This window comes from Haliotis rufescens, unplaced genomic scaffold, assembly GCF_023055435.1.
Source record: "Haliotis rufescens isolate VD_foot unplaced genomic scaffold, xgHalRufe1.0.p SCAF_9, whole genome shotgun sequence".
NCBI lineage: Eukaryota > Metazoa > Mollusca > Gastropoda > Lepetellida > Haliotidae > Haliotis > Haliotis rufescens.
In genome coordinates, this window is record NW_025964383.1 from 40316842 (window position 1) to 40388930 (window position 72089).

Genomic DNA, 72089 nt, shown 5'->3' on the forward strand with positions numbered 1-72089 from the left:
AGTTTTTCCAGCCTCTTCACGTCCGAGGACGTTACTTCGAGTTGCAGGGTCTAGTCGTGGCATATCGAAACGTATTCACCGTTCAAACAACAGTAGACATTTAACCGAAAGAATACCACCCTTTTATACCCAACACCCCCTACCTCTATTTGTTTCATAAAGTATGCTAACTGTCTACTAACTGACAAAAAGTTGTGAATCTCAAATATCAACAATTCGTGGACAACCGATCCACTGGGTAGCCTGTAAACATCCAAATCCTAAAATATGTTAACACTTTCCTCAGAATAGGAATGCATTTTAACTCCCAAAATCTCAAGCACAGTTGTACCCAATCTTTATGACTGATATGCTGATTGACTGTGGTTCATTAAGTTAATATCAAACGTCAACGCCAGAGAATTATAGAATACTAAACGAGCTCCCGTGTAGTACCAATTTTATGAAACTCGTGAATAGTTCTGGTATCTGACGAGCTCTTTCGCTCGTCAGATACCAGAACTATTCACGAGTTTCATAAAATTGGTACTACACGGGAGCGAGTTTAGTATTTTATTTATTACTCGTCATTTGTACCTACGTAAAAATCAGCTGATTGACTCCGTACGTCGCATCCCGAGTTCAAATCAGGTCATGCGTATGAATACAAAGTCATGTAAATAGTCATCGTCAAGTGCATCTATAATATCAATATTTTAGCAATTCCAATGGAGAAAACACCCGAACGCTCTTTTTTTCCACAATAAATCTACTTTAATGAACTTCCTGCGAAACTTCGAAACTGCGGTAATGTTTCGAAAACAATAACAAAACAAGTTTAATCGTTCGTTGACAAGGCCAAGGTCACAATGTCACATGACCGCAGGCAGAGGAATTCACCCGATTACAGTCTGTTTTCAAACTTTCTATCACTGGCGATTCATGTCTGATGACATGTCACTGCTATGGTTTAGAAAATTTACATTTATCACAGAATTGGTGATTGTACCGGCAAAGATAGAGCTGAGTGTGCGATACTGGCTAGCTGTCACATTGAAAGTTTGGGATGGAGCAGAGACGGTCGGCGGTTGGCAAGTCGGAACACAGCAGTGATTGCGAAGTGCAAGAATCACTAGGCCTGTCGATCAATGTACTGATGTGTTTGTGCTGCTCTTCAGAAATTTGTGAATAGTTATTGACACTCTGCACATTTCTATCGCCACTGATTTGCATTATCTGAGTAGGTGGAACATTTTTCTCAGAAAGAGTTTGGACCAGATACTTTCGGGCGGAATGATTCGTCAACCGTTTGGTAGATTCAAGTTTTGCATTCGCTGCCATGCGTTTCATTATGGACCCAAGCTTGTTGATGCCAACAGGTTGTCGCTTAAACCAAGGATGTGTCGGAGCGGGAGCAGTTTTAGAATTTGTTGCCAAGTAGAAAGGCGCGTCATGGCCACTGAAACCATTTGGTCTAAGGTTAGCATAGCGCTTATACGCAAGGACGGGGCAGCGATTGTCACCTGTTACCCAAGCTTTCGGCGTGACAGTCCGAACATCCCGGATGTTTACACCAGTGCGTGTTTTGGTTTGCCGCTCAGCAAACTGCAGGTACTCCATTTCATTTACATCTTAATTCAACATCACGTCTCCCCAGTGCATATTTCTATGGGGAGTAACGCTACGCAGTCCAAAGTGGGTCGTGTTGTGCCACCAAAGTGTATTCAAAATGGACTCGGGAGTTTCGAGACCTAATTCCCCGGATTTCCATAATGTGTCAATGTCGTTCTGACTTAATGACTGCGCACGCATAGGTAAGTTTCCGAGACCTTCTTGTTTTAGAATTTTTTGTTTGGTTTTCAGTACCTCCCTGACGTGTGTAAACTCTAAATCGTGCATAATTGATTTCCCGTAAAATTTTGTTTTGAGGTGCCTGTCTATACTGGCAATCATCCCCCACAAACTTGTTGGCTCATAATCGGACCCTTCTCCCTTTTTGACGTTCATAAAGAATTTGCATAAAAGTTTACAAAGTTCATGGGCAGGAATGGCTTCTAGTTGTCTGAAGTCATTCTGCTCGTGCATGAATCTAGTGATGATTTTCATGTCATACGCAGTCTTCCTGGAAGTGTTGACATTCTGATTTGTTGCAATGAAATTCGCAATTTCGGAAACGTCACAGTAGGTTGGCGGAACAGGTATTTCATCCCCCTTTAGAGGCACAGGCACAATATCAAAAAAGTCATCTTTGAATAGATCATTAAGATCGAACAAACTGTTGTCATTATCAACAAAAGTGGGTGGGGGTAACATGGCCGAAACTGTCTCCGGAATTCGTTGCGTTCGATAGCGAGGTACCTGTTTCATGGAACCATCATCCAGTTTAACGTTGAACATGCTGTATGTCCCTAAAGGTTGAACAACCGATAGCACCCGTCCCTTCAGCTGACCATCAATTTTGACACAATCGTTTACTTTTATAGCTTCAGTTGCCATTGTGATAGGATTATTCACTTGACGATAGATTCATCGTCTGCTATATGTACTTTAATTTTCATGTCGTTTATTATTTCTAATTAATGAATATTTTCTCATCCATATATTTAGAACATATTATTTTTTCGATTTCATGATAATTCATCTGAAGAAAAAGTATTTGTAGTCACGCCCTGGGGAGAATCGGTACATTTTGACAGTAGCCATTTTGTTTGGTCATGTGATGTATCATGTGGCCGGCCAAAAATAGTTCCGTGTGCACGTGATGTTATTAAACAATGTGTAATACCGCTGTATGTTTATTGAACGGGTGATCTCTTCACGGATGAGTAATAATAGCATGTCTCCGATGTAGATTCAATTGGGGCAAAAGGCAAAACACTGGTGATAATTATAAAAATGGATCACTGAAAGTCAGCGATAACACCAGGTGTTCGCGATGATGATAAGCAGGTCCTGGCCTACAGGTAGCACCCGCCACTCTCACAATTTGCATAATGAATGAAAACAATGAATACTACAATGAATTAATTTATTTAAACCTTTTTGATATATTCACAACCTTGTTTGTTGTTTTCTTGTTCAACGCCGCACTCAGCAATATTCCAGCTATATGACGGCGGTCTGCATAAATAATCGAGTCTGGACCAGACAATCCAGTGCTTGACATCATGAGTATCGATCCACGCAATTGGGATCGATGACATGCATCAACCAAGTCAGCGAGCCTGACCACCCGATCCCGTTAGACGCCTCTTACGACAAGCATAGTAGCCTTTTACGGCAAGCATGGGTTGCTGAAGACCTATTCTACCCCGGATCTTCACAACCTTGATGCAGATCTCCAGCAATGTGTTATTGTAAGAGAAGAATAAATGGTGGTCAGGCTCGTTGACTTGGCTGATTGCATTTATCGTATGCCAATTGCATCGCTCATGATATCAGTCATTGGATTGTCTGGTCTCAGGCTAACATATAGTCCCTGAAGTAAAGTTAAGTATTAGGTTAAATAAATATATTTCTAAAAGTAAACCCTCAAGACTCTTAACTTTAGGTTTAAACCATTGGACAAGAAGTACCAAATGTCCAGAAATCTATTTTAAGAGTATATGCCCCCGTCAATGTAAAGCACACATTGAAACAATTGATTTTGCAGAACTTCAACAAAGATTTCTTGGTTATTGATATCGCATTTGAAATAATTCTGACATACCGTCCAAAGTTGCTCAATAACTTTGAACGAAAAGTTTTCAAGATACCCTTTCTTTGTGAGGTTACCATGAACTGTTTTCATTACTTAAAATGAGTAAGCGAGTCAGGTATAACGCCGCTGTTAGCAATATTCCAGCAATATCACGACAGGGGACACCACAAATGGTCTTCACACATTGTACGCATGTCGGGAATCGAACCCGGGTCTTCGGCGCGACGAGCGAACGCTTTAACTACTAGGCTACCCGACCGACCCCATTACTTAAAGATTCAATTAGGAGGTATTATCGTTCTTGTAACGACAAGCAAAATAAATCTCCTTTTGTAACTTCACACAGTGTAATTCCCACATTTGATGCAAACAGGAGCTGTCGACTTAGGGAAAAAATACAATAAACGAGGATTCAGATCCTGAGACAAGACTAACCAAACGTCCCCATGCAAGTCTGTAGTAGTTAGGCAAGTCTGTATTTCTTCAGTACTGAAAATGAAAAGACATATGCATTCTCTGGACTCCTTTATATTATATATTACAAGTCGATTTAAAAATTTATGAATCGTCAAGTGTTTTCATTTCGGAGACGTAATGTTAGGCTAGTAAATATAGTTTAGATTGCTTATGTAATCTCATCACTAATTTCTTAAGATACAAAAGTATTATTCTAAATGCATCTGAAATAAGACTTAAACTCCCAATGCATTTCAATATGTATATTAAAAGAAAATTTTACAAATTAGAAATCTTGAAATAATTTCATTTCAGAAACTATATGTGAGTCCATTAGAAAGCGTATGATCTGATTCCCTATTCTGATTTACTGATAATATATCAGGTCATATGTTTACACATTGTACTGTGCGTCTGGCAAATAGTTTATCCCCAGCTTTGATTCTTTGTCAATAACAGCATAATAGTCCATCATTAAAATTACTTTTACCTTAGAATATACAGGTTATTATTTTGCAAACATGGCGTTAAGGGTTTTTTTATTAGAAAGAAAAAGAATGCTGCATAGCTCTTATGGTGTGGTACATTATACACTTCCAGCGTGTTATTCGGGTAAGAATGAAGGTTCACAGCAACCTATGCTTGTCTTAAGAGGCGACCAAATGGATCGGCCGGTCAGGGTCAGTGACTTGGTGGATTGCATGTAGATCACTAGATTGTCTGGTTCAGACCGCCGACAAATAGCTGAAATAATCCTGAGGTATGTGTTAAACAACAACAATCAATCTATTTTCATCAATCTATGATAATCTATTATGGATTAGTTTTGTTCTTAGTATATTTGGATTAGTTTTTTTGTTCTTAGTATATTTGGATTAGTTTTGTTCTTAGTATATTTGTTATTATTCACGTAACAACAATTAGTGTCTCATCAAGGTAAAGCTTCTCCCAACATCAGCCTGAAGTTTGCAAGTTCCATTGTTAACATTTTCACATGTGTACTCTCAATTTTATGGGTGGGGGTGAGGGGTTCAATAGGATGGGGGTAATTGTTTGATATGCTCTGGGGTCTGTAAGAGAGAATACGTTTGGTATAGACGCGATTATTTACAGACCACCGTCAAATAGCTGGAGTATTGCTTAGTGTGCCGTTTAACAACGAACAAAATGCCTGCTAAAAGCAGAGTCGATTGAACGATTCTGACGATATCCTGAGCATATGTTGATGAATCACTATTAAGTAGTGATGATACCAGGTTCTCCCGAAAAGGTGAGCGCACCCTGCCCCACGGTGACACAAGCAATTAAATTGTTCACCAGAAAAATCACGGGAACATATGGTACACGTCAAAACTGGGAAATGCATCGAACATAAATTTTGTCACTGATGCAATAGTATAAAGCAATTATTTGTAATTTGGAAAAAAAACACTCAATGTAAAATGTATACATAACATTCAATTCAAGGTGGACCTTGTAGACGGACAGTGATTCAAACAGTCATTCATTCCTGACCAACTCGTGTTATTCCGGGACAAGCCGAATAGCGACTCGTGCCCCTCTCATGACCATTTTTGCGACCGGGTTCCGTCTTAGCGCAAACAGGCATACCTAAAACAATTGTCAACTCGTTGCGTAATGGTTCACATATATTTCCCCACATAATTTAAATTGAAATTTAAAGCACATCTGGACATGCGGAATTATACAGTATGATTGAACACATTTAACTGTGTTTTTGGTATATATATTTAAATGCAAGACATGTGTAAAATCACAAATTATTTCTGTGGGATTCTTTGACGAAGAACTTGAAATCATACGCGCATTCTGACTGGTTTGTCGTATTTTCGCACATAACATTCATCGATAGGGGGACGAGTCTTCTTGCAGGTTACGGAAAGGGGCGAGTGGTGACGAATAAACATTCATCGATAGGGGGACGAGTCGTCTTGCAGGTTTCGGAAAGGGGCGAGTGGTGACGAATCACACTCATTATGTGGTCATAACAGGATCAGTAGTACGCCTAGGCTTATAACAGTTGTGTACATTTATCAAAAACACGTGGCCTTTTACAAGCTGCATATGTCTCAAGTGACCAGACACCAGTGATCTGCAAATCCTTCTAGCATTTAGATAATATCATCCTCATGGACAGTTTGTTAAAATTGTATATTAGACTCTACCTTCAAATCGTTTTCATAGTCGTTCACTATTAATGTCCAGATTGATATTACGCCACACCTGTCATTTGTTTTGATTATTATTCAATACAGATTTAATGAATGTACACAATTGATGTGGTTAAACAGGACTGAAGTACTTATGTGGACCCGGGATTGAATAGGTATTCTTACTACATTTAGGGGCGGTCGGGTAGCCTAGTGGTTAAAGCGTTCGCGCGTAACGCTGAAGACCTGGGTTCGATTCCCGACATAGGTACAATGTGTGAAGCCCATTCCTGGTGTCCCCCGCCGTGGTGTTGCTGGAATATTGCTAAAAGCGGCGTAAAACCATACTCATTCACTCACTTACCATATTTGATCAGATTGTCAGACTTAACGACTCGTTTGATTGGCATCGTCTCCCAACAGCATGCAGCGTTGCAAGTGACATCTTGTCCGTCGTGATACAGTTGGACTGGGGCTAAATTGTACTGAAAGTACAATATGTGAATACAATATAGATTAGTACAATCGGTAGTCCCATTTACTAGAATAAAAAAATGATTATTTCTTAAATACAATCCAACGCTAAAGACATTCTGGGCATAAGGATCAGGTAATACTGCATTAACGATGCATCTGAAATACAAGGAAAACCAGTACTCATTTAGATATTCAAGTAAATTCAATTCTGTTGCTGCCAATAATTGTGTTTGTCCACAAATCGTAGTGAATAATCAATAATCAAAATCGTGTGTGATTATCTACAGACTAACAGACAATGAAACTAACCATGAGAAACCATGCGCCAGGCAATCAATATAGCATTTTTTGTGACATTGTATGTTACATATCATTCCCACAAATCCTTTCCTTTCACGTGAAATTGATCAATGTAGTTGAAGTAACATATTCCCCAACCGGATGCGTGTATTATTTATGCCATTTTTCAGTTTAGACAATGTTCGATATCGATTGATGAAAATCGAGTGTTCGTGAATTTTTTTTATTTCGGTAATTGCACATAAATTTAATCAATATGCAGTTTCCTTCAAAACGTTCCATAGTCGTTCTAATGCTTAATAATATATGTGGCGTACCAAGGTATTGATATTATTAGCTACACTGGTAGGCATCGCTCATACGAAAATCAACACGTGTTTTCCTCCAGTTGGTTGGTTTGTTGTTTAAAGCCGCACTCAGCAATATTCCAGCTATATGACGGCGGTCTGTAAATAATCGAGTCTGGACCAGACAATCCAGTGCTTGACATCATGAGCATCGATCCACGCAATTGGGATACGATGACATGCATCAACCAAGTCAGCGAGCCTGTCCACCCGATCCCGTTAGCCGCCCGTGACGACAAGCATAGTCGCCTATTTCGGCAAGAATGGGATGCTGAAGACCTATTTCACCCCGATCTTCACGGGTATTTTCCTTCAGGTATAATCAGAGACAGTATATTTCAAAGTAGAAACAGACAGCTATGTACTAGTATCACTAGTGCCATTGTGAATATGTAAATGTTTACATGTTCCATTGGAGCGCTCACGCTTTCAGTCACTGGTTTGCCTGGCCCAGAATAAAGTTATACTGCTTGCTTCGGCGTTGGAAAACAAACAAAACCTTTTATCATACCTCCATGTCAGAATGATGAGATCTGATTGGTCTATATGATCTTGATAAAATACTGTCTATCCCGGTTTGGAGGGGCATACATTTCTCAGCGTGGGAATAAATCTCTTATACCCCGAGCTAGTCAGTCTGTATGTGGATTTCTGAGAGCAGAATAATTCCGTTTTACCCCGTTTCAAAGCAAAAAGCTGAACGCTTTTTCCGAGTCAATGGAAGTCATGTGAAATAGCGCAAGCCCAATCAAACAGTTGTTTTCTATTAATTTTGAATTATTTGATAATGGCATATTAAAACATGTCGGTAAGATAAGTTCGTTGTAGCAGGATCAGTCGGGGTACATGGGGTCCTATGCGTCCCCAGTTAAGTTTTATACCACGAGCCGTACCCCTTGTGATCCTGCTACAACCTATATTGTTAGCTCTCCATGTTGATAATCATTTTGCTGTGTGGCTCCGAGATTGTCGATGAAGTATTAAATTGAAATTTACACACCTAATATTTGATTTTAGTAATGATTATATTCAATTTTACTCTCAAGTACCAAATTATATCCAGGAAAAGATGGTATATATGTGAAGAAATAGACCCATAGACAGTGCATTGCTACAAAACTAATATCAACTTAAGTATTTACTTTGCGTTAAAATTACTTCTCGATTTTTACATTAATTAGACAAATATCTATCTCCTCAATCCATATTTTGGAGTAAATAATTCATTGATAGACATTGCATGCATTACGAGGTTAACAAACCACTCGTGGATAATCGAAACAAGTTTGATAAAGTGATTTCTAAAGTGAGTCTAATTCAAAGGCGCACCTGAATATTCCAGCAAAACGAGGAATTCAACTGAAAGAAGGTTAATTCAACATCATAAAAACCAGTGAGAGAGTGAGGGTGTGAGCGAGTTTAACGTCGCACTCAGGAATGTTCCAGGTATATGACGGCGGTATCTAAATATCGAGCCTGGACCAGACAAACCGGTGATTAGCATCATAAGCATCGATCCACGTAGTTTGATTCGATGGTACACATCAACCAAGTCACCGAGCATGACCACCCGATCCCCCTAGTCTTCTCTTACGACAAGCACGTGTTGCTGACGACCTATTCTAACCCGAAGTGATTGAGCGAGTGAGCGAGCGCGTGCGTGCGTGCGTACGTGCTTGCGTGCGTGAAAATCATGGAGGGGACTACTGAAGTGTACCCATGTGTGGAAGTGAACCCGTGTTTACGACGTGACGAGCGCACGCTTGAACCACGAGGGCTATCCAGCCGCCCCTAAACACAGACTTCTCCCTGAGCTTACAGAATATCAGTTAGCAGGTGTCCGACTTAGTGTCATGCATGGCTCAACCGGATGGCTATCAAGGAAATGTCATTCTGACGTTTGTTTTACACAGTTTTATTTCAGATATATATCTAGAAGCATATTAGTTTACGTTTCTGCTTCCGAGAGTATCTGAAACAAAAATAAATCCATTCATAGGTGAGGTAATATGGGGTTTAAGATCGCGTTCAAGATCATTGCACTTGTAATAGTAATGCGTGCGTACGTGCGCAAAAACTAGTACGAACTAATGCCTTTGTTTTAGTGCTAGCCCACTGAGGTACGATGATGCAATTTTACATGGATATCCGCACTATGACTAAGTATATGATGACTCTGGAACGACCAGTTCTTGTTTTATCCCCTTAATAAATGTTTGCTAAGTACCTAGATATTTTATAAAGTATCAAAACTGCCACACGCTTAAATATAAGCGAGAATGACATTTTGAACGTCATGGCGAACAATTTTCCTAGAACATAAATGTCCAGCCAATGAGAAATCAGCCAATCGGATAGAAACTTCTCTCTTTTCATTAATGATGAAGATACCAGCACCAACACGACCGGACAATGGGCACTTAGAGCCATCAGTGTAAATCTGCATGGCATTTAACCATTGTAAACTTCGGATATGTTCCTCAGCTATAGCTTTAACGCGAGGTGCTTGCTCACATATATTTACCTGTTCCAGGACATCAAGATAAACTGATGGCAGTTCAAGCAGCCATGGCGGCTTTTCAGGCAGACCTGTAGTGTCATCTATTGCAACATCACGCACAGTATGATTGAAAGCCGTTCTCTCAGATCGCATCCCATAAGGCCCCATACCATTTTTCCAAGAGTCATGAAAATATTCAACATAATCATTCAACACAGTTGACGTTGAGTGGTTATCCCCGACAGATTTCAATTTTAACATATACCTAACGTCTAACAGATCACGTCTGAAATCTAGGCATTTCACCTGAATCAACTTGTAAAGCCTCGAGGTGGTCCTGAACGCTCCAAAACATAATCTTAGGGCTTTCGACTGTACAACATCAAGTCTTACTTTTTGTGTGGGACATGCAGATCCATAGTCTAGACAACCTAAATCCAGTCGAGATCTAATTAGGGCTCTTTATAACATAAATAAACACTTCCTGTTCCTGTCTGCATCCCATTTGGAAATACTGGAAATACTTCTCAGAAGGTTCAGGACTTTAATGCATTTCTGAATCAGATAGTCTGTGTGTGGTTTCGAGGTATGCCTCCTATCAAACCAGAGACCTAAAAAGTTGACTTTGTCCATAAACTCCAAATCAGAACCACACAAGACTAACTTTGAATGATGAGGAATCTTCTTCCGATTAAAAAGGACTGCAGAAGATTTAGAAACTGAAATCTTAAAACCCCAATGTACACACCAATTCTGTACAAGATAGAGTGATTGTTGAACGCCTTTGAAGACAGTATAAAAATTACCAGACCTTTTCCACAACGCTCCATCATCTGCAAAATGTGATGTTTCAACCAGGATATTGATATTCTCAAACAAATCATTTACCATAACATTAAATAATGTTGGGCTGATCACACTTCCTTGTATAATGTATAAATATCTGACAGTGAAGTTCCACAAACTCAATATTCAGTGCTACCTAATGCCTTTTTAATTTCAGTTTCAAGTCGCACCAAATAATCTTTTTTTCCTAAAGCCTGATTGAACGTCTGAAAACAGATTGTTCTTTTCCATGATGTACACCAGACGGTTATTTACCATTATCTCCATTGTTTTACACATGTTAGAGGTAAGAGCAATAGGTCTGTAGGATGTGGCTTCAGTAGGATCTTTACCAGGCCTCGGAATTGGAACTACTATTGCTTTTCTCCAAGAAATGGGAAGTTTGCCTTCAAACCAAATATTACTAAAGAGGAAAAGCATGGTTTCAAGGCTGATAAGGGGAAGATGTTTACACTTATCATAGCATAAAGAATCATCACCTGGGGAGTATGTGTTCGTCCAGAAATGGCATTCTTTAATTCCTTGAAACTAAACAATGAGTTGTAATCAGCGATGTGATATGTTGGACAATGTAAGATGTCCGAGAATTCTGATTCAAGTGTTTCGTTATACAGTAGAAAGTCTGAGTTAAAGTTAACTGTACTACAGCAAGTGCATTACTCTTGTCAATACTTGTTGTTGCAGGCATTACTTTACCAATAGATGGAATAGCACGATTGGAACTTGAACTACCAGAAATCTTTTTCACTTTCCTCCATACTGGTGTAATTAGACTAGACAAACGTTTTGCTTCAGTAACAGTTTAAGGAATGCCTATAGGCGAATAAATCAGACGGTAAAGCCGATCTTTCAACAATTTTCTTTGCCTTCTTCCTGGCATCATGTGACATGTATCCGCCCACCAACAAACAGGTGGTTTAAGTGGACGTTAACCAGAACTTCTCCCTATGAATCTATTGGCAGCATCAGTAATGTTAGAAACAAAGCATTTGTGAAACTACTCTATGTCAATAGAGTTTATAGCAGGCGTGATTGTGTCAGAGCAGAAAGCAGTAAATGCAGACCAGTCAGCTTTAGAGAAAATCCACCGCTGAGGTGTACCACTCAGTTCAGTGATTGGGTCAAATTGAAGGTTAGTAAACGCAGGATTATGATCACTGCCAAAAGAATCCTGCAAACACACTTCCCAATCACAATGTGGAGCCAGTTGTGGATTGATAATGGTCAAATCCAGGGCCGAAAATGAAGCAGAAGCCAAGTCGTACCAGGTCATAGAACCATCATTAAGAAGGAAAAGATTCTTTTTCATGAAGCAGTGTCTCAATGGCTTTACCTCCAGCATCCAACTTACCAGCTCCCCACAATGGACTATGACTATTAAAATCACCACGCACTACTGTAAGATTGTCTGACCTGTTCAAAAGAGACATATAGTCATCATAAGTAGCAAGAGCATTATTATAGACATTAAAAATGGAGACTGATCTTTCAAATGAATATTTACTGCATTCGCTTCTAATTGGGATGGTGGTATCCTTAGTTCACTAAATGACAAAGATTCCTTTATGAGGACAGAACAACCACCTCTAAAACCAACCTGACGATCTTTACGTAGGCAGACATCATCTTGCCAACGGAATTGTTGTTTAGGATTCAAGAACGTCTCCTGATGACATTTAACATCTGGCATTGGGGCAAGACTGTTAATAAAAAAACCTGAATCCTGGACCATTAGCATTTATTGATCTAGCACTCCACTGAAGGATCAAGAGAGCCATAAGAAGGATTAAGACTTCCATGGTTGTGCCTTGACCATGCTCGTCAGATCATCAGGGGACAAGTTCAACCCAAAGAGAACTGGGCAGGTGATCCTATCGTCTGGAGACCATCAGACTTGAATGCACGAGTAGGTCCAAGATTGGCAACTATACAAATAACAAAGTTAATCAACTATACAAATTACCAAGAAAATCAACGGGAGAGACATTGTTGAATAGAGGTTTGTAAGAGGATTCAGGCAATAGGATCAGTCTAACATTCAACTTCCAGAGTTTCAGTCTGAGTACGAGCAGTCACCATGACAGGAGGAAATACAACGTCAGAAATAAGAACAACTGGAGACAGTGGTTTAGCTGCAGGGGGTTGTTTATGGATTTTTGGAACCTGATCATGTGCAATATCAAAATCTCCACGCACCTTTCGAACAGCTAATTAATCCTCAACTCTGACTTTCTGGATCTGGACAGCTTCCTGGTATTTAATACAACCTTTGTATGCCGCAGAGTGAACACCACCACAGTTCTTACATTTCAGAGAACTTTCATTGCACTCCTCATATGTGTGCTTCCCTCCACATTTAGTGCACACATGATGAGGCTCCTACACTTAGCAGAGTGCCCAAAGGACTGACACTTGAAGCATCCCAGAGCAGGAGGATCATACACCCGGATAGGAAATGTTTGAATGAAAATTACAACATGATCTGGTAAAGACTGACCAGTAAATGTAAGCAGAACAGAAATTGTCTTGGGGTTTTCAACTCACACTCCATTTCAAGTGTTCTTTTATACAGTCTTTGAGGACTATTTCACAGTGTTCCAATGTTGGTTTAGGCTTGTTTTCCGGGATATTTGTGAAGATAAGGTTACCCTTCATTGAACTGCACTCGTTGAAGTCCACACTTAAATAGTGAAGTACATGCAAATAGCTCTAAATGTGGTCAAGGCGAGGAAACGGTAACAGTAATCAAATCTAATATGAACGACTTTAAACACAATTATGACATTCTGTATACTGATTTTGAGGCTGCTTCCGATCAAATTGAAGGTGTCGTTTAACGTCCAGCTTGACCCGTGCATAAGGAAAGTATACATGGAATCTCACGCGACGTGACCACACGTCAACGTCAACAACTAATTGCCCTTAAAGAAATCGGCCATTTTGGCTAATTTCAGAACGGTAGGTTTGTGTCCAAACGTCGTGAAATTACAAATAGTAACTCGCGGACTCCACAGGAAACACCCCAACGTTAATGAAGCAGTGTTTCCAACATCACTCAAGCTGAAATGGAGCATCGTTGAATAGCCAACAGGTACGGATAATATATCACATGGATGTCATAAAACAGACACCGGTAACACTATCAGATTTGTGAGTGCTGTTGTGAGTGCAGAAACGTTCTGTCTTGTGTTGGAACGTGTATGGGTTGAGTCAAGAAGTTACTTACTTTCAGTGACTTATCGTGTCTTATATACATTTGAATATGATATGTGATACATAAACTGGTAGGATGGTTATGATGTTTTCTACAGTCCCGCGATAATGAAATTATCCGAGTATAGTCGACTCTCAAGCGGCTTTTGCATAGGTTCCACTATTCAGTTTGTAACCTGAGAAATTTACCCTGCAAACAGTTGTTTTCTGTTCATAGAAACATAAATTTGATATGTACTTTATATCCCAACGTCTGGTTCGCCATACTATAAAAATAGCAACTCTAAAAGTAAGATTGAACTGCTTGATCAGCTTTCATTAGAAACCCTTTCAAAAATTAGTGATTCGTGTACAGTGCCTCCTGGTGATGAGAACGTACGTATATGAGACCTGAACCATCTAACTGACGTTGATGATATTGGTAAACACAACATTCCACTTATCGAAGAAGAAAAGACATCTTGTCATGGTGGTCCATGACAGTATTGTTAACAGGTGTGGTCAGTCATTGTCAGACAAGTGTTATAAATTTCAGGTATATATTGTTCACAGCAGATGTATGGAGACGCAGAAGGGGGATATTCCTCTTGTGGTCATCCATGCTGTAGTGTGAATGCTTAATTTATCCCACTGACATGGTAAATAATGGAGATTGTCTACAGATCAATTACAATTAGAATTGACATGTTAATTCAAAGACCATTTACCATTAGAATTGACATGCAAATTCACAGATCATTTGCATTACATGATATGAAATGTAAATTGGCAAGCAGGAACAACCAAAGTGACAAGCCGACATTAGGTTGTTTGAACGAAAATGATATTAGGAATGGATCCCTCTGTGAAAAATGTTGAATAGGCTGGAACAAAGGGTGTTGTCTTGCAATCTTGGTAAACTGGATTTTAACATGATTTCATGCTCATCTTAATTTTCATGCCAGTAGTGTTAGTCTCTACGTTTCATTGTAGGTGAAAGCATTGCTTTTGGCAAACTTGCCAAGCACAGTACTACTGTGTATCCTGCAAGCCGGGCCATCAATCCAGTCTACCGGAGAGCAGGGTCGTTAACACGCTATGGCAACCCATCCTGATGGGAGGTGGACCTGAGGGGCTACTTCAGTATCAGCAACATCACCCTTACAGCATCGGACAGCGGGTACGGTAAGTTAAAAGGACGAGTTTGTCCAAATACGAACATTGTTTTTTGATGTGTGTATCGTATATCTCTCTTGTGACTGTTACATTTTATGTTTTGTTCAGCAATACCGTTTCTCAGTAAAATGAACTCAAACACAACAATACCATACTTTGTATAATATTAGAGATTAATACAGGAGTGTCTGTCAGATGTCATTTATGTTACAACAAGTTGTTTCAAAGATTATCCAGATCGTTAGATACGCTTTGAGACAACGAGTTGTAAGATAAATGGTATCTGCACCCTCACAGCAGCAGACAATCGATGGAGTATGGGACTGACTAGTTAATATTCTTGAGAGTTGGCTGGTATGTCTCTCAATAAAATACTTTTTCAGTCACTGTTCTAAACCTACATATTAATTCTCTGCAATTAATCGAACATATGTTCAAAGCACTTTTTCAACATTTTCAGTGAACATATTTGTAAGTTCTGAGTTAAAAATATTGTTCACCAGAACATACTGTTACTAATTATTTGTTTTGTAAAAACGTCCCAATCGCGCACCAGTACCACACACATGGACGCACCACTCACATACACACCACACACATACACAGGGGCAGACCATTTATTATTGTTGGTGACGGGCTGAGATGTTTGTCAGAGACACAATATTATTACGGCCATCGTTACAAAACATACATATTTCTTCTCTGAAAGTAGCCGAACAAATGTTTTACACAGACATGTTATGACAACCAACATTTACAGTGAACATGTGTTTTTTTCTGTAAGTTCTGAGACAAAAACCTACCCCCACCCACCCCTTTCCCTTCTACCCCCACCCACCCTTTTCCCTTCTCTCTCTCCCCCCCCCCCACCCACCCCACCCCACCCCCCCCCCCCCCACAGACACACACTCAGAAAATGAACCCAAACCTGCAAATGCCATCGTATAATTTCACCGCCACTTTGCCTTTTGACCCCATGAATTGGTTCCCGCGGATATGCTCTGGTTATGTACTGGCATTGACGTTTTATATTTTTATATATGACCTTATCTACAGTGCAATGTTGGGATGTATTTGAATATTGCGGCAATATGATTTCAATAGGAAGGTACATGCAACATAATGTCAGCCACAGGCTCAAAAGCTTAACGTTAGCGTTTTATGCAAGTGAATGTTGTGCCCTTTGAATATTGCAGCTAAACACATGAGAAATGCTTATGTCGAAGTTATGGACAAAGATATCAGCCTCTGCCCTGATGTCCAGGTGGAGTGGTGTGGGAATGTGTCCAGCACTGTCGCCAGGAAGCAGATGTTCACCTTCACCTGCAATGCCACATTCCCCATCCGCTTTGTCCGTGTCACAAGGCGTTCTTCAAGCAACGTGAGGCTGAATATAGGCCATGTTGATGTTCAAGGAATCGGGGCTACAAAGCGATACCGTGAGTATACTGCATGTGGATGGAGAGTGTAACTCAGTGTTCTTGAAGTGACAGTTCCATAACCGATGTTGCCCCCCTCAATGCACATACGTTTACAAGATTCCACTTGACCAGATGCCATAACGAAACTTTTGAGTTCTTTACCATATCCACTTATCACGTCTGTTAAGTACAGCATGTTGAGAGTGATATAGTTTTGTTACGGCAAAATATTCAATAAGCAGCCACCATGGAACAGTTCGGTATTCTTAACCACAAGCTCTCCTCCACTTGAATGTCCGTGACAATAGGTCAATAACATGATTTAATAATGCAAACTACGGTTATAACAAACTCAAAGGGACCACTCATATTGGTTCGTAATACGAGTTCGTTATAATCATATATGCAGCAAATGGCCGAGACAAAACATATGTTTGTTGTACCAGTCAGTTCGTTATATGCGTGTTCGTTATTAACGTAGTTAACTGTATAAATATTTGCAAATATGCCTGTTTCAAAGTTTCTAGTGGGGATTCTGGGTTTGAATGGAGCCAATGCAACCCTTGTGATTTAATGATTGTATGATCAGGCCCTGTGATTGAGCTCATATCGTGCGCCAAAGGCCTGGATCGTTGCTCATGATATCCATCACTGGATTCTCCATTTACCTCTCGATTGTTTTCAATTATTACAGGTCTATGGGTGGAATATTGTTGATTGTGGCGTTAATAAACAAACGTTATTCTTTTACAACTGTGAATGAGCAACATGGGGTTATAGTAAGGTGAGGTGAATGATGTTAAGCGTCGCGTCCAAGATTATTGCACTTATTAGCATGCACGTCTGTTTGTGTCTGCTTGTACTGGTCCGGACTAATGTCGATTTTATAGTGCTAGCTCACTGAGATACTATGTCGCAGTTTAACATGATATGAATACCCAACTCAGACACAGTATACTGACTCCGGGCCGACCAGTCCTTGTTTTAGCCCCTTAATGCCGAACTCAAAGCAGGGTAACGACAAGTACCATATTTTGACGTCTATTGGTATGACGCGGTCGGGGATCAAACACCGGACCTTCCGCTTTCTGGGCGGACACTCTACCGCTCGACCACGTAGGCGGTCCAGGTTTATAATAACATGAATGTATCATTTAGAGTTCGGTTTGTAATCATAATGTCATTGCAATGTCAGTTGACAGATCTACTCTCATCAATGTGATACTTCTTTCGATCATTTGATAAATCTGTTCTCCCTGTCCAACACAAACCTTTTATTTCTACTCGCTAGGTTCCTACTACACGCCAACAGCGAACAGGAAGGTGTCCATCCCATCCTTGACTACATCAGCCGTAACAGCCGGGCAATGTGGCATCCTTTGTCACCAAAATCATTCGTGCATCGACTTCAGCTACAGCACAACAGCATCCTCTGAAGCTAACTGTCTGCTAACCAACAAGGAAGTGCCTCAGAATTATGTGGCAAATAATGCCTGGACCATGTACATCATGGACAGCTGCCTGTAAACACGACTTGAAACTTGAAACTAAACGTGGAATCTGAATAGAAGTGGACTACAGTTATGAAAAGTAACGTTACCATTTATATTCTCATTAGGTAGACTCAAATAAAATGGATGTAAGCACACCTTTGAAAAATGTAAATAATAGCACTGCTGGAACAGTAATGCACTGGACATTTCATTTTGCTTTATCATTGCCATATCAGTGAAGGATGATTAATCACCATCACCGCTGATCACAGTGGTGTTTAAGAGATTGTCTGAGACTCTCATTGCAAGGAAGCTGCACACTCTCACTGCAATAATTGTACTGTACTGTGAAAAGTATAATGTACAGAGGATTTATTACACGGTTTTAGTATGTGATATATCATCCGAATTTTTGTAAATTGTTTTTAAGTCCACGAGTGAAATCGTTTTCGCCTTAATCAATCTATCTTTATTCAAGCACTTAAGAGGCCCCAGGCCTATAGTAAATGTGACAGATATGTTGTACATAATTTTAAGTTTTATTTACAGATTTGGTTCTATATAATAGTGCGTGGAATGTAAACATGGCTAAGTTTTGTATTATTAATTAATCTAGACTGTTTAACAATTGTTGGAATTTCACAATATTTGGATCAATAAAGCAGTACAGATGAACATTTTTTTTTCACAGTGGAGTACAATGGACATACAAGTAAAGAGTGATATTCATCCTCTATATCTTGGCTGTTACATATTTTAGGTAATAGTTCTGACCTTGGAGTTTTCCTACTCTCGAGGCATAAATCACGGGAAGAACATCGAAATCTTGCCAATGAATTTAGGTATTTCTTTATATATACATACAGATACTGTTCAGTGTACAGTAAAACTATTCGATAATGTCAACGAAAATTACCACGATTGCAGATATATATCTTTTAGCCTCTGTAGAAATGAATTGGTAAATACACTTTCAGATTGTACAAATTGATCATTCCAAACATTTCCAAAACCACTATTAAATAACAATATTTTCACATCAGTTACCCAATTAATCTGTCCATTCGTATAGTATAACATCATCATATTGTAACATTTCTTAGGGTATCTCGATGAATTCATGTTATGAAGTTGTTTCAGCCAGTACTACAATCAGAGGCTATTAAATCACAATAAAACCCTCTGATTGAAACAGCTCGTTTGACGGCCGCATCAGTGCGGAAGCTAATATTCATAGAATAGTACTATTTTCAGTCATTGTCGGTAGCCATATGTAAATAATTATATCTGCAATTACAGGTTATAAAATGCACAGATGCGGTTACTACAATATTTAAAGGATGTGTGGCAATACATTTCATGCAGAAAACACGATTTAAATCTACAAAGGGAATGTATTTACGTTTTGGAGACAACAGAGAGCTTGGAATTTAGAGCAATAGCCTTGCAAAGCTTGCTTTGTTTTCTTTAGGGATGCCCACCTCATGTTAGCTTACCAAGTTGCCGTGCTTATATGCTTTCAATGCTGGTTTTATGTTCGAGTGAAGTATTACGGTGTAAACAAACTGCTTGAGTATATACAGCGCCATATTTTGTTCGGTGATTCCGTAATTCAGATCGATAACCCACTCAAAATACTGAACTCAACCCTTGCCGCTTCACTCCGTATATTTGCTAACACCAAAGGGTTCGCGTGTTATTTAGTCATGGTAGAATGGAGATAAATATACTGTTTTTTCAATGTAGAGCTAGGTTACCTGTAGATTTAACCGCGCTAAATTTAACATTTGAAACCTCACGCTGCGCGTTCAGTTCTAAATTCAATTTAGCACGGTTAAATCAGCAAATAACCTAGCTCTACATTGAAAACACAGTATGTTTATCTCCTAATTATAGATCTGGACCAGACAATCCAATGGTCGACATCATGAGCATCGATGACATGCATCAACCAAGTCAGCGAGTCTGACCACCCGATCCCGTTAGTTGCCTCTTACGACAAGCATAGTCACCGTTTACGGCAAGAATGGGTTGCTGAAGACCTATTCTACCCCGGGTCGTCACGGGTCCATTGTATATGAACAGTAAAACCGGTGTGGAGAACGATGTTATTCATCATGTTGAAAGTAAGCATTACTTAGTTGATTTTTTTACACAATTTGAGATGGAAAGATATTCATGTGATAAATTACTAAATAACTTTGGAAAAACTCTTTTGGAAATGTGTTCAATTCTTAACATACAAATTGTGAATGGAAGATTTGGAACTGACTATCAAAATCAGTGACTGTACATTTAATGGGCATTAAGTGAGTAAGTGAGTTGGGTTTAACGCTGCTTTTAACAGTATTCCAGTTATATCACAGCGTGTCAGCTTAATGTGGGAGGAAAGCCCAAAGTGATGCAGGTCTCAGACGTTTACCACTTTGGTGAAACCCACGAGCACGGGTATGGTGCTGACAAACCTAGAAACATAATCGGGGCGAACCGGGATTCGAACCCACAATCATAGGTTTCTGGCGTGCCCAAGGGACGCAACTCTGCACAGCGAATCGCGACGACTGGGCCACCCGTGACCCCTATTGGGCATCTAGGGTGTAGTGTGATAGATTATGGTAAAGCATCGAGTGACTTGTTCCCCGAACGGTGCCATTATTTAAATGCGTTCAGAAGAAACGAAAGATAACTCATACCTTATTAAGTATAACAAAGTTTGCAATGAATACTGATAACTGTGTGGAATCAAGAAGGACCAGTTTGCACATTGTGAAATGAGTGCCCAAGAAAATGCAGCAGCGGTAGACACTAAACGTTTCTGGGACATCATAAAGCATGTGTCTGGACGACCGCAACGACCCAACCCTATTCATATACATGACTTGGGGGATTATTTCTCGTCGCTGAATTCTGAACCAGTGGGTATTCAGGATAATCTTGATGAGGCCGAGGACATAGTGACATGTCAAGGTTATGTGCAAGAACTGACAATTGACATATTAGAATCACCAGATCCGAACTTTTGAAAGTATTAGTGCTAAGAAACATAATAAATCAGCTGGTCTTGACGGCATCTATGGAAGCCATCGTACAAACATGGTTTGAGTGCTAAAATGGGTAAAATGATACAATCCATGTAAAGTAATACAAAGGCTTGTGTTCCTTCAAACAACAGAGTGTCTGGTTTATTTGTTGCTTCGTGGGTGTGAGGCAAGGGTGTATGCTTTATCTCTTTTTGTTTCAGTTTTTTAGAAACGAATTGGTTACAAAAATGGAACAAAGTTGTCGTTTTGGTGCTAAGTTACATCCGGAATTTATTTATATTTTTCTACTTCTATTTGCGGAAGACCTTATTGTGTTTGGCAATACTGTCAACAACGTACAAATGATGTTGAATATCTTGCATGATGACTGTTGTAAAACAAAAAATAGTTGTTTTTCAAATATAGGGGAGCTTTATCACGTTGTGAAAAAATGGTATTGTGATGGAAATGCGTATGAAGTAGTTACTCGATACAGTTTTCGTGGCTCGTTTTTTAGCAATAGATTACTGAGGTCGAATGCTTTAATAATATTGCAATTCAGGCAAGAAAGGTGTTCATTGTCCTGTTAATTAGTATACATTCCTTGAACCCATACTCGTCTCACTTTTACTTCAAATGTTTTGATACAAAGATAACACCAATACTTGTATATGGGGCTGGAATTTGGGGGTTCAGTGCCATAGAACCGAGTCTGACAGATGTTCGTTTCAGTCGCTCGCTGTTTTGAAATGTGTCAAATATTGGCTGTCTCTTTATAAGCAGTAATCTCGTTTACCCCCCAAAATGTTACAATATGTTGCGGTTGTACGATGAACAAGGCCACGTAAATTGGGTAACGACACTTAAAACTGTTATTTTCAGATTAGGATTTAGTGATGTCTGGTACTTTCAAACATGTGGTAATAAAACCGCATTTTAAAATATTTTACATCAGCAGTTAAAACTTTTTTTTTTTCAGGTTTGGCATAGTGATCTATGTGAAAGCCCCCAAATGACTTATCATGCACAGTTTAAAACATACATTTCATGTGAGAACTATTTGAGTAGTATAACTGTAAATAAATTCAGGACCACATTGACTCGTTTTCGGCTCCGTTCTCACAATTTAGGAATTGAACGTGGACGAAATTTCAATATTCCTCGTGAAATTAGAAAATTAAAGTTTGTAACCTAACCATTTCGAAAATGAATATCACTTTTTGTTAATTTTCCATGTTATAGCCATCTAAGGCAAAGTGTTTACATCTTTCCAAAAATTCTGAAGTTTAATACACTACTGTCATCGCAAGACACTTTTATCAATATGAATACAGAAAAGTACCTGTTTTATGCCAATGTTGTAAGAACACAAATAATCAAACTTTGATAATATGTTATTATGTCAAAACTTTTTTCTTTTTTTTAAATATGAAAAGGAATGTTTTGTTTATTATACTGTTTGCACCTAAACTGTATTTCGTTTGTACAAAAAGGCCCGTGGCCAACTAGTGAAGACTAATTATTCGTAATAGAATATATTCTTCCTTCAATTGTGCCCTTCAATTGTCGTTACGGTATTAGGATAGTAACGAGGTTACCTTGCAGGGTATCGAAAAATAACCTTTGTAAAACTTTAAGTTTGATAAAAATCGGTTGAAAGGATTAGGGGTCGTAAACTCTTTTATGGAGCCTGAATATAACAACCAGGTGGTCGTTATAGAGAGGGAATCTAAAAATGAGTAGTAATTTGCACATCTAGACAAAGTAACGATCAATAAAATTTGCGAAGTTTCATGAAAGTTCGATAAGTGTTATTTCATAGTGATAATCCTTATTGTAAAAAAAATTATTATCTATCACTTCAACCCTTTATATTATATTTTTACATCAAGAGTATTTTTTACATTAAGAGGTTTAACAAGGCTAAACCCGCAACCCTTTATGTAAAATATTTTAACCATTAAGAGTAATTTTTCCATTAAGGGTTGTAAACCTGCCTGCCTCAGACAGCCTATCAGCATCTTTACTATGAAGGGTAAAGTCTGTGAAAGTGACCCTCACATCCTCTACATTACCCAACAATGTTTCGGTGACACCAATCATATCAAATGTGTTCACATAGTTGACAAAGTCATTATCTGTTAACTTATGTTTGATGCCCGAGACATTCCATAAGAGAAAGTTAATGAACTCATAATTACTGTCGCTTCTCTCACTTGATGGGTTCTTTTGATTAGCAGTAAAATTAGTGTATAGGCTCTAGCCACACCCTTAAGTCTGTCTCCCTACTGTCTCTGTGACCTCGAGCGCGTATCCCGTCTCGCATCCTTACGTCCCCGTCCATCCTGTTGTCTAACCCCCCCCCCCCCCCCCCCCCCTCTCTCTCTCTCTCTCTCTGTGCCTCCAGATATGCTTTTCTGTGCAGCTTCATCTTTTGTGGTATCTCTCCCCTTTTTGGTATCCCTCACTAATTTCCCTCCTTTGTAGTAGAACCGTGTGTCTGGTTCATCGGTTCTGCATCTTAGTAATTCCTGTCTCTGATTCAAAGTCAAGTCATTAGCGATGCCACATCCTTTATCTTTAAGCACATTCCTAATTGACACAGCTTGTATTTTGTCGTCCCAGTGCAGCATCTTCATGATAAGAGGTCGAGGTTTATTATGGTACTTCGTCAAAATACAATGTGCATGTTCTACATCTTTGGAATTGAGTAGGGGACATTTCTTCTCAGCCTTTCTGGCACTATTCAGTACTTCCAGGACTTTCTCCTTACACGCCAAAAATGATTCGTGTTGTGATTCAGGCACTCCATATAACATTACAGTATTTCTCCTGTTTCTGCGTTCTTAGTTTTTTATCTTGGATTCTAAATCATGAAAATAACTTTCCATCAGCTTTCTCAAATAGTGAATCAACGTCTAACCTGAGTATGTTATGCTGTTCTTCAGGTAAACTGACATCTGAAATCACTGATGTCTCTTTTCATGGATCTGATCGCATCCTAAATTGAACTTATATCTTTTGATAACCTGTCCTCTTATTCCTTGCTTTGATTAATTATTGCGTTCTTGAAGTCGCCTAGTTCCAGAGGGTCCAGGGTTTAGTTCAATGTCGCCGGATCTGTGGAACAACGTGGGTACAAACGAATGAATGCGATTCATGATTGGAGTGTCCTGTTTTCGACATGTAAACATTGTTTCTTGTCGATAATATAAGTCACAGATCACACCTGATTGAAACAGCGTTGGTGGCGGAATTAATGATTGACGCTGATCTTTGATCAAAGTTGCCGTACTAGATCCTGTAATCACCACAAACAGAAGCACAGCCCTGCACTGGTGTCCTTTATCCTGTCGCCATATCCGGCGTCCACTCACTCGTGGGGCTGTAGGGTTGAATCTTGTCTATTTGTCTCACGCCTTTGGGATGCACAAAACACCCTATACCCGCCCTACAAACTTCAGTTGATACCCCAATCTGACCTTTCTTCCACCTCGAGTTATCCATTTCAGGCTTCGGATCTTTGTTGTTTACAGTCAAAGCCAAGGCACAACATGTGCCAAATAGCTGATGCTACTTCAATGTGCATGTCGTATTCGCCATCTTCCTTGAACATATGCCAGTTTGGCACTACACATATAAATTCGAAATACACGTGATCACAATATTTTGTTTCGTTGTTTTGTTAAAAGTTTCTAAATTTAAACATTACCTTGTCCGGAAAAATGAAATTTAATGATAAAAAGCAAGAAGATGACAATAAAACCGATCGCCCAAACGCATCACGGCAACGGCCATGGTAACCCGATGCACATGAGTTCCGTGCTAATTGAAATGCACATCCGTTCCCCCATTTCTTGCCCTATAAAGATCGGATAACATTCATTCGTTATTGAATTGCTACCACATGCCAAGATTGACAAGAAGTCAGCGACACCAAGCCCTTGTAAGATGGCAAGCTGGCCAAATCGGCCGGCAAGTAGCCAATGCATTTCAAGCCCACGTAAGGACCATATACAGGCTCCAGCAACGGTACCAGACTACCAACACTACAGATGACAGACCACGTAGTGGAAGACCAAGGGTCACCACCCGACGTCAGAATCGTCAGCTTGTGCGATAGCATCTTCAAGATCGCTTTGTTACTGCTGCGGAAACTGCTCGACAGACCATGGGGACACACCTGCGGCACATTAGTGCGTAACCGTGCGTCGACGATTTGCGAGCAGACACCTCCACTGTCACAGGCCACACCGACGACCCATTTTGACATCACGTCTTTGCCGGGACCGTCTTCAGTGGGCAACACAGCACCAGCATTGGCGCCACCAGCTGAGTCCTCTTCTCAGACAAGAGCGGTTACAGCAGTTGGTCCGAGCATCATGGTGTGGGGTGGAATTGGTCTTGCACAGAGGGTCGGCCCTATGGTCTTCCAGAACATCGGTCCAGGGAGAGGCAATGGTGTCACAGCAGCTCGGTACATTGATCAAGTCTTGAAACCACACGCCATACCTCATTTGGCACGTCGCCGCAACCACGTGTTTCAGCATGATAACGCCCGTGTCCACACTGCAAAAGCAACAAGAGACTTCCCCAAGCAGAATGGCATCAGAACCATGCAGTGGCCTGCCATCAGTCCCGATTTAAATCCCATCGAGCACCTGTAGGGCGAGATTCAAAGACGACTGAATGACGTCCGACCAAGGCCGACAACAGCAGCTGAAATGCGTCAGGCGTTCCTCAGAGTGTGGGCTCAAGTGCCTATGGCCTTCATCAACGGCCTCATCCATTCCATGTATCGACGTTGCACGGCAGTCATCAATGCACATGGCGGACACACGAGATATTGACTTGTGATGCCATTTTGTCAGAGACTAGTGTTGTATTTCACATTAAGAACATTTGACACTTTAATTTCAACCTTAATGATCAGTTTTGCCAAGTATTATCTTTTTAATATATGTAAAAGTATGTTAACAGTGTTTGGACAAATAAGGTTTCTCATATATCTATCCATGGTGACGTTTCTTTTGCGGTTCAGTATATATGGTCTTTGTAAATACTAGTATATGTTATCCAATAACATATAATGATGTGATTGCTTATCTAACAGAAAACTATAAAATACTTCCGAGACTCAATGCTTGACAAATCAAATTGACAGGCTCGTTGACCTGGTCGATAGCATGTCATCGTATCCCAATTGCAAGGATCGGTGCTCATTTATTGATTATTTACAGACTGCCGCCATATAGATGGAATATTGCTGAGTGCGGAGTTAAACAACAAACAGACATGGGGCTATGCAAAGATTAAGAGCTTCGGTGGGGTACATTACGTTGATCTATATCATGCAAACATACACAATTTTAGGTTTGCTTATTATGAGCTAATAACTTCAATCAATATATCACATAACATTTCCTCGTAGCGTGTGTTCCTTTAGACGGATCAACACTACAGGTATAATTTTAGGTAACAGCTGACAGATTAGTGGACTGACATCCACATACTTTATTATTTTATTATTTCGAGCTGTCTGACTCTTGGGCAGATACCTAAATGACATGCCTCTTTAACATTTACTTGGCGTTAAAGTTACCTCCCGAATTTGACATTGATTTGACAAATATCGATCTTCTCAATCGGTATGTCACAGACATGCATGGTGACGTTAACCTTTCGTGGGTACACGAAGTAAGTGTGATGAAGTGATTTCTAAACATAGTCATATTAAATGCCAGCAATACGAGGAAAAAGAAAAATTCATTCGACTAACGAAATGATACATTAGAACGCTTAAACAACGATGCTACTCAGTCTCCTTGCCACTGAGTGCCTGTCAAAACGACAGTTTATCTGATAGAAACAGCCAACAGCATAACTGTCCGACAAGATCGTCGCGATATCTTGTACCGTGCATTACGTTACGTTTCTGCTTACGAGAGCATCTGACACAAAAATATGGCCATATATAGGTGAGGTGATATGTGGGTTTCATATAGAGTTCAAGAACATAGTATCGTGTGTGTGTGTGTGTGTGTGTGTGTGTGTGTGTGTGTGTCTGTGTCATGGGAGGAAATCCACTTCGGTTAAACCCACGAGCACGGGTATGGCGCTGACAAACATAGAAACACAATCGGGGCGAACCCACAATCATAGGTTTGTGGCGTGCCCAAGGGACGCAACTCTGCACAGCGAATCGCGGCGCCTTAGAAGACTTGGCCACCCGTGCCCCCGTTACGGTGAACCGTGGTTCAAACCTAGGATCCTACGTTTTTGGCACGCCCAAGTGATGCAAATATGAACGTGACGTTTATGTGAGTTTAGAATTGTAGAAATTAAAACAATATGAAGATGCATCGGTCAATATTGTACCTTCTACTTTATACGACTTTGTACACTAAAACACCAGCGTCATTGGAAGGCACTAAAACATATTGATAGCAATCATGCAGAAAGGGTGACATTTTGATTGTATCTTTTCAATTGTGTCAATCAATGGAACACGGATGGTTGCGTAGCATTTGCTCGTCATTAGCGGGGTTCAACGCAACTCACTCATTCACACTTCAATAAGTGGTCGGGTGCCTATTCATATTACCTGCTTAAATATTCATTGGTTACATCAAGTGCATATATCATTGTTCCAGGAACTGTTGTATCAAGTGAGAAAACAAGGACATTTTTTTAGGGTAGGGATATTCACCACAGGTTAAGGTTTCATAATTGAGCACCGGTTTTGTGTATGTTCTTATTTATGACCTTGTCGTCAACACTGCGCTTGTCAAACGTCCCTTATACTAATGCTATACCTATCATCCTTGCCCTACCGAAAGTAGTGGTCGACTGACGGTTACACAAAGGTGTCCAGTTAAACTAGGTATAAGATAGGACTGTTCGCGAGGCACACACAATGTCATGCTGTCGTGATCAATGTTGTTTGAAACGTACACCCGGCAGTTGTTCATAAATTATTTATTCTGACATTGTCCAGGGCGTTGCTTGACTGCCTTCGTTTATGTTTCCCAAACCATAATCTATCGTTACTTTACTTGGTCGTAAACATACGCACCTGGAAGACTTTAATTATGTATGCTGAATATACAACAAAAGTTTGTTTCACGTTTCCAAGTTGTATTTACAGACTTTCTTATTCTCTGAAGACAAGATGTCTGTTCATGCACTCGCCAATCTAGCATTGTCGCGAGACATCAGAACACACATAGGCAGATCTTTCCAGTGTGGTTGTAGAAAAATAATGTTCATAATTACATAATCAATGGAATATAATCAGTGATATATACCTGAGGATACTTATTTAGGAATAATAGCTCTGATCAGAAAATTGGGTTGGTGCTAACGACATGTAATGGATTTGAATAATAAATTTCCTCAATTGCATGTCATCCTGAAAAATATCTAGGATCTGATTAAAATGCAACTGAAACTTGCTATCAGCGTCTTGTGATGACCGTCTACCTGAGACATATATACTTAATACGACTTGATAACATGTAATTCTATGCTGTCATTTCAATGCTATGGGAAAAGCTTAACGTCTGTTATAATTGATAACTCTTCCTTCCTCATACCCTCAGGGTAATACTTCTGAATGAAACCGTATGTATTTTTGGTGAAAGTTCTACATCTGATTCTGCATGCTAGATCTTCACACATGGGTCATTTGGAGAAATTTAAAATACTATATGATCAGGATAGGCGTTTAGTGATAGCGTGCCCCTACAGCGTGGATCGTTGGTTATATTAACATTGATGTATCATTTAGGCTTTGTAATTATAATATCATTACAATGTCAGTTGACATTGATATTGTGTTCATTTAATACACCTTTAGTCCCCTTGTCCAACACAAACCTTAATATTTCTAATCTTATTACTAGCCCTCACTTCCATCTGCTCTCTGAGTTTCTACTATATGCCAACAATGAAAAGGAAGACTATACCCGCCATTAGACCTGGCGTTTGATGCTTTCTTTATCGCGGAATTAATTCATGCATTGCCTTCAGATACAGCCCATCTGCACAGTCTGCTAACCAACAAGACAGTACCTCCGAGATCTGTAGCAAATGATATCTAGACCAAGGACACACAGGACTACTGCCTCTTACCACCCACCTCAAACTGGAAACTAGATGCTATACTTGAAATCTGGATGGGAGAGGACTACAGTTATGAAAAAAACATTGTTCAATGAAGCCACATTTCCAATCCCTGCCATATATTGAGGAAATTTTGAAAGTGCCAAAGGATATGATTAATAGTTTCTGTTTACTTATAACAAAAAGTGGCAAAGGGGTGAGTCATTGTATCCAATCTTATAACATAAATATTTGCCTAGTTTGGAGAATATTATGGATAATCTGATACTGCAGCCATTTTCAGTCTATAGTTTGAGTGCATTTATTTCCAATAATATTAAAAACATTCCAATTACTTTCAGTATTGCGACAATTTATTTTTTGTTTACATCTGGAATATCCTGATAACTTTATTTAACTTGAATATGAGAAGAGTAGCATACAAATGTTTAATTCCTAGTTGATGGAATGTGTAGACATCTTTTCTCAAGATTTTGGTTTTTATCCATTTTTCGTAAATGAGACATAACAAGTTTTGTAACACCTTCATAATTCAAAATATTTGTATTAACTGAATATCTACAACTGAATTCTTCAAAGATCAGAAATCTACTTTCCTCATCTACTGAATCGTATATAGAAACTATATACTGTGTGGTGAACATGATCAGTATTTTATCGACTATAATATCATAATTAATCAGTAAAGAATATTGAGCTGAAGCTTTGTCTATAGACACGTTTTGTGTTTTATATTTCATAATAAATTTTACCCAGCTGAAAGTAAATTTTCCAGAATGCACTGATTGAATAATATTTATCTATATATTGTAAACGTTTCCTATCCAAAAGAAAATGCATGACCTGAGATAAACATGTAATATATGTGGTTGTCAGTGCTGATCTCTTTAGTCGAATAAACATGGGATACTTGGTACCAATGTGAGCGGGATTCAGCAAGATGTGATATACGGTGGGGGGTAAAGGAGATCAGGTGAAATGGAGGTTAACGTTGCTCTCAATATTATTGTACAACCAAGCGACATACATGCACGTGTGTGTCTTTGTGGCCCCTTGTAGTCGGGACATATGCTTGTTTTCACTGTAAGCCCTATGAAATACTATGTCGCAGTTTAACATGGATACCCCTCTCAGAACAAATACTGACTCCGAGACGGACAATCCATGTTCCCTATAACCGAGCACCAGGCAGGGTAACAACAACAACAACAACAACAACAACAATTTTAACGTATTTTGGAATGACGCGGCTGGGAATCGACCCACTAACCTTTCGCGTCAACAAAGAATCAGAATCAGTATCGATTAACTGCCTAATCAGATTCCGTTTGCGCTATCTAATTGCCATATCTGAGACTCATTATTATCACAGGTAAATATCACATTACTAGGAACGACCTAATTATATAGATACGTTTTTTCTCTTGAATAAATATAATACTTACAGCAACATATGTGACATGTTTATCTCAGGTAATGTCAATGAGTTTACTGAGTTTAGCAAAGGATCAAAATCCTTTCCATGTCCAATAGAAATCTCTGAATAAAGTAAAGACAATAGTATCACGATGGACTGTATCACGACCTTGTGTTTATGAATCACTATCCAATACCCTGTCACAAACACATGCAAATGCATGTCAACTGTCCACCTGAAAAAAATACGGAAACATATTTTACAAGTCAACTAGAGAATTTTTGTTACAAACCAGGACAAAAGAGGAATGGACATGTCTTCAGGTTTTAGAGTCACGTTAAAAGTTGATGGTTCGATAGTATCCTTAAAAATATCTTCTGAACGGTGGCGGTATGATCAAACTACTAATATTATTTCAATATAACATTGGGATATGATACTGTCATGTTGCCAGTGTGAAGCGACTTGACTCTCACCATTATTTAAAGGAACAATAGAAGGCTGTGCGATCAGCCAGTTTGATTTCGTGGTTGTTGCTATTCAACTTTGGTTGTTACAAATAGTTTTCTCCATTATCCGTAAACATCGACCAGTCTAAGCCTGCAGAGCCCCCGGGTGAGAAGGACCTCTAAGTTCAAACAATTTGAACTACATGTACGCCATGTGTAGTCATTAAAGTATTGAGTAGAAGACTTGGCGTCACCATTAAACAGTTTGTTAGTTAATATCAATTATGATGTTTGGCTTGTTCTTAAATATGTAATTATTAGTAGTCCTTGGGCATCAGAACTCCTGAACGGCTTTAAGTAACTCTTCGTTTTGAGGCAGTCGATAGAAGATGTTTGTGCGTGTACTCATCGGTGCAGCTGTCAGCGTTACAATACTGAGAAACGTACAGGGTGAGTATTTCACATTTAATTTGCTTGTGAATACGTTCTCTTTTTTAATTGTGATGATGTCATTAATATTCCCTGAAACCTAGGTACTTGGTTTCAAGCTCACTCGAACGAGGTTCATCACAATAAAACCATCAAATACTTGAGGGGTTAAAATTTCTTGTATCGTATTTATATAACTAAAACATTTTCTAATCAGGAACCTGTTTCTGGACCTCGTTTCACAACAGTACCCAGTTACAAATGTACTTGTTTTTATTTTGTTCTGTCATTTTATGAGTAGGACACAGTCAGGTAAGGTGTCTCAATTCAAAGTGAATAGCTGTGTCCCTCAGCCATCTTGTGAACTTGTAATTCAGGGCTGGTGTCTTGGTGAGTCGCAAAATGACGTTCACAGTAGGAGCGTATGCGTATTTTACTTTGTATTTTATTTTTGAATTTTATGTATATCATTTAGTTTTAATTCATTATATATTTATTTATTATTCAGTATTTATTTATATTTCAAGTATTTTAGTTATAAAATGGGCATTTTATAGCTAAGATCTATTATTTTCGTAATTGTACCCACTTTATCAGGTATTACGAATCTCAATAATGATTCCGGTAAATGCGATGTAGATCACAAACTTTTCAGTGACATAGAGTGTGGCGACTCTGAACTTACTGATAACTGACAATTGACCATACGTTGACCTTCCATATGTTCACACCGTATTTGTCAGATTTGCAAATGTCCTCCAGGTGGTAACCTTAAAACCTTTTGAAAGCTTTATTGTGGCCTTGAAGTTGTGACCTTGATCACACAACTTCTGAGCGAGAGTCGTATGATGCTCTTTGAAATGTTGGTAGAAAGAGCATACCCGATTGTAACTAAAAACATTTGGCAATGTTAACACCAATGAATTATTGCTCGACATGAAGGGAAAGCTGACTGTTAGAAAGTTCAAGTCATCTCTTTCAAAATGTCATGCTTCAATCCCAAGTACGAAGTTGTCCCACTTTCCTCGGTGCCTAAGGTTTGGTACCTCCCAATCTGTTGACTGACTTTGGGAGAGTATCCGTGTTTGCTGTCAGGGTGTCAGCCCTTCTGACAACTAGGGCAATCCAGAAGGCTGCAGTGTTGGGGAATCTTTACAGTCGACAAGGCCGCGCCTCCCATTCGCTGTCTTGGCTGCCTGTGGAGAGAGCAAGAGCCCTGAGCTGATGATAATTCTAACCAGCCTAACTGTGCCCGAATAACCCAAACCCTCTTGCTGCATTTATATATATATTTAATCTGTAAATAATAATCAAAAGAAATTCAGGGTAGAATCCTGTCAGACAATAGATCCGACCACTCTCGCTCTTCCCTCAACCCCTCAATTTACCAATTACAATAGGAGGGCTTTGTTTGATTAAGGTTCATCATGATAGAATTGTAGTGTGCACCTTTGAACATATTTATTTGTCTGATGTTCCTCTTGTGAAGCATGCCAAGAAGCATGTCAATGTTGATTTTGTTGATGGGTCTGTACTGCTTGCCAGTACAGAAAGGTGTGTCAACCAAGCGAATCTGTAATGACCGTTGACGTAAATATAAAATTCTCGAACTGACGAGCTCTTCCACCTTATTTCCTGCTTTCTTACTTTGTTTGTTTAATGCCGCGCTAAGCAATATTCCAGCTATGTGACGGCGGTCTGTAAATAATCGAGCCTGGACCAGACAATTTGGGTACGATGACATGCATCACCCAAGTCAGCAATCCTGACCACCCGATCCCTTTGGTCGCCTCTTACGACATGCATAGTCGCCATTTAGGGCAAGCATGGGTTACTGAAGACCTATTCTACCCCAGATATTCACGGGTCTCTTACTTTAAGTGGCAAAGGACCTTATAAACATAGCACACCACTAAAATTGGTAGTTTAGTATGTTAATAGATCACAGTATATTATCCTATCAGTGTGTCATTATCCATGATCCCACGAAGCATACGTAGGATTTATATTAGAAGTTTTTTTTATATTAATGTGCTTCAAGTTAATCACGTGACTCGAAACATTCCTTAAGTACATTGTTCTGTGTTCTGTCAGCTGGTTATGAGTTGAAGTTTTTTCTGTTGTAAAATTTGCCACCACTATTGTTAAGAGACTGCATCAACTGCAAGCCATGAAATAGTGTGCTTGTCGAGTTGGTTGCAGTAACTGACGTGAATCGGCGGCCTGGGGTGTGATTGGCATTGCCGTGGGACGAGCATGGCTGAGAAGGGCAACAGCGGTCGTTTTGTATGTCTGCAGTATGTTGCTAAATGTCCTACACTGAACGACATGCGGTTATGAAACATGTCACGGATTGAGAAGGGCAACAACGGTCGTTTTGTATGTCTGCAGTATGTTGCTAAATGCCCTACACTGAACAACATGTGGTTATGAAACATGTCACGGATTGAGAAGTGCAACAACGGTCGTTTTGTATTTCTGCAGTATGTTGCTTAATGCCCTACACTGAACAACATGTGGTTATGAAACATGTCACGGATTGAGAAGTGCAACAACGGTCGTTTTGAATGTCTGCAGTATGTTGCTTAATGCCCTACACTGAACAACATGTGGTTATGAAACATTTCACAGAGTGCTCATCCCTGTGTCCAGAGACAGACATAATTCCTGGGGCACCAACTTTGTGGCTGCTGTGGCACCCTGCACGGTCAAAGAGGTTTGAATATGTTTGGGGAAACACCGCTGTATGAGATATGATTGATATCATTTGCAATATTTCTCTCTAGGTAATAATATTCAAAGATTACTATTTCTAAAGACATTATTTCACCGATAATTGATGTGGATGCACTATCTTGCTTGGCAGTAATGAAAGGACGATGTGACCGAGGATACGTTAGATCACGGGGAAGGCAATTATGACGTAACTCAAAAAGTGTACGTTATCGCAGGATAAAGTATAGTCGGCGTCTGTGATCTTTTAGCGAAGCATCTTAGAATCTGTAAGTCATTGAGGTCCTGTCAGGCAACAGGTATCATCTTTGTCACGTCTACTCACAACGCTTTTATTAATTGGAATTCCTTTCTGGATGATAAAATATCATGTTAAAGAGGTAGGCATTATTATTGATCGAATGCCATATATCTAGATCGTTTGAATGGTCATGGTATCGATCTTTTAGTGTTAGTGCAGTCATGGTGTTATCAGCTACTAATGTTCCAGTAGTTGCTCCTATTGTTCACAAACATCAATCGTGCTGCATTTTGTTTCTTCTGAATAATTTATTAATCATCCTCCACAAACATTAATCGTGTTGACAGCTCGCACCTTAGGCCTCGGTAAATCTAACATTTATTTCAATTTCAATGCGTCTTCCCTGATAATCATTCAGTTGGAGTTGAAGACCTGGGAAGCTTGGTCCTAGAACTTTTATGACCGAGAACCCCTAAAAACTCAGTGAATGGTCCATTAACTAATATACACCCGATAAACATCAAACAGGAACAACTGATAAAGCTGTAACGTGTTCAGAATGCAGCGGCGAGAATTATTGATGGATATAAGAAATGATTCCACTGTACACCAGTCTTGGCATAACATGATGGATTTAGAATTCGATCAACATATTTATTCAATCATGATGTATACAAAATGTACCTCCTTTTGACATTGTGATTTCCAAAACGTCCTGTCCAAACTGAAATCGGACAGACGGGCGTAGAACGGAGCCCAAACGTATATGTCCTATACGTTGTATATTTGTTCGTCTTGGAGTTCCTGTTCAAAAGTTAAATCGAAACGCGATACTATTAATAATGTGTTTGTCATTAAGAACTCAGTTTATTGCCATCGGTTCTGTAACATAAAAGGATCACTGCACTTAAAGTAGGACAATCATCATCGAATGCGTGTGTTATTGATGCGATATTTCTGCATGGAGAACGCTCGGTTGACGAAGGTCGGGTGTTGTTCGTGAATATGTTTTTAAATAAAATAATTAAGGTTCGGTAATTGATGAACAATTCGGCATTGAATTTGAACAGACAAATGGAAAATATATTTTGATGATTGATTTGTTCTGTGGAATCGGAATGAAGACGATTTACAGTGTTTGGTGGATATTTTACAGATACTCTATCCAAGTTTAACTTTACTTAAGAGATGAGCGATAAAAATCTATCGTGTCTAGATGTAATGGTTACAAGATCAAACAATAATATTGAAATAGATGCACTTTATATTGGAAACCAACCGATTACATTAGCTCATAATCGAAATCAATATGCAGTGTCCTTCAAGACGTGTCACAGTCGTTCCGATGCTTAATAAGCTTTTTAAGTACTTCGAAATGTATCTAAATCGAGATAAAAACATGGAGTGTCTAGATAAGAATATTGGTTCCCAACTACCTGTGTTTTCGCAAGTGGCGACAAAATGGACAGCGCAGTTAGGCTCGTCGACCTAGCCATCCAAACCTAAATCCCACCCCTGATGTAATGGCCGACTGCAACAGAACAGAATGTGTCCAATTGATGTTGGAGACAGAAAGGACTGTTTGCTGGGCACTCGCAATTTTATTGTATTCTGTTCAAAGCAGACATGTAATTTGAAACATACAGCTGGTAGTGTTTCATGAATTATACATTCTGATATCGAACACACCGTTTCTTGGATTGGCTTCCCAGGCTTGTGTTCTATTGTTCCTTGCCTTGTTTCGTGGACAAATGCACCTGATAGTCTTGAAATATGTATGCTGAGCGGCAGGAAAACTTCGGCTTTGTATCGCCTCTCAGCAGATATCAGGTTCCAATGCTGGATCACCTGGGCTTAACAGGCATCGTTCTCACTGGCTTTGTGGATGCTGAAGACAAGATGTCGCTTCATGTACTCGCCAGTCTGACATTCTGTCTTAGTGTTTCGAGACTGCAGTACACACATGGTGAGTATTGTTCTGTTTGGGGGTGTACAAAAACAAAATGTTTTTCTTTGAAAATTAAATAGCCATTCGTATCACATTACTGGGATTTAATTATGGTTAATTAATTAGGAATGTTAGCTTTGATCACGAGTTCGTTGTTCCTGCTTATGATGTGTTAGTGAATTGAGTAATATATTTCCTCATAGGCATTTAGTCCGAAAGAAATCCAGCATCTGAACAAAATGCAACTAAAACTTACTATCAGCTTCTTGAGGTGACTGATTACCCGATACATATAAAAAATACTGAATGGGCTATACGTGTAATACCAATGTTGTAAAACGGGTGAATACCTCTTGTGTCTGACGAGTGAAATTGGCATTACACGGATACGAGTTTATCTATAACGTTTATAAGTTTTTAAAACATGATTTTCCGTCATAATGTATGAATACAATATTACATATCTACATCAGACAGACAGACAGATAGATATTTTTATTCATGAAAAAGACTTGGGCTTCAGCCCACCGTCTAGCAGATACAACCAAATTATATATTCACAATGGAGGGTGGACACGATTTCATATTTACCGTGAGCAGGATTTAATATATTTAGAAATGTATAACAGTTGTGTTTTACAACTTGTTTGTAGCAGGCTAACTAGTTTTAATTCAGATGGCATTTCCCAATAGTATTTATGTATATATCTTACTCTGATATCTTTATATTTGGGACATATTAATCGAAAATGATTCTCATCTTCAAGTACGTTAACTCTTCTAGCTTGACAATAATCACAATATCTAAGAGCTTTGATAATGTTGTGATATCGTCCAACTTCTATTTTTAACTTATGACTCGATATTCTAATCATTGTTACATATTTTCGTAGACCCTGTGGTAAAATATTGAGATATAGCTCATAACCAAAGGTTTCTTTAAGATTTCTGTATAACATCAACTTTATACTATTATTTAGGTCTGAGTTCCATTTTTGTATATAATTATCAATAAGTCTTTGTTTAAACAAAGAGACAAATAACATAGGATTTATGGACCAAGGATGTAACCACACATATGTAAAACCATTTGTACACAACATATCTTTTACATACCGTGCCCAATTTTTCACACCTTTATCACAATGCTGCAAACAAATATCACATGCCACCTGTAATATACAATTACAAGTATTATTTGATTTAAACCGGTACTTCAAAATTCTACAAAATCTATTGATGTAAATAGGATACAGACCTAGTTCTCCATCTTCTGCAATATTACATGCCTTTGAATGTACATTTAATTCTTTCTTACAGAATTAAAGATGCACCCGTTCAATATCAGGTGCGTTTACCGTACACCATACCTCACAACCATAGCACATCGTAGATGTAACGAAAGAATCAAATTATTGGAGTAGTTCCTTGGGTGTAAAATTATAGTTTCTAATATTTGATAACAATACACTCATAGCTTTTAAGCCTTTCCCAGCTAATGTTTTGTAACACAACGAAAATGATCCAGTACTTGTAAAGACGTTTTCTAAGTAGCAAAACTGTTTTACCACTTCAAGCTGTTCATCATTTAAAAACCATTCTTCATTTTGTTGTAAATTCCCTCTTTCCCTAAATACCATTACCTTCGTTTTATCGACGTTTATGTGTAATCCCCATTCTTTACAGTAATTTTGTAAGCTATTTATTAACATTTGGAGCCCATTTGGTGTTTCAGATAAGATAACCATATCATCAGCAAGTAATATCATAAATAGGTTAACATGATTAATCAACAATCCTGCATCTATATTTTCTTGGAGTTTGAGTTCAAGGTCTTCCAAGCAGAGAAAAGAGCATAGGCGACATCACCTCCCCTTGTTTAATCATTGTACAATCCAATCGAGCTCAACAGAAAAAATACTTTAAAATACAGTAAAAGTTGACGCGTATGAAGTCAATACCATACAACGGCGTACCTGTAGTATTTAGCACCACAAGCGTTACAAACACGTCACAATACCCAATGACGTAATTAGTGAAATGTTGTTGCAAGATACACTGGCGAAGCAATGCCGTGTGACGTCAGCCTAGCAAGCGAGTTGCTGTGGTTTAAGAGTATGCATAAGATCGTCTCAGTGATCTGTCATCTCTCCACTAAATTTCATTGAATAAGCTAAGCGTTGTTGAGATTTTTAAATGCGTGTTAGTGACGACAGAGCGTAAGCCCGGGCTTTGCCATTAAACACTGTGTAATACCTGCCTATTGTTATCAATCAGTAATAACATATTTCCTAATTAATAACTGCAACTTGACTGAGTTCAATGCACCTGAAGAGACAATGGACAAAAAGAAAACTTAAAATCGATAAAATAATTAAAATATATGTCAGAATTCTCTTCGTAGCGATACAGGAATCCTCCATATGATGGATACACAATGTATTTAGAAAGTGGTCACATCCACAAATGTCATATGTGGAATAAAACTGTTTTAGTAAAGTATAAATTCTAGTATTTTTGGGGTTGAGCCCCATCCGGGATTCGAACCCACATTCTCAGAGTGAGGCACCTCACCTAACCGCCAGCACACAAAGTACCCACTAAGCCACCGATCGCGAGGGGTCCACAAACATGAAAGTCCAACAATTGGTCGGTCTAGGTTACTTACGTTGTGTACCCCTCTGACCCTCTGAGTGAGTGAGTATGATTTTACGCCGCATTTAGCAATATTCCAGCAATATCACGGCGGAGGAAACCAGAAATGGGCTTCACACATTGTACCCATGTCGGGAATCGAACCCGGGTCTTCGGCGTGACGAGCGAACGCTTAAACCACTAGGCTACCCGACCGCCCCTCTGACCCTCTGAAAAGTGTAAATTGGCACGGCTCCCATGGCCGAAAGCTATGAATACACCATGTCAGTTAGAAAGTGATAAAATGTAACAAATGTTATATATATACATACATATACAGTAAAGTTCACATTGTAGGACTTTTTAGTCCCATCCGGGATTCGAACCCTAACTCTTTCCATATTTGAACCACATCGAACATTTATGGGGTGATAGACAGACACTGACACAGCTGCGAGTTGCACTATGACCAGGCAACTGTATAAAAACATCTTTGGAACCATCTAAAAACTAATATATTTTGACCAGTGTAAGTGGCCCACCAGTCGCTATGGTCCTATTCCTTGCTTCATTGTTTCCACGGGCAGGGGATGTTAGGCAGTACTTGACACCGACGGTCCTCTTGCACAAAGCGATCTTAGCGCTACAATTATTGTAAATCCTTAAGATCACGATCTTAGGCTCAGGCTGCAATCGTCATCCACTTGCACGAAGCGATTGTAGGCTAAGATCATTGTAAGCTACAATCGAAACTTACAATTGGTCCGGACCAATCTTAAGTAACTCAGATCGTTGTAGTCCCTGTATATACTTGACAAAATGGCGTGCAAGGCTTGGTCTGTTTCACATAAATATTCTGCTTTATATTCAAACATATTTATTTTGTTAACCTTTATAATTCGAATCAACACTTTAACTTTAAGTTTAACAACATGAAGAACGCACTACATATTTAACGTCATAAATATCGTTAATTACCATAGTTAAACACGTTACTATTGAGTCGATAGCTAAAAAGAATATCCCCATCTGCCTCACCAATGAAAGAAACGTGAAACAACATACCTTTTCGCTAAACAAGGGAAGGATAAAAACCTAAGTCGTCCCGCAAGTGATTTGTAACGTCCGTGAATTTTTCGATAAATCAAGGGCAGCTAATCTTAGTTTATACTCTGATGGGAGTGGTTTCCCTTTGTATAAGCCCGTAGAGTAAAATCTTCCTTACCCAGTGTATCAATGTTGTTGAATCACTGAGCTCCCCTTATATTTCTTTTGGGTCACATCCGTGTCAGTTATTTTGTCTTTAGTTTATCATTAATTTAATCTAGCTGAAGAGCAAATCATACATGTTTAAATCTAAATTCAAACGGGACGGGGACGAGCGGTTAAATATCAGACTTTCAAAGAAAACAAATACAAGTATTCATCAAACAAATATAATGATGAAACGTTTGAATATTTTGCAAAGTATCCCATAAATAGCAAAAATAAAATTCACATTTAAAAGAAATACAAATTAATACCCAGTGGATATATATAAACAATTGCTTTCTCGAAACATTATTCATTGTTCTTATTTCCCGTCTGTGCGTTTTTGAAAGTTTTGAAATGGTAGTCGTAACATCCTTTGTTGTAGCAACGAAACGAAAACATGAAGGATATATTTAGGATTTTACGAAAAGCTCGCCCTTAGATTATGATGATCATGCATTTACACGTTATGGTTTTATTATTTATTATCATTTTCATAATAATTGTGTCACTAAATATTGTATTTATTCGTATTTAAATACTTGGAATAAAAACATGAGTAGGTATTTCTCTTGTTAAAATAGAAAACAATTCCTTAACCATGACACTATAAATGCCAACAAGAATATATGCCTTCAATAATTGGGACCTTTCTTGAAACTGTGCAAAGTGCGTTGGAGGGAGGTACGTGTTGCGTGTCGTTACCGGTTCCACTTGTTGTATGCGCAGCAAACTATGCGCGTTTGCAGACAACTGTAGACAGGAGTCGAGTTTAGAATATTCGTACCTCCACCGTTGAAGATGTCCATCTAAGGTAAGATCGCGAGCTTAACTCCAAGCCGTCTTACAATCGCGCTAAGATCGGTTTGTGTGAGTGGAATAGGACAATTAAATGTTGATTGTAGCCGCCTAAGATCGATTGTAATTAAGATTGTTCTGTGCAAGTGTGCCCAGATGTCCTTGGTCTTTGACTTTTGACATGTGAGGTGAGGTGAAATTGGGTTTACGTAGCGTCAAATAAAGCGACGTGCATGCAGATCTGTGTGTATGTGTGTGTGGCTGCTTATACTAGTCCGGACTGATGCCGATTTATAGTGCTAGCACATTGAGATACCATGCCGCAGATTAGCATGAATACCCTACTCAGACACAGTATACTGACTCCGAGCCGACCAGTTCTTGTTTTAGCCCCTTTATGCCGAATACGAGACAGGATAACAGCAAGTACCATCTTTTAACGTCTTTTAGTATGATCGAACCCCGGGCGGACGCTCTACCACTAGACCACGGAGGCGGTCCTTTTCACATGTTATATCCAGATCAGCTTCATGTGTCAACTGTGACAGTGTGTGTAAACATCCAGCTGCTTTCTGTTAATCACTTAATTGATTCAAACGTGCTTTAAATGGTATTCATAATAATAGTTCCATTTACAATGGGCAAGATTCCATTCACCAAGTGAATGATAAGGCTCTACATTAACACTATCTAATCAATGGACCAGTGTGCATTCGATTTTAATTCTCAGCTTCCTGGGGTGTTTACAACCCATGTTGTTTGTGATACCGTATCATACTACCGGGTACCCATTCCCTGCTGGGTGAACAGAGGCATATGTCGAGCAAAGTCACTTGCCTAAAGAGACATTGCAGGTGCTGCACGTGCTTCAGTGGCGAACTGAGAAGTCCAAGAAACTCTCAGGAGTCAAGCTGCCAAAAGCGATAACCACGACCAACGTTGCTTAAGTTCACCTGATTTGTGACCTGTGTGCTGTACACAGGACCAGGTATTTTTCATGGGTCATGACAACATCTCCAAAATATTACTTATTTGTAAAATTGGTAAAGGATAAACGCCAGATAAATCGTCTCCATTATACGATGACAGATTCCATTGAGCGTAAACGCAAATCATGTCTCAGCTTCCCGGATCAAATAGATCACAAGAAGGCAATGCAAACGATCAGTCGTGAAACACGTACGATTCGGAAAAACGCACCCAGGGCATTAACAAAAGGGTCATGGAGCTGCACGTATTGCACGTGCAGCAGCACTTTGAACGGTATTGAAGTGCAAGCTTTTTGATTGCCTGGCATCTGCGTCAATCGAACAGTGACAGTTCAACAACATGGCAAGATTAACAGAAGTGCAAAGAACCAACGTCATTGGCCACTTGAAGGCAGGGGAATCCCGATCAGCTGTAGCCGGGGTTTTCGATGTAGCGCCCAGCACCATCACAAGGCTGTGGGATCAGTTGTAACAGTATCGGTCAATACGTGATCGGCCAAGGTCGGGACGACCAAGAATAACCACCCCGCCCCGCTACATCCGTCTGCGCCACCTACGTGAAAGAACGACCACAGCCACCTCAACTGTATCCTAAATAATCGGACTGCGCAGGCATCTCTGACCAGACCGTACGAAACCGTTTAAAAACAGCAGGTCTACGAGTAAGACGTCCTGTTCGACGCGTCATATTGAGTCGATAACGTCGTGAACAACGACTGCATTGGTGTCGTCAACACAGGGTATAGCGATGGAGAGAGGGAGAGATGTCTGGTTCAGCGACGAATCAAGATTTCTTCTCCGTCGAGGGGATGGAAGAGCACGGGTCTGAGAACGGGTCGGGGAGAACGTTACGCCGGAAACTGGGTACAGGACAGAAAGTGGACAGGTTTGGTAGAGGTAGCGTTATGATGTAGGCGGGACAGGCTTGGTCAATATTCAGGGCAATCTTAGGGCTCAACGATACAACAAACGAAATTCTCCTACCACACGTCCCTCCAATTGCAGCCATCGGCAACGGTGTATTCCAGCAGGACAACGCTCGACCGCATACAGCACGGATCACAAGAGCCTGTTTACACAACAACAACGTTGATGTTCGCCCCTGGCCCCCCAGACCCCGGTTTTGAACCCGATGGAGCACCTGTTGGATGAATTGTATAGACGGCTACGCCGACGTCAACCACAGCCCCAGACGTTGCAGGAGTTGGCTTCCATTCCCTAGGATGTGATTCGCATACTTGTCTCTTCCATGGGCAGGAGATGTGAGGCCGACACCTTGGACATTACCTATGTACCGATAACTGAGATGACTACAATCACCAAGTGTTCTCTCGACACAACATTTTGGCTCAATACCTTGTACGGTTCCTCGTATAAATGTATTTTCGTACCCTCACACAAATCTCGCTGTGCGTTTTTTGAAAGAGTATATATCTGGTGTAATAAACTCAAAAGGTTCCTCAAAGTCACATCTCGAGTTCGTTATTCACATAACCAGTGACATATACTCGCTGTACCACACAAGAGTTTTACATTATTGTTCGTTATTGCTGAGTATTCGTTAGGTCAGTTTTATATAAATTTAACTGCTCATCATGATCAGTCTCTCGAAATTGAAAACGATCATTTTATTTCTCTTGCCGATAGTTTTAGTCTCTACCTTTCCTTGTAGGTGAAAGCATTGCGTTTGGCAAACTTGCCAAACAAAGGAATAATTATCCTGGATATCCTGCGAGCCGGGCCATCAATCCAGTCTACTGGAGAACAGGGTCGTTAACACACTATGGCAACCCATCCTGGTGGGAGGTGGACCTGAGGGGCTACTACAGTATCAGCAACATCACCCTCACAGCAGCAGACAATGGATGGAGTAAGGAACCGACAAGTTGATATTCTTGAGAGTTGGCGGGGATTTTTGTCAGGGACAGAATACTTTTTCGGTGGATATTTCAAAACCACCATTCACGTCATAACATGAGGAAGCGATATTCCTTCAAAGCGTTTTCTATCTGGTCATCCAAAATTTCCATCGAACATTTTTTCACACCACACACCACTACATATCACTAACTACACCATCACACATCACACATCACAGACGCCACACCAACACACATCACATCACACCACACCATCACAGAACAAATCTACACACATATCACACACCGCCACAAAACACACCACATGGTCATACAACACACAACACACCACCACATACCAATAACTACACCATCACACATCACACACAGCACACCATCGCACCACACTACCACACAGACTAAATTAACACACATTACACACCACCACTAAAAGCACACCACACCGTCATACAACGCAACACAACACAACACCACACACAACACATACCACAAAACACACTTCAACACCACCATATACCTCACTACACACCACAACTCAAAAACACACACACATTCACAATAACTTTCAAGAATATCAAATGGTTGGCTTCGTTGTCATCTCTCTCTTTCAGTATCAAAATATTCACTCGGTTAATGACTCAAAACACTTTTTCAGTTTGCATACAATGCCATAGCCATAGTACACTAGTATATCCCCCAGTGTATCGGTGTCAAATTTGTGAATATGGTGTCATTGCATTGAAGTTTACAAGTAAAATAACATAAGCCATAGGCTCAATATCCTAATTGTAAGAGAACATGGGTGGCCAGTCGTCTATGCTTCCCTTGGACAGCTAAGAAACCTATGATCTGATCGTTGGTTCTTATCCTGGATCACCCCGATTATCTTTCCAGGTTTGTCAGCACCATACCCGAGCTCTTGGGTTTGCCAAAAGTGATAAGCGTCTAAGACCTGTATAGTTTGGGCTTTACCCCCACATTAAGCTGACGTGGTGTGATATATCTAGAAAAAGAAAACAGCGTTACAACTATCCCCAGACATGGGGCACATTAGAAATTTGTTTGTTCATATGGTAGTGAATAAGAAGAGATAGGCACATGGACCACGTTATGTCATCACTGAGAAAACATGTCCCCATTGCAGACACAATGTATGCACCAAGTAAAATAACATGGAACAAGGGCCTTACAGAATCATATACGGCACCAATTTTCGAACTCAGTCATGACAAGTACCCTTCAAATAACCTTGCAATGTTTCATTTATGGAAGATTAGTAGTTTCTGACTATTTCACACAGTATGCACGGAGTTGAAAGAGAAACGGACGGACGGACGGACGGACGAACTCCCTTCCTATATATAATAATGTTCAATGTTTTAAGTTGACTAAAAAGTGGATTTGTGTCATTTGAATTTTGCAGATATGCACATGGCAAATGCCTACGTGGAAGTTATGGACAAAGATATCAGCCTCTGCTCTGATGTCCAGGTGGAGTGGTGTGGGAATGTGTCCAGCACCGTTGCCAGTGGGGAGAAGTTCACCTTCACCTGCAATGCTACATTTCCCATCCGCTTCGTCCGTGTCACAAGACGATCTACAGGAAATGTTCTTTTGAGTATCGGCCAAGTTGATGTTCAAGGTGTCGGGGCTACAAAGCGATACCGTGAGTATGCTGCTTGTAGATTGAGAGCGTAGCCCTGTTGCCTTCACAATTTGCACACATTTACAACACACTACGTGACCAGAATTCACGATGCTAAGCACAGCATTCCCAGAGTGGCATTGTTTTGCTATGCTAAAGTATTCTGATCTAACAGCTCCAACCTGGTTCTTCCTTGATTCTCAAGTGATCTCAGTTTTATACTCAATGTAAACCTACATTTCTCTGGAGAATGTTCAATATCCCATCCTACATTCTTGATCTACTCACATGCTTCAATTTTCAAAAGCACGACTTCACTGAGAGCCACAATCAACCACCGTGCTTGTTGCTAACCATGGGCTCTTGTCCACCAGTTCAGTTTGTAATCATAAATGTCATTTCATTTAATGATGTCAATGGAAACCCGTTTTATCAAATTCCTTAAAATCAGATCTTAGTTTTCGCTACCGCTAAACAAAGATCTGAGGACATCCCTTTACGGGTGACGTCAGAACGACCTATCGCGAATTTTGACCGACCAGTGAAATGACCGACAAGAAATCGTCAATAGCCAATCAGAAGGCAACTTTCTCGAGCTTTACGACACTAGTTTCAAACTGGCGACCACGCTTCGAAACATATTTTGACGTATTCTCGATTAAAATAAATTAAAACTGATAAGAAAATAGTCTGGAAAGGCTTATGGATGGCCTAGATTGTATGGATATAATCATAAAACCCGTAACTGTCGTTCGGAATACCTCGTGTTAAGTATTTCGTGGTTGCATGATTAGAAAACACATTCCGACTGTCACTTTCATGATCTGGAAAGCGACGCTCTGGTTGGTTGGATGAAAGGTCGTTCTGACGTGACCCTAAATGGGATGTCCTCAGATCTTTGTTTAGCGACAGCGAGAACTAAGATCTCATTTTAATGAGATTGCCGTTTTATCAGACTTATCTACAAACTTAGTTTTGGTCGCATAAGGCTTTCATGACTACACTCAAGCAGCCAATCGTGATGTGAACCATGTGCAATAATTATTATTCAGTCAAAGCAGACATTTATAAACCAAGGATAATAATTATATACAATGAAGTAACCATACAACACTGGTTCTACCCTCTTTGTACAACACAAACGGTAATATTACAAATCAGAATGATAATAAATGCAGATAGGGGGTTATACGGTGAGCACAATTTCTAACCCTCGCCTCCATCTTCTCGCTAGGTTCCTACTACACACCCACAACAAACAGGAAGGTGTCGATCCCATCCTTCACTACATCAGCCGTAACAGCTGGCGATTGCGGCATCCTTTGTCACCAAAACCATTCATGTATCGACTTCAGCTACAGCACAACTGCATCGACTGAAGCGAACTGTCTGCTATCCAACAAGGAAGTGCCTCAGAATTCTGTGGCAAGCAATGCCTGGACCATGTACACCCTGGACAACTGCCTGTAAACACCCAACTCAAACTGGAACCCTGGACCGAAACTTGGAATCTGACTGGAAGTGGACACGAGTAATGAAAACAAAACACTATTACTATTTATACTGTTATCAAGAGGATTAAAATAAAATGTGCATGCGCACGAATCAGCACATTTGTATTATCATTGCTGGAGCAGAAATACATTTTCAAATTCTGTTCGTTTTAACATTGAGATATAAGAGCCGGACAACTATCCATTGTAGGGAACCTGCACTCTCGCGGTAACCCGGAGTTGCCATGTCATTAACTCGACATTCAATTTGCAACAAATGCTTTCGTATTGCGGATCACTAATCTTTTCACAATCCGTCATACAACGTACGACATTAAAGTACAATGTTATGGCGAATGACGAGCTTTTCGTCATTCTCCGTTCGAATGTATTCTAAAGCTGTAATTTGAATGACGAAAACAATGAAACATTTCGTCATTCGAATGGATGTTAATGTATGTTGAATGACGAATAAAAATGGCAAATAACGATTAACATGCCAGCTGTCCACAGTCACTGTATAATTGTACAGAACTGTATAAGTAAGAACATCACTTCCAAAAGAAAATCACACCCTTAAGAATATATACAGTAAACTAACGAACTCAAAGGGACCAATATATTTTGTTCGTTATAACCGGAGTTCGTTATAAGCGTAAATGACCGGGACCGAACCCAATTCAAAACGGCACTAAACATATCAATACTTTCTGTTTAAACTATATATCCACATAAAGCACGAGCGACGTTTAACAAGCAGGACCCTGTTCCTGACCCGCGTGGTGTTAATATTTCACACTTACTGCAATATATACTACCCCAGAGACGGTTAACATAGCACTTAGCACTTTTTTCATAACGGCTCTCTGAGACAACAGAGTTGGTTGGTTTGTTTATTGTTTAACGCCGCACTCAGCAATAGTCTGTAAATAATCGAGTCCGGACCAGACGGTCCAGTTATTAATATCATGAGCATCGATCGACGCAATCGGGATCGATTACATGTATCAACCAAGTCAGCGAGCCTGACCACCCGGTCCGGTTAGTGGCCTCTTACTACAAGCACTGTCGCCTTTTACAGCCAGCATGGTTGCTGAAGATTAATTCTACTCCGGATCTTCACGGTTCTAAAACAACGGAGACCCTATTGTGTCACGACTACAGTTCAACCAATGAGAGGCTAGCTACTATCACAAGCACTCACCTGTTGGGGTCTCGTACTTACAACCTCTGTGTTGTAAACAAATATGACAGCTTACATGTCAATGTATGGCATTTATGATACATATATCCATTCTCAGACTACTAAGGTTCGTTATAAGACATCAATAGCGGTAATCGTATCTTGGTGGCTGTAAATAACAATGAGTTGGTGCGACAGTCGATTTTGACAAATTTATGTCAACAAGGATATTACAATACATAATCCAGATATACAAAGAATACTTATATATGAAACTGGTGTGAATTTAATCCCTATTTCAGTACCCGTCGGCATAATATTCTACCCAGAAGGCGGGATTTGTCTCTATATTATTCTACCAAGTAGGCGGGACCTGACCGTATGTCATTCTACCCAGACAAAGTTGGGGTCTCGAACTTACAACCTCTGTGTTGCATCATACTTTGTGTGAGTATCAAAACTGGTTTTCTGTATATATACCGATATGTTTCCAGACAGTGAGAGAAAGAATGCCGAAAAGGCAATTACAGAGAGGACAGGCATTCCACTATATCAACTGTTTTCAATGTTTTGAAAAATATCGAGAGTGGATATGAAATTGAGCCCAAGACGAAGTTGACTTTGGATGACATAAGGCGACTTGGTATATTGGCGTCAATAACAGTTCTTGTTTCTAAAGAAGCAAAATAAGAATTTGCATGCAGTGGCTGGGCAGAAAATATGAGGAATTCTATCACCACTCCTAATGCATGAAGAGCAAGAACGACGTTTGAATTGTTATTTGGAGCATAGAATTGTCAAATGGGACAATGTTATTTTCACACATGTACCCAAGGGCTTAGGAAAGAGTTGGGGTCATATATCCTATTAGACCTAACCTAAGTAATCGTAATGGGCCCCCAAGGGCTAAGGATAGAGTTGGGATTACATACCCTACCCTACCTGACCTAACCTTAGTTATCGTAATGGGCCCCCAAGGGCTAAGGATAGAGTTGGATCACATACCCTACCAGACCTAACCTTAGATATCGTAATGGGCCCCCAAGGGCTACGGATAGAGTTGGGGTCACCTATCCTACCAGACTTAACCTGAGGGCTCCCAAGGGCTAAGGTTAGAGTTGGGTGACATGCCCTACCAGACCTAACCTTAGTTATTGTAATGGACCCCCAAGGGCTAAGCTTGAGGATAGAGTTGGGATCACATATCCTACCAGACCTAAGCTTAGTTATCGTAATGGGCCCCCAAGGACTAAGGATAGAGTTGGGATCACATATCCTACCAGACCTAACCTTAGTTATCGTAATGGGCCCCCATGGGCTAAGGATAGAGTTGGGATCACATATCCTACCAGACCTAACCTTAGTTATCGTAATGGGCCCCCAAGGGCTATGGATAGAGTTGGGATCACATATCCTACCAGACCTAACCTTAGTTATCGTAATGGGCCCCCAAGGGCTAATGATAGAGTTGGGATCACATATCCTACCAGACCTAACCTTAGTTATCGTAATGGGCCCCCAAGGACTAAGGATAGAGTTGGGATCACATATCCTACCAGACCTTACCTTAGTTATCGAAATGGGCCCCCAAGGGCTATGGATAGAGTTGGGATCACATATCCTACCAGACCTAACCTTAGTTATCGTAATGGGCCCCCAAGGACTAAGGATAGAGTTGGGATCACATATCCTACCAGACCTAACCTTAGTTATCGTAATGGGCCCCCAAGGGCTATGGATAGAGTGGGATCACATATCCTACCAGACCTTACCTTAGTTATCGAAATGGGCCCCCAAGGGCTATGGATAGAGTTGGGATCACATATCCTACCAGACCTAACCTTAGTTATCGTAATGGGCCCCCAAGGACTAAGGATAGAGTTGGGATCACATATCCTACCAGACCTTACCTTAGTTATCGAAATGGGCCCCCAAGGGCTATGGATAGAGTTGGGATCACATATCCTACCAGACCTAACCTTAGTTATCGTAATGGGCCCCCAAGGACTAAGGATAGAGTTGGGATCACATATCCTACCAGACCTTACCTTAGTTAACCAAATGGGCCCCCAAGGGCTATGGATAGAGTTGGGATCACATATCCTACCAGACCTAACCTTAGTTATCGTAAAGGGTACCCACGGGCTAAGGATAGAATTGGAGTCACATATCCTACCTGACCTAACCTTAGACCACATATCCTACCAGACCTAACCTTAGTTATCGTAATGGGCTCCCAAGGGCTAAGGATAGAGTTGGAGTCACATACCCTACCAGAACTAAGCTTAGTTATCGTAATGGGCTCCCAGGCAATCTAGTGATTCTTATTATCAGCAAAGATCCATGCCCTCAGAGTATGACAACAACCTAGTCTGACCACCCGATTCATTAGTTGATTAGTGTTTGGATGTTGTTTTGTCGTTGTGTGTGTGTGTATGTATGAGTGTATTTAACTTAAATCATGAATCTTATACTTGTTTCTCTGTGCTTTTACAATGTAACCCAAATTTCCTTGGAAATAATAAAGTATTATCTTATTCATATCATTTCAAGTGTCATATTAAGGTTAGATATCTGTCAAAACAGTGCCATGGAAAAGCCAAACAAATAGCCTAGAAATAAAAGTAAATACTGCACTGCATTAATCTGCATTTCAAGAAAATTTAGCAATAATTCATGGAATGATATTGACTTGGTGAGGATCTTTCTGCATTGTCGAACAAGTTATTCCCTATGTAATGTATGTGTTGAATGACCCTGACTTTGTTGTCAAAATATTGTTTTGACATTTGTTAAATATGGGGATAAATGTTATCTCTGAATGTTTGACATTAATTATTATAATTAGGGCAATTCTAAGTCACAACTGGGGTCTTTTCATTTGAATCAAATGTACAACATGTACAGTTTGGACATTTCTGTGATGTGAATGCTTATGTTTGTAGAATGTCCGGATGAAAAACAAGAGGCAGTCATCTGTGCAGCATCAATGCAAAGAAAGACCATAGAAGAGAAGCAATGAGGAACAAGAGAAGAGCAACAGTGAGTGGAAAATATTTTGAAATTATTCTGTTTGGTTCATATGGATATTTTGCAAATATTTCTTCAGTTTGTTTCTTATCGCTGTGGGCATAGATGTCCTATTATCTAAGGCACTACAATTTGCTGTGCAGAGTTGCATCTCTTGGGCTTAGCAGAAACATATAGTCATGGGTTTAAATTCTGGTTCTCCCCGATTATGTTGCTAGGTTTGTAAGCGTTATACACATGCTCGTGGGATTCATCAAATACCCGCATCACTTAGGGCTTTCTTCCCACATCAAGCTAACAGGCGGTGATATATCTGGAATACTGTTCAAAGCAGTGTTAAACCCAACTCACTTATTTAACACTGCATCCAGCAACAGATTGGCTATATGACAAGGATTGTAAATATATATTTTCCTATGTTGATGAGTTGAAACAATCACTAAATGACATCTCTTAAAAAGATTCCCAGCAGTCTATGCTTGCCATACAAGCCTAATATATAGATCAGGTAGTGATCGAGTAGGCTCATTGATCGCATGTAATCATACCACAATGATGTGGGATATTGTCCATAACAGTTATCATCGGTTTGTCTGGACCGAGTTCATAACATTAATCACTGGTTTGTCTGGTTGAGATTTGAGATCTGATTATCTTAAATGTTTGGCAAATAACAAGACTCACATATGATAACTTTAGTGATTTTGCTGCCTTCTATCTGTAAGTACATGTGGCAACAATTCTTTTTGATTGCTAAAATTTGTGTACATAATGCTGCAGAAACTGAAGTCCTGCTTGAGAACCCTGGATGAGTACTCCAGGTGGACAATCTGGAAGGACCAGACAAGGGAGTCAGATATCAGAGGTGATTTGCAGACAGCGATGACGAGGGTCCTGTGTTTCAATGGAGGCCGACCGAGAAGTTGTATGCCAAATGGTACTGGGACACACAAAGCCTGGTCTGGCTAATGTGAGAAGACCAATCAATGCCAAGCTGGAGTGGGATCCTTCCAGGACATTCAAGAAATTCTTGTCATATGGTTAACACTTGAAAGGAATGATAAATGGGATTTATTGTCTTTCAATGTGGACCCAAACACCAAATGGAAAGTTCACAATTCTACTAACACAATGCAGCAGAGATAGTCCAACTGGCATACCCTCATCCTGGTTCCTGTTCATCCATGGCAATATAGAAAGAAAAGGAGGATTGAGGGAAAGTAAGTTCTCTGAACTGGTGAACATTATCCGTAGGTACTGACAAGCGAACAGTTATCACACTCTGTTATGAGTATTGAAGAATAGGATGAAATTGCAAACTGCATCAGGAACCATCATGTGAACACTGTTCAATGTGCGATGTACTATATATAGGCATATGAATAAAAGAAATTGATAATTTGATTGTTGCTTATGTTTCATTTGCCAGCTGTGTAAATGGGGATGTTTCATGATTTTGCCTCAGTTTAATAGCCACACTTATCTTATGAAACCATGCATTGCTTGGGCATCGCAGGAATTCTACCAAAGGACTGCATATTTGGTTTATGTGCTGGATAGCTCTTTGAAATGTTCTTGAAATATTTATCACTGATATTGAAGGTCAAATTCACACTCAAAAGTGATAACTCATGAAGGGTTGAAGTGTAAGATCAAGGCAATAGTGAAGGGGTCATTCATAAAGTGTTTCTGCAACTAAAACTAAAATGCCTATTTCTGGAGATATTTGTGAAGTATTAAGCACGTAGTTGTTATATTATTTGAATACACATATATGAGCAGTGGTTACAACTCCAGTGTCAAATTAACTCTCAAACTCTTTTAATAAAAGAATTCACAGTAACTGAGGAAGAGCTCACTGTAGTACCATAAAACTAGGGTGAGGCAAATTTCAATGAAGTTAGCATTTTTGATATAACAAGTACATGTACCGTTACTAATAGTCTTATTATCATCTCACTAGGACCAAAGGCCCAAGTGAGCACATTGTCAATGCCTTTTTCTTTTTCTCAGTACAAGCTGGAAGTCTGGACATGAAATTTATGGATATCATTATACGAGAACTGATGTTTGTTCATTAAATACCATTAACATTTGAAAAGAACAATATATGAAATTGAACAATTGTCTTCTCCAAAAATGTTTTTGGAGGATATTTACCATTAAAGGAACACAGAATATTACAACAGCTATCTGTTATGCACATGCTAACATTATTTACCAGAAAAAAAGACATAAAGAAAATTTGCATCCGGAAACCTACCAGATGCCTTCAGCAACCTTCAAATTTCTTGGTATTTTCAAGATAATTTTTTATGTGTTTCACACTTAAGTGAACAAAATGCACCCCCCAAAATTTTGACATTTTTTTGGGAACGTTTCCCGAAGGTATCCGGGCCGGATCGAAAATGGGTAGGTATCTGGAAGGTTTCCAGAAGACGGAAACCTACACTTGTTTTGCTGTGGTGATGTAACGTTTTACCCGCGGTGGACCAATATAAGTACTGCGAGACATAATACTCAGGTACTACCAGGTGGATTAGATGATGATGACGTTTACATAATACCTGATGGGTATTACAGTGTATGCTCACTCAATGATGAATTTTTTAAGCCTTTGGGATTTAGTCTCACACAAAATGACTCGAATGGGATGCTGATTTTAAACTCTGGAGAAAAGAGTTTAATGCTTGCCATGAACGTGGCAGATACACATGGACTTGTAAACTCCGGAGTAGGAATAATGACAATCATAAATCCCAACAAACACGACATGGAACTAAATTACCTGATTTAGTTCCCTATAAAGAGTTGTCCATCCATCTTGATGAGATCAGTACAACGGATGATATTCAACTAGAAAGTCCTTCAACTCTGCTGAGAGCTATTCCAATCAAAGATGAAAAATATAATAGCGGTAGAACCGAATCTTTCTCATCATTACAATATGAAAAATTAAAGCAGGGTATTATTTTAGATCTCAAAATTTCTGTATTAGATCCTGGATCACATAACCTTAGACAATGTAATACAATTGCGCTTTCCGTCCTTGGACACACAGAAGGATATGGTAAACCCAGTACCGATGGCAAGTTTTACGCTTTACACTTACAAGATAATGTATACAAGTGGAAAGAAGTTACATTCACAGGTAATCTAGGAGATTTAAGTGATGTCGACGTTAGTAGACTCCATAAAAACACTTCATACAATCTTACTCGCAACGGTGATAATAAATGGACTATGGTCGAAGAAAAAATCGAGTGACTATTGAATATCGTCATTACCCCACCATATGTGATGATGGGTAAGGCACATAATTTAACTGAGATAATAAATAGTGGGATCGTACTCGGGGCTTATATGCCATCAAAACAAAAAGAGTGTGTTAGTCTCTCCCCTTCCAGAAAACCCAGGTCATATGTTATTGAGTCGTCCGGCATAAAAAAATGTTAGTTTAAATTTGGTTACTGAATTCAATGATATAAAACAGGACTTGAGTGCAATACATAATCCTTCTACGCTTATTATTGAAGTCTTGTTTGGGGATGCATCAGAAGATGCCTTCGAGATATTACCAGGTCTATCAATTAAATGGTTAAAAAAACATGAGCGTCGACGTTGTAGTATTATTTATGTTGGAGCATCACACGTTTCAACCCTTTAGGGGGTCCAAATTATTAGAGGTGATAGCATTTCTCTTACTAAGATATTTATGCCGTATAATATACATTTAATAAGGTTGATACTCTCAAAACATTGAAGCAAGTCAAATTAAAGACTATTACTTGATACAATAATATGCACTATGGGTTTATATCCGGCACTCGATGAAGCATCTGAAAAGATGGATACTGTTGATGGATTTCGATTACATCAAATAAGCGACATAAAACATCAAATAGAGAAGGAGAGGGAGTTGAGACTTGGATTGTATAAAAAGTATCGCAGAGCCGTGAATGGTCTCAGTGGAGTTGACACTGCGCTTGTAACAGCTGGCATGTGACTCATTGTAGCCAGTGTTGGTTTATTATCAACTATAATTGCTACGCCTATTGTACTTGGTATGGAAGTAGCTGCTGGAGTCTCAGGACTGGCTGGAATAACGATAAAATTTATTTCTCGTAAGTTGCAAAAGAAAGCATTAAAACATGATAATATTAGGATACTCGCCTAAGGAAAGTTGAACAGCATTGAGGATCATATTTCAACAGCACTGGCTGATTGTAAGATATCCGAGGATTAGATTCGTTTAGTGCTGTCAGAACTCACCAAATACAACGTAATGAAGCAGGAGATTCGATCAAATTCTCGTAAGACCAGTGGTATTAGTGAAGACAAGAAAAAAGTTCATAGAACAGGGGAGACAACAAGCGTGTCAATTATTCCGTGCCAAAACCAAAGAACTGGTTGGAGATTACAAATAGATTGCTTGATCACATTTAAATGAATGCTTACATAACCAAATACGGTCATCAATTGTTCCTTTCCAATTTTGAAAAAGAGTAATAGTCTGCTCTCCTAGTAAAACACAAGAAAAAATACCCATATATACAAAATATACAATTTTGTATATTTGATATTTCCAAAATATATAATTTTGTATAGTTGGTATTTCCAAAACTCTACAATTTTGTATATATGGATAGATTTTACCACTGCTTCATTGAATTGTTTGAACTTGTAAGATTGTTTCTTGTGGTTTGAAACTAATGTTACCGAACAGTATTTTTGCACGTGACAATAATACGTTAATACTAATTTATTATGGCAACTATATTTGGAGTGTTATGAAATAATTTTTAGTTCTTTATGTTGACAGCATTTTACATAAGAAATAGAACATTTGCGCAGATTTTAGTAACAGATAATATAAATAATACCGCTGTCTTAATTAGATCGCGGTTTGAAAAAGCACTGTTTGTATAACGAAAGGCTGCTGCTGTTTTAATTAGGTCGGAGTTAGAAAAGCACTGTTTGTTTAACGAAAGGCTGCCGCTGTATAAACTTAATTGGGGTTAGAAAAGCACTGTTTGTACAACGAAAGGCTGCCGCTGTCTTAACTAAATCGGGGTTAGAAAAAACACTGTTTGTATAGTGAATGACAGAAGCTGTCTTAAATAAATCGGGGTTAGAAAAGCACTGGTTGTATTACGAGAGGATGTCGCTGTCTAAACTAGAATAACCACTAAACGGAATAGCAAGAGAGTAGCCTTTTAGCGATTGTCACGATCATTGCAAAATAATACATAAAAACCCCATGAATTTAAAATTGTACAAGGAAACATATATAGGAAACACATCGTTGGAACAAAAATCCTATTATATTACGTTCACGACATTAGTTCTGGAGTTTTCGAAGTAAAATTTAATATATATGTTTCTGTGATTTCATGTAATGGTGATTCTAAATATGAAATATTGGTTGATATTGTTTGTCAAACAGTTGTACACACCGTCCATTGTGATACTTCTACTTAAGGATGTTTGTTTAGTCAATTGGCATGCGTTCATTGTAAACAAGGATCATTAGTGTGAAAGGATTACTAAGTTTGTCATCCAGTATTATGCACTTCCACGATTAGCATAATTAGAACAGAGTTTGTAATTAGGTACATCCGGACTCCAGTTAATCAAGGCAGCTACATCAGTTGAGAGTGTGAGCAACTTGAGAAGAGGCGAGCAACTCAATGTGATTAATGAATTAGTGGAATTTTAATAAATAAACGAACGCCTGTCCCCAAAATACATTCGAACATTGAACACGCACAATCGCAGATTTCTATGGTACATTTGAGGGTGAACGTGAACGAAGCCGTGCAGGATGCCTAACAGCGATTTGTCTTCAGAACACACAGTGAGCTCAGGTGAGTTTATTAATGATGATATTTTTATTCATTCATATATATGGCGATCACGAGCGCTGACACTATATGTGTTCGCAATAGAACATTTGGAAGACTAGACACATATTGATTCACTATATGACTACATCAAATCCAGTATTTGTTTAATGCAACAGGTTTAAAGCATTCAAAATTGTGCATTATTATAAAATACAATGTGTGTCGCTTCGTCTCCCATGTAAAATACATTAATTATTTGTTTTAAATATAATTTAATATTACTATGAGTTTTACGTTATAACTTAAATTATGGAGTCTTGCATGTCGAGCCAACTAACTATTGTACATATTATACACATTGGAATTTCTGTTTACTGTGTTTGCGGTGGGGTCCAGACAATTCCCCAAAGGGACAATTCCAAATACTACTGCGTAAAATAATAATGCTGATTTGGAGAAAATTACCAAATGGATGAAAGTAAGTAAAATTGAATCCAGAGAAAACAGAATCCTCTATTTCACGTTAAATTAAAGTCCTCCCAAGTGCAAAACCTAATCTTAAAATGAAAGGAATTAATATTTATGACTTTGGGAATAATATTTCAGTCAGATTCTGATATTGACGAGTTAAAAAGGAAATCCCTATGATTAATTGCCTTAGAAGTCTTAGATACCTTTCTGGTGTCCACCGCCGTAAACCATACTCACTCACTCAGTTAAATAACTCCTTTCACATAAATCGTTAGAAGTTATGAACATATTTGGAATAATTGTACCAAGAACAAGAATTAATCCTAGAATGTTTCCACTAAGATTCATTCCGGACGCTGAAATATTGCCGATGAGACGTTAAATTTTAACTCACTCACTCAATACGGACTATACGGACTATTTGTGGGGCGATAAGGGGTACAGGCCACGAGAAAATATATAGAGAAACTAACACAGCCATTACACCTTTTTACAAGATGGAAAACATCTTTGCTGTTAGTAATTACATTTATAGAAATCAAACCAATATACAGGCTATATGTTGTAGAACAGAATGCTTTGCCAAGTTATTCCTACCTACATTAATAATTTGAATAGTCATCTGATATAGAGGATTATTGAACTTGGACAGTGTGACTTATATACAGTTAAGCCATGATACCAGATTTTGTCACATAATCCTTTATCGCCTCGGACTCGGTTGTAGTGATTTAAACTTCCATCGGCTTAAAAGACAATATATTAAGAAACGATTCGCCTTTCTATTCTAAAGGCTAAGTGAGTTTATATTCAGTGGTTTATGGGAAACAATTTGTCAATTTAGCTATTTTGCAATCGGTCCATGTACATCATACGTTCGGTTGAATTTGCACTAATGTTATAACTTAAGAATTAATTCATATTTTAAGACACGTATTAAGTATTAAACAGTTAAATAGCTTTTCTTAGTAATTGAACACCTTTCCATCGACCGCACCAAACTGTTGACCAATCGTTTTTCATGTATTCTACGTCAAATAAGATCAGAACACATGTATAATTACAACATCCCCAGGATATGTAGCTATATAAACATATGATTTATTATTCAGTTTGTGTGAAGTCGGTCAGAAATACAAGAAACAGTTGATTCTGAAATTCTTTAATCATGTACTTTTAAGTATATTTTCCCAATATTATGTTATCCCCAAAATGACAATTATATTCATGTTATATTTATCAGTCAATTTTTTAATACGAATTACGTAACATTTATGCTACTTTGATTTTATAAGACCAATGTTGTTGTTACAGATTCAGGGACCGACTAGGTTCATTACATGTCATAAAAGTGCCGGGACATAATGTGGTGGCAATATATTTTCTAATTAGCCCCTGTCACAAAGGGACGGGCCATTTGGGTTTGTCCTCAGGGAATGTGTTATGCAATTTGTGTATTCACGAAATAACATTCAACAAGTTGGGTGATTAAGGATTGATGCATTTGTACTTCATATAAATAAATGAATTACATTATTTTCTTAATCGTGTGCGAAATACGCATAATGTCGGAAAGCGCAAGTTAAATCCCCAATCACAGACATCGTTCCTAAATAAATCACAACCACCACTTATATTTGTATCACTGTATCACTTTAAATTTTAATGATGTAAATCACGTATCTGTCATTTTTTAATGTAGAATACGACAGTCACTCAACCAGATCCACTATTATTTTCCCAAAAGATCAAAGATTAAAAACAGTTATCAAGATTAAATTTCCATATCGTTAGATATATTTAATCTTAACATTGAAACATCTTCATGTATTATTCTGTATTGAATGACATTAGATATATGCTCCTATACCGCCGCTGGTGTCTTAATTTGCGAGAATTAAACATTTATTTTTCATCCAACCATGCGCGTCCCAAATTATACAGTGTCAAACTTTAAGAGCCCCAAATAAGTTTTCCAAAGTAGAAATTAAGCCAAATGAATATTTATCAAGTTTCCTTTTGCTAGAACATATGCATGCTGTTATGGTTTTTCAAATCTTCGTTCTCTCTGTTGTTAACAATATTAAAACAACAAGTACTATAAAATATAATACGGAAATATATTACATATCATTTACGCATCCGGCTGCTCACAAAACAATGCTATTAATTAAACAATATTTGTGTCCCAGGGACTGAATACCAATTAGACCAAGCCAGCTCTACAGATACTGATTCTCTCAAAGACAGCAAGCTACATTATACAGTTAATTGAAAACTGTAATCTCAAACATATCTAATGCTACTTCAACACTTTATCATATACTTAGCAGTTGAATATTCTGTAAAATTGAAATTAATCCTCTATTAGTTTACAGTGACGATTCTTGCAGGCTATATAATGCAGGCACGGCCCGTTATGTATCATTCAATCTTTATCTTTCTCACTTTCTTATAAAGGCATAATGATCAATAATCTCTTCTGTTGCAGTGTGAAATGTTAATTTATTGTGAGTAAGGCTAATCCCTTTCTCCAGACATAAATTGATCACTCACCAACAACTGACAAGGGATTACTCCTCGTTAAGGCAATACTAAGTGATACAATATACTGCAGATTAATTAACTAATTAAGGGTTAAATGAGATTGTTTACTCAGAGTGTGATGTAATCCGTTTGATGTCGAATTACAAAGAGTGAATCTTCAAAAAGGGTAAGCATACCCAACACTACCAGTAGCACCTGGCATTCCCAAATAGTTTTGTTCTTATACATCAAGCTATAATACTGACACGTTGCTTAAGGGTTACCGGAATAAATTTGAGTTTGATTTTCACATATTCTCCTCCATTGCTCATGAGCATATACATGAATATACATACATATGCATTATAAATTTGAATTGCAATTGTAAATAAAGTTGTTGTTTTTCTTCAGAAGAGTCGTAACCGAGTCCTCGGGATACGCCATCGCAACCTTCTCGTCCAGAAGAAACAGAGGTACGAGGACGCATTAAAGATAGCTCAGTTGATGCCCTCCGAGGAAAGTAGCTATGACGAAGACGGCATAAAGATTTTTTACAGTACGACCAAAGAACTGCGAGTCGTCGGAACTGCAGATGGCGAAGAGGCTCGCAGATGAGACATACATTAAGAAGCTGGACAGTACAGCAGCTTTCCCTAAGGCAAGACGTGTCCGTTGACCACCATCCAAAAACCCATTCCCTGACATGAAGAAGGATATGTCATGGGTCAATACCGAGTATGGAATCCCGTGGTGTGGTGTGGTGTGGTGTGTGTAACGTAATATATGTGGGTGGGTTAGTGCCTGAATTGGGGGGGGGGTGCGTATTTTGTCTCAAAAGCCAAAATGGTTGGTTGTTTAAATAGTGACACTTTAATAAACTATTCTTGTTCTTCTTCTTTTTGTTCATTGTCAAGATGCTGTGTATTACTTCCAAGACTGATGACATGTGTTATCATTTTTTATCTTCAAATATCACGATGTGCCCACTGATACCGTCATTATGTTGATTGCCTGATTGTTTAGAACTATCAGTCGCGACATGTTATATGATTGCTTTGTATAACATCGGCATGCTGTTCACTTTCATTGGGACTGGACGCTTTGCACAATAGCGATAGTATCTCACTGTTAATTATTTTTGAAACATTTGCATTTACATAAATAAAGAACATATCAATTTAATCTGAATACGTCAATGTGTCAGTTTCTTGTTCTAAAAAGTACAGGTATAAGTATTCATATTCGACTTCTCATCATTTGTATTTGTAAGAATTTTTAAAATTTTCTTGCGCCTGTTGTACATTACATTTATGGTCGTAGTTTGTTGACTTTGCTAACAATATTAGACTGAGCCCCAAGAAATGTTTTGGACATTTAACTGCATTTTAAGCAACTTTGTGCCGTCTGGACAATATTCATACCAACAAATGTAACAGTGGCAAAAGTAAAAAAAACAAAGATGGCGGATGTAAAATTTCCGAGTTAAATCAGTACTTTTAAAAAATCGGGAATAGTTTCTGCGCACCCGGCCACCTGGGTTCCAGCCACTAATGCCTTTAGAAGTCCACTTTTGCCTACAAATAAATAAAACAGTGTGGAATAAATCCTACACAATGAAAACAACATACCCATGCTAGGAGTGAACTCTTTGAAATTTCTTTGAAATCATCAAATATCTGCTGGTGTATATACTATAAGAACTAATGCAATGATGCAGAAATGATGCTCTGATAGTAGGTGTCGCTGAAAATCACTGGTGTATGACTTTGTTTATTGTAGGCCGTAGGCATTAGTGGATGTAGGCATTAGTGGACGAGGACGCCACCTGGGAGCAGTACTGCCACAAACGTGTAATGTCCCTTTCCCCATGTTGAAGCATATTGAGAAAAGCATACCTTTGTACTTATTATCTTTTGTAAAACATAAAACATTAATACAACATATATACCTGTGTCATGGGTTTTCGGACGCTGAATAAACATTCATAGTTTTTTCACATGAACAACTGTAAAACATCTCATTCACTTATAAAAGACAACTTTATCATAAAAAAAGTCATTATTGGATTATTAACAATTTCGTGACGCCTCCCCCCCCCCCCCCGCGTTCCGCCTAGATTTGACATTGTAAAAATGTTTTCCCTACAATTAAACCGACACCTCAGAACAAACCAAATTCAACACTTTAAATTAATAATAAAATAGTTTTCATCCTCTGTGCAATCCACGCTGTTGGCTAATCTGCCATGTTGCACGAGAGCATGTTACAAATCACATCGCGGCCTACCCGTACAAACGAATCCAAGCTCAGCACAAATTGATTTCAACACTTTCAAAACAGAAGTCACCGCCAATGCAATCACCCCCGACAGCTAATCCTCTCTGTGCATTTGACCATAACGTCTACTCACATACTAAGCACCGCGCCAGGAAAAGTACCAGACGCCTCAATCGCTTATCCGTCAATATCATTGCAAGGAGAGTTTGTACTCCCGCTAACAGTGTGGAGTACTAATTAAACATTCCAGTAATGTTACACGCCACTATATCATTTTTTTTGTAACTTGCTGATACTATTTTGAACATACAAAACAATTATCCTCCTTTACAAGCATATAAAAAGAAACACAGTGCTCAACTTTAAACACTTCAATTTGCATATATATATATATAATAATTATACACAAATACATAACAATTATCTCTCTTTACCAATATATACAAAGAAAACAAATTTGGATATACCATATATACAAATTTGTATATTTTTGTATATGTCGTATATACAAACTTGTATATTTTTGTATATATCATCATTCCAATCTTGTATATCCTTTGGAAATATCATCTTTCCAAAGGATATACAAGCTTGTATATATGGATTTTTTTTGCAGTGAAAGGAACGAAGAACTTAGTAAAAATGTTGAATATCACTTTGTTCAAAATAATGGTATGCATATGAGTAAAAATAATAGAGACTATTTTCAATACAATTTAGTTTAATATCATGACGATCGTGGAATCACATCATCGTTTTTACATAAAAAAACCCATCTGTAGTAGCAGTAGAGGTATATAAATCTGGCTCCAGTGGGGTTGTGGCAGAACTGTTATTGTCTATAAAAATTTTTTTATCATCAAAGCATTGATAGGTTCGAAAATTGCTCCAAGTGGTGGTGGGCTAGAGCCATTTTCATTACAATTTAGTTTAATCTCATGACGATTGTTGAATTGCATCATCGTTTTGACATAAAAAATTCCCTGTGTAGTAGCAGTATAGGTATATAAATCTGGCTCCAGTGGAAGTGAGCCAGAATCACCATTACCTATACTACTCAACTTCTGAGCGAGAGTCGTATGATGCTCTTTGAAATCTTGGTAGAAAGAGCATGCTCAATTGTATCTCAACATTTTTGGAAATGTTAACACCAATGAAATATTGCTAGACATTAGGGGAAAGCTGACTGTTAGAAAGTTCAAGTCGTCTCTTTCAAAATGTCATGCTTCAATCCCAAGTACGAAGTTGTCCCACTTTCCTCGGTGCCTAAGGTTTTGTACCTCCCAATCTGTTGACTGACTTTGGGAGAGTATCCGTGTTTGCTGCCAGGTTGTCAGCCCTTCTGACAACTTGGGCAATCCAGAAGGCTGCAGTGTTGGCACAGTCGATAAGGCCGTGCTTCCTAGAAGTCCCATTCGCTGTCTGGGCTGCGTGTAGAGAGAGCCAGGGCCCTGAGCTGATAATGATTCTAACCAGCCTAACTGTGCCAGAATCACCCAAACCCTCTTGCTGTATTTATATATATTTGATCTGTAAATAATGATCAAATGAAATTCAGGGTGAAATCATGTCAGACAATAGATCTGACCACTCTCGCTCTTCCCTCAACCCCTGATATTTACCAATTACATTAGGAGGGCTTTGTTTGATTAAGGTTCATCATGATAGAATTGTAGTGTCCACCTTTGAACATATTTATTTGTCTGATGTTCCTCTTGTGAAGCATGCCAAGACTCATGATGATGAAAACAAGGCATTCCACAGTTTTCTAAAACCAGCCAAGGGTAAGGGACATAATTTCAATGTCAATGTTGATTTTGTTGATGGTTTTGTACTGCTTGCCAGTTCAGAAAGGTGTGTCAACCAAGCGAATCTGTAATGACCATTGACGGAAATAGAAAATTCTCGAACAGGACTAACTGACGAGCTCTTCCACCTAATTTCCTGCTTTCTTACTTTCAGTTTTTGTTTGTTTAATGCCGCACTCAGCAATATTCCAGCTATGTGAGGGCGGTCTGTAAATAATCGAGCCTGGACCAGACAATTTGGATACGATGACTTGACTCAGCCAAGTTACTCGCCTCTTACGACATGCGTAGTCGCCATTTAGGGCAAGCATGGGTTACTAAAGACCTATTCTACCCCGGATCCACGGGTCTCTTACTGTAAGTGACAAAGTACGTTATAAACATAGCACACCAATAAAATTGGTAGTTTAGTATGTAAATAGGTCACATTATATTATATTATATTATGCGGTTATGAAACATGTCACGGGCTGCTCATCCCTGTGTCTAGTGACAGACATAATTCCTGGGGCACCAACTTTGTGGCTACTGTGGCACCATGCACGGTCAAAGAGGTTTGGATATGTTTGGGGAAACCCCGCTGTATGAGATATGATTGATATCATTTGCCATATTTCTCCCCAGGAAATAATATTCCAAGATTACTATTTCTAAAGAAATTATTTCACCGATAATTGATGTGGATGCACTATCTTTCTTGGCAGTAATGAAAGGACGATGTTACCAAGGATACGTTAGATCACGGAGAAGGCAACTTGAACAGAGACAGACGTCAGACCATTATGACGTAACTCAAAAAGTGTACGTTATCGCAGGATAAAGTATAGTTGGCGTCTTTGATCTTTTAGCGAAGCATCTTAGAATCTGTAATTCACTGAGGTCCTGTCAGGCAACAGGTGTCATGTTTGTCACTACGTTTAAATTAATTCCTTTCTGGATGATAAAGTATCATGTTAAAGAGGTAGGCAATATTATTGATCGAATGCCATATATCTAGATCGTTTGAATGGTCATGGTATCGATCTTTTGGTGTTAGTGCAGTCATGTAGTTATCAGCTACTAATGTTCCAGTAGTTGCTCCTATTGTTCACAAACATCAGTCGTGCTGCATTTTGTTTCTTTTGAATAATTAATTAATCATCCTCCACAAACATTACTCGTGTTGACAGCTCGCACCTTAGGCCTCGGTAAATCTAACATTTATTTCAATTTTAGTGTTAATAGTGTCGCGTTTCGATTTAACATTTGAACAGGAACTCCAAGACGAACAAATATACAACGTACAGGACATATACGTTTGGGCTCCGTTTTACGCCCGTCTGTCCGATTTCAGTGGGGACAGGACGTTTTGGAATACACGATGTCAAAAGGAGGTACATTTTGTATACATCATGATTGAATAAATATGTTGATCGAATTCTAAATCCATCATGTTATACCGAGACTGGTGTACAGTGGAATAATTTCTTATATCCATCAATAATTCTCGCCGCTGCATTCTGAACACGTTACAGCTTTATCAGTAGTTCCTGTGTGATGTTTATCGGGTATGTATTAGTCAATGGACCATTCACTGAGTTTTCAGGGGTTCTCGGTCATAAAAGTTCTCAGACACAGCTTCCCAGGTCTTCAACTCCAACAGAATGATTAGCGGGGAAGACGGTTTGGTTAACGGTGTGTTTTTGTTTACAACACATCCTGTGCTTCCTGAATAGACCGAGAATTAAAGCGGTCCAGGACTGAACCTTGTAGAAACCATACTTAAGGACACTTACCGTTGATACCTTATCCCTTATAATTACAGACTAGCGCCTATCCTGAAGGTAGGAGACCCTTCAATTCGCATACAACATAGTTAGACTGAATTGTCCAACATCAGCGTTCATGAACTCTATCCTGTCGGGTGGTTGATAATCGACGATTCATACCCGTGTATCTCGCGCATGCAGACAACGCAAATATATCCTCACAAGGCATGTAATAGTTGTGTAGCTGTTTTAAAAACACATTATAACCTCAGAGGATGTAAATTACGTAGCCGTTTACAACTTAAATGTGTGTTGTAACCAATCACTTGTCATCTGCAACGCACATTGATACTGTTGCATGGTGTTCAATGAATGATCCCACTACGATTTGGGGTTACTTATATATAGTATACAAGTATTAAGATATTTCCAGACAAATATCGTCTATTATGTCGACACGCTCATAAACAATTGTTAAAATAGAATAGTTGACTTCACCTACAAATCGTTTTCATAGTCATTCAAATGATATCAGACTGCGACTTTTATTTCCCTTGATTATTATTGAATACAGTACAGAGAAAGTACACAATGCGATTATTATTATGATTTAAGTGTTCAAACTGAGCACGACTGAAATTCAAAAGTGCTTGTAGAAGAGTGAGTGAGTGAGTGAGTTGGGTTTAACGCCGCTTTTAACAGTATTCCAGTTATATCGCGGCGTGTCAGCTTAATGTGGGAGGAAAGCCCGAAGTGATGCAGGTCTCAGACGTTTACCACTTCGGTGAAACCCACGAGCACGGGTATGGTGCTGACAAACCTAGAAACATAATCGGGGCGAACCGGGATTCGAACCCACAATCATAGGTTCCCGGCGTGCCCAAGGGACGCAACTCTGCACAGCGAATCGCGGCGCCTTAGACAACTGGGCCACCCGTGCCCCCCTGTAGAAGAAGGCATGTAGGTATGGTAAATATTGCATATCTTGATTGAATAACAGACATGAAACCGACCACAAGTGACAATTCCTGGAAGCCATGTTCCAAGAATCTATAGGAGTGGTGGGTTCTACAGGATTTACTAACCCTTTTAGCGAACACCTGATGTCATCGCTGATTTCCAGTGATCCATCCATATACTTGTTGCCTTCTTACGCCCAATGAAATCTGTCTCGGCGTTGACGTTTTAAATGTGTATGTCATTAAGAACTCAGTTTATTGCCATCGGTTCTGTAACATAAAAGGATCACTGCACTTAAAGTAAGACAATCATCATCGAGAGCGTGTGTTATTGATGCGATGTTTCTGCATGGAGAATGCTCGGTTGATGAAAGTCGGGTGTTTTCGTGAATATATTTTTAAATAAAATAACTTAAGGTTCGGTAATTGATGAACAATTCGGCATTGAATTTCAACAGACAAATGGAAAATATATTTTGATGATTGATTTGTTCTGTGGAATCGGAATGAAGTCTATTTACAGTGTTAGGTGGATATTTTACAGATACTCTATCCAAGTTTAACTTTACTTAAGAGATGAGCGATAAAAATCTATCGTGTCTAGATGTAATGGTTACAAGATCAAACAATAACATTGAAACAGATGCACTGTATATTAGAAACCAACCGATAACATTAGCTCATAATCGAAATCAATATGCAGTGTCCTTCAAGACGTGTCACAGTCGTTCCGATGCTTAATAAGCTTTTTAAGTACTTCGAAATGTATCTCAATCGAGATAAAAAAAACATGGGGTGTCTGGATAAGAATATAGATTCCCAACGACCTGTGTTTTCGTAAGTGACGACTAAATGGACAGCGCAGTTAGGATCGTCGACCTGGCCTTCCCATCCTAAATCCCATCCCTAATGTAATGGTCGACTGCAACAGAACAGAATGTGTCCAATTGCTGTTAGAGACAGAAAGGACTGTTTGATGGGCACTCGCAATTTTATTGTATTCTGTTCAAAGCAGACTTGTTATTTGAAACATACACCCGGTAGTGTTTCATGAATTATACATTCTGATATCGAACACACCGTTTCTTGGATTGGCTTCCCAGGCTTGTGTTCTATTGTTCCTTGCCTTGTTTCGTGGACAAATGCACCTGATAGTCTTGAAATATGTATGGTGAGCGTCAGGGAAACTTCGGCTTTGTATCGCCTCTCAGCAGTTATCACGTTCCAATGCTGGATCACCTGGGCTTAACACAGCATCGTTCTCACTGGCTTTGTGGATGCTGAAGACAAGATGTCGCTTCATGTACTCGCCAGTCTGACATTCTGTCTTAGTGTTTCGAGACTGCAGTACACACATGGTGAGTATTGTTCTGTTTGGGGGTGTACAAAAACAAAATGTTCTTTGATAATTAAATCGCCATTCGTATCACATTTCTGGGATTTAATTAAGGTTAATAAATAAGGAATGTTAGCTTTGATCACGAGTTCGTTGTTCCTGCTAATGATGTGTAAATGAATTGAATAATATATTTCCTCAGGCATTTAGTCCGCAAACATTCTAGCATCTGAACAAAATGCAACTAAAACTTACTATCAATTTTTTTAGGTGACTAATTACCCGATACATATACAGAATACTGAATGGGCTATACGTGTAATACCAATGTTTATAAAACGAGTGAATAGCTCTGGTGTCTGACGAGCGAAATTGGTATTACCCGGGTACGAGTTTATCTATAACTTGACGTTTATAACTTTTTAAAACATGGTTTCCCGTCAAAAGCTACGTCAAACGTATGAATACAATATTACATATCTACATCAGACAGATATTTTTATTCATGAAAAAGACAGATAACAGATACAACCAAAATATATATTGACAATGGAGGTTGGACACGATTTCATATTAACTTTAAGCAGGATTTAATATATTTAGAATGTATAACAGTTGTGTTTTACAACTTGTTTGTAGCAGGCTAACTAGTTTTAATTCAGATGGCCTTTCACAATAGTCTTTATGTGTATGTTTTATTCTGATTTCTTTACATTTCAAGCTGTTCATCATTTAAAACCATTTTTCATTTTTATGTAAATTCCCTCTTTTACTAAATACCATTACTTTCGTTTTATCGACGTTTATTTGTAAACCCCATTCTTCACAGTAATTTTGTAAGCTATTTATTACCATTTGGAGCCCATTTGGTGTTTCAGATAAGATAACCATATCATCAGCAAGTAATACCATAAATAGGTTAACATGATTAATCAACAATCCTGCACCTATATGTTTTGAAGTTTGAGCTCAAGGTCTTCCAAGAATAGAGAAATGAGCATAGGCGACATCACCTCCCCTTGTTTAATCATTGTACAATCCAATCGAGTTCAACAGAAAAATGCTTAAAAGTACATTAAAAGTTGACGCGTATGGAGTCAATACCATACAACGGCGTACCGGTAGTATTTAGCACCACAAACGTTACAAACACGTCACAATACCCAATCACGTAATTTGTGAAATATTGTTGCAAGATATACTGGCGAAGCAATGCCGTGTGACGTACGCCTAGCAAGCGAGTTGCTGTGGTTTTAGAGTATGCATAAGATCGTCTCAGTGATCTGTCATCTCTACACTAAATTTCATTGAATAAGCTAAGCGTTGTTGAGATTTTTAAATGTTTGTTAGTGAACGACAGAGCGTAAGCCTTGGCTTTGCCATTAAACACTGTGTAATACCTGCCTATTGTTATCAATCAGTAATAACATATTTACTCATTAATAACTGCAACTTGAGGTGAATGCACCTGAAGAGACAATGCACAAAAAGAAAACTTAAAATGGATAAAATTATAAAAATATATGTCAGAATTCTCTTCGTAGCGATACGGGAATCCTGAATATAATGGATACACAATGTATTTAGAAAGTGGTCACATCCACAAATGTCATATGTGGAATAAAACTGTTTTAGTAAAGTATAAATTCTAGTATTTTGGGGGTTGAGTTCCATCCTGGATTCGAACCCACATTCTCAGAGTGAGGCACCTCACCTAACCGCCAGCACACAAAGTACCCACTAAGCCACCGATCGCGAGGGGTCCACAAACATGAAAGTCCAACAACGGGTGGTCTAGGTTACTTACGTTGTGTACCCCTCTGACCCTCTGAGTGAGTGAGTATGGTTTTACGCCGCTTTTAGCAATATTCCAGCAATATCACGGCGGGGGAAACCAGAAATGGGCTTCACACATTGTACCCATGACGGGAATCGAACCCGGGTCTTCGGCGTGACGAGCGAACGCTTAAACCACTAGGCTACCCGACTGCCCCTCTGACCCTCTGAAAAGTGTAAATTGGCACGACTCCCATGGCCGAAAGCTATGAATACACCATGTCAGTTAGAAAGTGATAAAATGTAACAAATGTTATACATACATATACAGTAAAGTTCACATTGTAGGACTTTTTAGTCCCATCCGGGATTCGAACCCACACTCTTTCCGTATTTGAACCACATCGAACATTTATTGGGTGATAGACAGACACTGACACAGCTGCGAGTGGCACTATGTCCAGACAACTCTATAACAGCATCTTTGGAACCACCTGAAAACTAATATATTTTGACCAGTGTAAGTGGCCCACCAGTTGCCATGGTCCGATTCCTTGCTTCATTGTTTCCACGGGCGGGGGATGTTAGGCAGTACTTGACTCCGACGGTCCTCTTGCACAAAGCGATCTTAGCGCTACAATTATTGTAAATCCTTAAGATCACGATCTTAGACTTAGGCTACAATCGTCATCCACTTGCACAAAGCGATTGTAGGCTAAGATCATTGTAAGCTACAATCGAAACTGAAATTGGTCCGGACCAATCTTAAGTAGCTTAGATCGTTGTAGTCCCTGAATAAACTTCAAAATAACGCACCACAGATTTAACGTAAAAAATATCGTTAATTACCATAGTTAAACACGTAACTATCGAGTCGATCGCTAAAAGTAATATTCCCATCCGACTCAATACTGAAAGAAATGTAAAACAACATGCCTTTTCGCTAAACAAGGGAAGGATAAAAACTTAAGTCGTCCCGCAAGTGATTTGTAACGTCCGTGACCTTTTCGATAAATCAAGGGCAGCTAATCTTAGTTTATACTCTAGATTGGAGTAGTTTCCCTTTGTATAAGCCCGTAGTGTAAATCTACCTTACCCCGTGTATCAATGTTGTTGAATCGCTGAGCTCCCCCTATATTTTATTATTTTTTATAATTTTCATAATAATTGTGTTACTAAATTATCTATTTATTCGTATTGAAATACTTTGAACAAAAACATGAGTAGGTATTTCTCTTGTAAAAATAGAAAACAATTCCTAAATCACGACAGTATTAATGCCAACAAGAATATATGCCTTTATTCTAGTAATCGTTTCCTTCAAATAATTGGGACCGTTCTTGAAACTGTGCAAAGTGCGATGGAGGGAGGTAGGTGTTGCGTGTCGTTACCGGTTCCACTAATTGTATGCGCAGCAAACTATGCGCGTTTGCAGACAACTGTAGACAGGGGTCGAGTTTAAAATATTCGTTCCTCCACCGTTGAGGATTTCAATCTTAGCTAAGATCGCGATCTTTACTCCAAGCCGTCTTACAATCGCGCTAAGATCGGTTTGTGCAAGTGAAATAAGACAGTTGTATGGTGATTGTAAATTAAAGTTGATTGTAACTGCTTAAGATCGATTGTAACTGAGATTGTTCTGTGCAAGTGGGCCCATATGTCCTTGGTCTTTGACTTTTGACATGTGAGGTGAGGTGAAATTGGGTTTAAAGTCGCGTCTAATATAGCGACGTGCATGCACGTGTGTGTGTATGTGTGTACGTTTTATAGTGCTAGCCCACTGAGATACCATGCAGTAGCTTAACACGAATACCCCACTCAGACACAGTACACTGACTCCGAGCCGACCAGTCCTTGTTTAGCCCCTTAATGCCGAGTGCGAGACAGGATAACAACAAGTACCATCTTTTAACGTCTTTTAGTATGACGCGGCCGTAAAATTGGTAAAGTATATACGCCAGATAAATCGTCTCGAATATACGATGAAACAAATTCCATTGAGCGTAAATGCAAATCATGT

General features: G+C 39.0%; 2 protein-coding genes and 2 long non-coding RNA genes across 4 annotated transcripts in view; all 4 read left to right on the forward strand.

The window, feature by feature from the left end:
* The first annotated feature begins 887 nt into the window (after positions 1–887).
* LOC124113573 lies at positions 888–18703 on the forward strand. Its single transcript, XR_007219747.1, has 4 exons — positions 888–1793; positions 14962–15153; positions 16341–16583; positions 17857–18703. It is a non-coding gene; the product is annotated as an uncharacterized LOC124113573 (long non-coding RNA).
* Positions 18704–36221: 17518 nt separating this feature from the next.
* On the forward strand, positions 36222–47225 carry LOC124113590. Its single transcript, XM_046474021.2, has 4 exons — positions 36222–36437; positions 43764–43961; positions 45395–45637; positions 46851–47225. Exons 1-4 carry the CDS (start codon positions 36245–36247, stop codon positions 47084–47086), a joined length of 870 nt encoding a protein of 289 aa, XP_046329977.1. The 5' UTR covers positions 36222–36244; the 3' UTR covers positions 47087–47225.
* Positions 47226–48215: 990 nt separating this feature from the next.
* LOC125377552 lies at positions 48216–52648 on the forward strand. The gene is made up of 3 exons (XR_007219703.1): positions 48216–48739; positions 51238–51334; positions 52103–52648. It is a non-coding gene; the product is annotated as an uncharacterized LOC125377552 (long non-coding RNA).
* Positions 52649–68147: 15499 nt separating this feature from the next.
* LOC125371684 overlaps positions 68148–72089 on the forward strand; it is a 7872-nt gene continuing 3930 nt past the window's right edge. The window contains exon 1 of the mRNA XM_046474024.2: positions 68148–68315. Coding sequence (XP_046329980.2) covers positions 68249–68315 — 67 coding nt within the window. The 5' untranslated portion in view covers positions 68148–68248. The remainder of the gene's footprint in view (positions 68316–72089) is intronic.

What these genes read in the sequence shown, in the direction of transcription:
- LOC124113590 (XM_046474021.2), top strand. Translation starts at nt 36,245, where the DNA reads ATGTATGCTGAGCGGCAGGAAAACTTCGGCTTTGTATCGCCTCTCAGC. An exon ending in AGCAGCAGACAATGGATGGA is followed by an intron (nt 43,962 to 45,394) that starts GTAAGGAACCGA and finishes TGAATTTTGCAG; the next exon opens with ATATGCACATGGCAAATGCC. An exon ending in CGGGGCTACAAAGCGATACC is followed by an intron (nt 45,638 to 46,850) that starts GTGAGTATGCTG and finishes TCTTCTCGCTAG; the next exon opens with GTTCCTACTACACACCCACA.